We start from the raw sequence: 61,861 nt of genomic DNA on the forward strand, positions 1-61,861 counted from the left end.
CATTTCTGAAGAAGTAGTCTCAAACTGGGAGTACCATCGTGACATGTGCATGAAATTTGAATTTAATACCTCCTGGTTCTGTGAAAGTGTTTTCCAAAATCCAAAAGATGCAAACTGAAATAAACGAAGTTCCTTCCATGGATCTCATTAATCAACAGGAGGTAGAGAACGAGAAGCTATCCCAGGGTTGAAGTTGAAACAGGCTGCTATACGGAACATGAAAGATGCTTTCTCTAATAAGAATGATCCGTTGTTGGACGATTTCCCTTGAGTGTTTTTATTTTTCTGAACTTTCTCCTCTTAGGTTCTTTTGAAAGGAAAGAGACGCGTCTTTTATGGTTTGATTTTCTGGTTTTGACTAGTTGGTGATTATTTTGTGAGGATTTTGAGTTTATTTGAGGTTTTGTTTTGAAATGATTCAAAAGTAATTTTTTTCCTAGGTATTGAAAGTTTTGAGTCATCTGACGTGTATTACTACGCATTCTATCTTGCCAGCATCAACGAGATTGCAATAGCCACCCAATAAGGTTTCAGTAACCAGATACCTTTCTTCCTTTAGAGGAAGCAGTAATATTTTTTTGGATGTTGGCATCCTAGATATGTAGTATATTCCTAGAATAATCGGGTTGCTAGCTTTTTCTTAGCTGGTGTGGGACTGATGTCTGTGTCAAGTCCCCAGTGGATTTCGAAATAATTGTTTGTATATACGAATTTTTATGAAATCTCCAAACAAAACTGGATTTTCCCCGAGTGATTGCTTCAAATCCAAGTCCACTATGCAGCTTTGATAATAAGTAGTCTTGCTGGTTTGTTAGAGATTCTGGGTGGCATCGATGTTGATGAAGGAGGCATTCGTTTTGCTGTCACGAACCTGTGGGCGTCCCAAAATCGAGTCGCAGTATAGACCCTTTTCATGATTCAGAGAGCTTGTGCAGGCTGTAGTGAGAAGTCCCCGGCTGAGTTTCTCATTGTTCTTGTTGACTGCAATGAGTCAATCCGCGGAAAAGTGGAGAATCTTCAGTTCCTAAGTGCAATTCTCCTGAATTAATATTTTCTTGGACGATGCGCTTCAGACCACTGCATTCGCTGGTACAATGATGGATGAACCTGTGATAGTGGCAATATCTCGACTCCAACATATGTTGATCAGTTAGTGGGCGCCATACAGGCGACAGTAGAACAACCTTGTCTCGCACCCAAATTTCCAACAATTCTAGAACTTCCTTATTGGGAGTGGAAAGCGCGGGTACCTCGAGTCTGGTCTCTCCCGTGTTAGCGGTTATTGTCGCGGAAACTCTTGCAGGTTTTGACATGAAGCTTGTTTCAAGGGTGTATTTGATACTTGAGTAGGTGCTGATGTGGGCGCGGATCGTTTAACTTGGCAATTCTTTTTGAAGTGCGGCTTCTCTTGAAGGTCTTGCATCAGTAAAAACAATATGAGGCGGTTAAACCAAGTACCATGCGCTGATGCAGTTCCCACCTTCGTGAATGCTTAGGTATATATATCCTTCTTCAGGTGTTTCTATTTTCAACAAGGTTAGGGAGGTCGCAGCTGCGGACTGTTGGACAACTCTTTGAACTTCTGCAAGAGTCTGATGATACAGATTTTCCAAGAAAGCTTCGCCAGCTGGTTCCTTACCATTGTCATGCATATATTGTGACACACTCGGTGCGTCTCTTCTTTTAGCATTGAAAAACTGCTCCAGATCTTTATTATTTTCTAGACTCAACTGGTCATCCCTTTTCCTCTCCCGTTTAATACAGTCGCGTGCTTTGTCTTCATCGTCGTTGGCGGAGATGCAAACTTTGAACAAGGATTCAACATTTTTTGTGTTCTCTCTAGAATTGGTGGCATCCCCAAGCAAACATTTGTTGGTTCTTGCCATAGCCGGTCTTCCATGCTCTTCAGGAAACAAAACGTCTTATTTTGCAACTTGATGATATCGACTTGATTTGCGATGACATATTCTATCATATTTACTATGCCTTCTATGGTGGTTGGACTTCGAGCATTCGTGGCTTTGGAAGAATTTGACTGGTTAAATAGTTGCTGCTGCAACTTGTTTTTATTCCAGCTTTTTTCTTCTTGATTAATCAAATCTTTTACCATCTTCAAGTATGGATGATCATTTGATATTACTTCAGAGGTCTTGTTCATCAAGGTTGAAACCCATAGATCAAATCTTATCTGAATTTTTTCAACATTAGTAACAGACCAACAACACCCCTTCTTAATTTCTTCTCTCAAATCCAACATTGTACTCCAAGTAGAAGAACACTTGGTTGGTTTCTTAGCTTCCCAAAAGATCCCACCTTTTAAATACTTAGCCTCCATCAACTAAGTCCATAGACAGTCTTTGTCATTTGAAAGTTTCCATATCGGCTTGTCTATCATGTCTTTGATCAGATTTTGTAAAGGTCTAATTCCAAGCTGGTGGCTCTCTAAAAGAGTCACAGAAATGATACCGCAAGTGCACGGTGTCGAGGTGTAGAACAATGCAAATACGGGTCGATCCACAGGGACAAGGTGTGTGTAGTTGAAGCTTAAGGTTTCACTAAAACTGAGTTGTAACAAAGAGTCTTGGTTGTGTTAAAACACACTTGAGATGATGGCAGTGACTGAACTGAAAAACAGTAGAATGTAAAGCAAGTAAACAGGAACATGCTAGGGCTTTTGAATCCACTTCTTGATCCTAAACTAAGGCAGATCCTAATCAAATCATGTTCTTGCTTCATCTCAGGGAAGATTATGGATGATTTACTTAACTAATCTTACTAACTTACCCCTAGCATCAACTGTCTTCTCACAGTACAGCTGATCACAGGCTTGTTTGCTCAACCAGTTATCTAGCAATCCGCATTGGTGGAAGGTTAATCCCCTAAGTTCTCTAGTTCACCCCTAGCATTGAGTGTCTTCTTACAGCACACTCAATCACAGGTGCATTTGATCACTAAGTTTACTAACTTCCCTACATCAATTAAGCACAGTCCTTCAAATGGACTGAATCCTTAGCTACTCTTACGCTTACACCCCTAGAATCAACTGTCTTCTTACAGCACAGCTGATCACAGGTGCATTCACTCAACTAGCCAATTATCAATCCTACTTAGTTTCAGCACTACAAGAACAGTGACATGAACAAGGACTATCCTAGCTTACAATTCAAGAGTATCATCTAACCCCTAGCAAAGGGAGTTAGAACATAATGAAATTAAATGACAATGGACTTGAAATTGTTTAAAACATTGAACTGAACTTGAACTGAAATTGAAACAACATTAACAGTTGAGGTCCTGGCTATTCCAGGCCTCTTGGTGGTGCTCTGGCTAATCCAGGCATGAACTCAATGTTGTTACAGTTCTTCAATTTATACCCAAAAGAAAAATTAGGGTTACACAAAAAGTAGCAGTAGACAATTTTTTTGGGTTACTCAACTTACCCATGCCCTGAATTTGTCTCCTCTGTCGAACCCATCTCTCTTCTGCTATTGTCTGCTCGATCAACTCCTCGATTTGGGTCTCCTCTTCAACTGTGATGAAACCCTAGTTTCATCTCTCTCTTGATTGTAGCACCTAGGGTGTGTGGGTGCTAAGAACGAGAAAGAGAGGCAACTAGGGAATGGGTTTATGGGGGTTTTGGTGATGGACAGGGTATGGAGATGGTGGCGCAGAGGGTGAGGGGTGAAGAGATGGAGTTGCAGAGCTCTGGTCGGGGAGAAAATAGTTTTGGGAGAAAGGGAGAGTTTGGCTCGAGTGGTGTAGAAGATATTTGATGATTCGGTGTTGAGCGGTACATCAGAGTCTGATGCACAGCGAACGAACGACGCTGGATGATAAGTTTTGGATGTAATTGAACGGCACGATGGGATGAAGCTTGAAGCGACCGTTGGATGATGAGATGCAACGAAACTGACGGCTCAAGATGGGGTTAGGTACTATGGTGTTTGACAGGAGCTTTGGATTTTGATGCACAATGATGAGGTGGCCGTTGGATGATGAGATGGATCCAATCTGAAGGCTCTCATGGAAATGGGTATGGATAATGGAAATGGATTTGGGTAAGGGTTTTGGGCCTTTGGTATGCCAAGCCCATATCTTCTTTAAGAACAATTCTTCCTCTTCAAGCCCACTTCTAATTGATCCGGCTCTTGCAAACATCATTTTTCGCTTCCTCCTAGCGGGAGTCTTTGCCGGTTCTTTTGCTCTTTTCGCTCCGTGAGATAACCAGGCTTTATTTAGTACCTAAAAATGAAAAATTAATTAAGAAAAGTATTTATTCTTGAAAACAACGAAAACACAGAATATGGGATAAAATGGAGCGTTAGTGCACAAAGGATGAGTTAAATGCCAAGAAAAGTATATAGAAATATGCACTTTTTAGCACTCATCAAATACCCCCAAACCTTAATTTTACTTGTCCTCAAGTAAAACAAAACTAAGGAAATCCTACCTATACCACTGTCGCTGGTCTCTCGAATGCATTTAGCGTATGCACTAAGCCTTTTAAACCACTAAGTGTCCCTAGTGGACGAGTTGAAGTCTCGTGAAGGTTTGCTTAGAACGTACCTACAAAGTTCTAGGCCAAAATATAAGCTCAGATTCCATGAAATGTGACATGTGCAAGACAGTTTAAGCTCACAGCAAAATGGAGATGTCAATCTAGCTATCAAAGGCACAATCCTAGCAGTGATAACAAATAAAGACATGTGATAAGAGTGTAAAGTGTATCTACACATGTGTAAAGAAAGATCGGATGTTATGACTACTAATCACCAAGAGATAGTTTCTCAGGCTAAGAACTGAGGTCGAAATCTAGCTAGCTGTCCGGACTTTACGAGAATTGTGAATGAGTTGGAGGTATTTCACAATTACTCGCGTTGTACATCAATGGCATGCACCCTTCCTTGCTTATTACAAAAAAAAACACAAAAGATGACTCTTTACATGACTCTTATTTACATTGACTACTCTCTTTTTATTTTTTGAACAAGAGAGGATGGAATTGATAAATACTTGATTCTTTTTTTTTTTTCTTTTTTTTGATTTTTTTCTGAATAAATATATCATTTTTTTTTCTTTTTTTTTTAACATGGTAACACTTTTGATACATATACAAAAGGAAACAAAAAAAATTACATGACTCTTAGCAAGATGTAGCCCTTTTTGATGCACCCAGTTAAATTCGATGGTTGTTTTTCTTAACGTAACCTCCACCTTCTATCCCAACCAACCAAAAAACAAGCTAGTCAAGTTTCGTTCAGTATTCTAAAGTGATTGGCAATCGTGACTTCCTATCAAACACCTTGAAGATCGAGTCTATACATGTATTGGTAGATCGTGCGCGTGCAAGTTTCTTATCACTATGTGAATTGTGCTAGAATCAGGGTGCCTAAATATCTAGACTAAGACTCCTAAAAACTACATATTTGCACAAGAGTCAACATTTCAAGGTAAATGAGCTCGATTTTTATGATTTTTCAATTTTTTAATTTTTTTTTGGAATTTTTAAATTTTTTTCAAAAAGAAGGAGTTCTTGTTTTCAATTATGGCATATTATCAAAGTATCTACTTTTCACCCCCAAACCTAAACTAAATATTGTCCTCAATGTTTCAAAATATGAACAAAATTATAATACAACATATAAAGAGGATCATGTTGAGTAGAGAAAAAGGAAAGAGAATACCCGATTTCGGCGAAAGCAAGATTAGAACTCCGTTATTCAAGGCAAGAATCCAACATATGTCAGCCGAGATCATATTGGATTAGCAAAATATATACAAAAGGAACAAAAGGATTTTTAAAAATTTTATCTACTGGATTATATACAAAAAATTCACCATACACTAACAATCTAAAGAGTTGAGGATCAACCCAAAAGACAAAGTGTAGAGGTTTCAACAGCTTCACACAATAATAATATGATAGGCATGCAAGTGAAGCTGTGAAACAAAATGAGCTACCCCCAAACCTGGATTTTTCAACAGATAAAATTTTGGATACAAAATCTCGCAGTTTTTGGGGTTCATCATGCACAAGGTCTAATTCGAAATGAACTTTGCTAGGGACGGGTACACATGCTAATTCCAACTGTGGTTCCTCAAAGATATTATACTTAGATGAAAAATAGTCCAAAAGGACTTGGGAAGCACACAGTTCCAAACCTAGATTAGGGACTCTCAGAAAAATTGGTTTGACAATATGGGTACAAACCAACTCTAGGTTGGGTGGAAGGCTATCAGATTGTGACTTAGGAAAGAAAGTGACATCTAAGTGTCTCACATGCATGAGATCAAGAGTATCAATATTATCAGTCACATCAGCATTATCTAAGTCACACTCAAGATGTGTAGCATGCTCATCATCACAAAAAATTTGCACAAGTCCTAATTCAGAATCGTGGTTATCCGATATATTCAAATTATCATCAACAGAAGCAATATATTGTGGCTTAAGTATGGAATCAGACACATCAACTATGTTTTCCTGCATAGGATCATTAGTGTCAACAGAAGATTTACCTAAGTCATTCTCTTCACAGGATAATTGCACAATATCAAAATCAGTATCAACATCACATGCATATGTAATATTAGAAGAAATATCATTCATGAAGGTCGGGGCAGAAAAGCCTATTGTATTTGAAACCAAAGGTTCCACAACATTTTCAGCATAGACATGTTCTTCTAACATAACATTATCATCATCATCATCATAGTAATATGCATACTTGTCCCTATTAGCAGTTGTGGTGTCATTAGTCAACTCATGTTCCTCTAGATTAGGTTCATATTCAATATCATACACATGAGAAGGACTAGACATGCTATTTTCAAAGTTCAATTCATTACCACCTATATCATGTGATAGTGTCTCAGTTTCCCTAATGGATTCCCATTGACGGGTTTTCTCCGCAATCTCAGCTAAAAATTTCCATGCATCATCCACAGTTTTATCAAGAAATTCACCATTACACATACACTCAACCATGGCTCGAGATTTAAAGTCTAGTCCCTCATAGAGGATAGCGACAAGTCTCCACTTCTCAAATCCATGGTGTGGACATTCGCTCAACAAATCATTAAAACGTTCAAAATAGTCAAAAACAGTTTCCTCATCCAATTGGACAAAACAATTGATACTTTGACGAATAGCGATGGTCCTATGATGTGGAAAGAATTTTTTTTAAAATAGATCTGTGAGTTGGTCCCAAGTGTTGATTGATTGTGGTCTCACACCGTAAAACCATGTTTTGGCCCTTTCCTTTAGAGAAAATGTAAAGAAACGCAATTTCAGAGAGTCTTCGGACATATGGTCAGGTTGCATAGTCCGACAAGTTTGTTTAAACTCTCTTACATGAGTATAGGGGTTCTCAGAATCGAACCCTCGAAATATAGGAAGTATTTGTATCATGCTTGCATTTATTTTAAAAGGGTTATTGGTTTGAGGTAAGACAATACATGATAATGGAATTTTTATTGTGGGATACATGTATTCATGGAGAGCACTACGTTGGCCCATATTGAAAAGACACAAAGCCCACTATTTGGTTTTAAAGGGTTTTCAAAAATTTGGTTTTTATGGGTTTTGAAAACTTTGGTTTTTATGGGATTAAAAATTTGGTTTTTGAAATTAAGAGCAAATTTTTTTTTTTTTTTGTGTTGGGTTTTGAAGCCCAAATTTTAGTTAAAAAGAAACTACAAGCCTAACAAACAACTAAATTACAAGCCCAAATAAAGAAAGAAATAAAAATAAAACTAATTATTACAAACCCACAAAAAAAAGAAAATAAAAATAAAACTAAAATTATTACAATCCCAAATAAAAAAAAATAAAATTAAAATAAAATTAAAATAATTATTACATGCCCAAAAAGATAATTACAATTACAAGCCCAAAAGAGAATAACAATACAAACCAAAAAAATTACAGGCCCAAAAAATTTGGGTTTGGGTTTAGGCTTACCTTTTTGGAGGGAAGCCCAGTTGGGCTTTTATCCCTTTTCTTAAGTTGCACAAGCCCAGTTGGGCTTTGGATCTTCCTAAACTTTTGTTGGAGAGGCCCAGTTGGGATTTGGCTCTCAGCAACAAGCTCAGACCAGCAACTCAACAATAGCAGAAGGAAAACAACAGCAGCACCAGAGGCTGGCTGTAGCAATGGCCCAAGCACCAGCAGCAGCAGGAAGAAGTAGCAGCAGCAGCAGGGAGAAGAAGAAAGTAGCAGCACAGCTGCAGCAACAACAGCAAGAGCACCAGAGGCTCAGCACCAATTAGTAGCAGCACCAGCAGCAGCACAGGTTCAGCAGTACCTGTCACTCAACCAAGTTCTTAGTTCCAGAAGTTTCAATAACTTGAGAGCAAGATATGCAACTGCTACAAGATAAACATGGCCAGAGATGCTTGCACTACACAACAGGTTACAGAGCTACTAAGATGCAAGAAAACATATGATGCAGGATGAATATGCAAATGCAAGATGAAAATGCTCCTAAGTTATGCAAATTATGCAATGATATGCAAGTATGACATGACAGTATGCAATGCAGCTAAGTTACACTACACAGCAGCTAAGTTACACACAAAAAAAAACAAAACATCAAAGTAAGATAAAAAGAACAACAACCACACAACGCCAAGTCCCCGGCAGCGGCGCCAAAAACTTGGTGGCTCTCTAAAAGAGTCACAGAAATGATACCGCAAGTGCACGGTGTCGAGGTGTAGAACAATGCAAATACGGGTCGATCCACAGGGACAAGGTGTGTGTAGTTGAAGCTTAAGGTTTCACTAAAACTGAGTTGTAACAAAGAGTCTTGGTTATGTTAAAACACACAGGGATGATGGCAGTGACTGAACTGAAAAACAGTAGAATGTAAAGCAAGTAAACAGGAACATGCTAGGGATTTTAAATCCACTTCTTGATCCTAAACTAAGGCAGATCCTAATCAAATCATGTTCTTGCTTCATCTCAGGGAAGATTATGGATGATTTACTTAACTAATCTTACTAACTTACCCCTAGCATCAACTGTCTTCTCACAGTACAGCTGATCACAGGCTTGTTTGCTCAACCAGTTATCTAGCAATCCGCATTGGTGGAAGGTTAATCTCCTAAGTTCTCTAGTTCACCCCTAGCATTGAGTGTCTTCTTACAGCACACTCAATCACAGGTGCATTTGATCACTAAGTTTACTAACTTCCATACATCAATTAAGCACAGTCCTTCAAATGGACTGAATCCTTAGCTACTCTCACCCTTACACCCCTAGAATCAGCTGTCTTCTTACAGCACAGCTGATCACAGGTGCATTCACTCAACTAGCCAATTATCAATCCTACTTAGTTTCAGCATTACAAGAACAGTGACATGAACAAGGACTATCCTAGCTTACAATTCAAGAGTATCATCTAACCCCTAGCAAAGGGAGTTAGAACATAATGAAATTAAATGACAATGGACTTGAAATTGTTTAAAACATTGAACTGAACTTGAACTGAAATTGAAACAACATTAACAGTTGAGGTCCTGGCTATTCCAGGCCTCTTGGTGGTGCTCTGGCTAATCCAGGCATGAACTCAATGTTGTTACAGTTCTTCAATTTATACCCAAAAGGAAAATTAGGGTTACACAAAAAGTAGCAGTAGAAATTTTTTTTGGGTTACTCAACTTACCCATGCCCTGAATTTGTCTCCTCTGTCGAACCCATCTCTCTTCTGCTATTGTCTGCTCGATCAACTCCTCGATTTGGGTCTCCTCTTCAACTGTGATGAAACCCTAGTTTCATCTCTCTCTTGATTGTAGCACTTAGGGTGTGTGGGTGCTAAGAACGAGAAAGAGAGGCAACTAGGGAATGGGTTTATGGGGTTTTTGGTGATGGACATGGTATGGAGATGGTGGCGCAGAGGGTAAGGGGTGAAGAGATGGAGTTGCAGAGCTCTGGTCGGGGAGAAAATAGTTTTGGGAGAAAGGGAGAGTTTGGATCGAGTGGTGTAGAAGATATTTGATGATTCGGTGTTGAGCGGTACATCGGAGTCCGATGCACAGCGAACGAACGACGCTGGATGATAAGTTTTGGATGTAATTGAACGACACGATGGGATGAAGCTTGAAGCGACCGTTGGATGATGAGATGCAACGAAACTGACGGCTCAAGATGGGGTTAGGTACTATGGTGTTTGACAGGATCTTTGGATTTTGATGCACAATGATGAGGTGGCCGTTGGATGATGAGATGGATCCAATCTGACGGCTCTCATGGAAATGGGTATGGATAATGGAAATGGATTTGGGTAAGGGTTTTGGGCCTTGGGTATGCCAAGCCCATATCTTCTTTAAGAACAATTCTTCCTCTTCAAGCCCACTTCTAATTGATCCGGCTCTTGCAAACATCATTCTTCGCTTCCTCCTAACGGGAGTCTTTGCCGGTTCTTTTGCTCTTTTCGCTCCGTGAGATAACCAGGCTTTATTTAGTACCTAAAAATGAAAAATTAATTAAGAAAAGTATTTATTCTTGAAAACAACGAAAACACAGAATATGGGATAAAATGGAGCGTTAGTGCACAAAGGATGAGTTAAATGCCAAGAAAAGTATATAGAAATATGCACTTTTTAGCACTCATCACAAGCCCACCTTTTTCTTTTGCAAGTTTCATCTGCTCCCATTTTATGAAATGCATTTTCCTGTCATCTTTATCATGGCCTCACCAAAAATTCCTCTTATAGTTTTAGTTAACCTCTTGTTTTGGGGTTAAAACTGATTCTACTGGAAATGGTAAATTGGGTGTCCCGCCGAGAAACAAATCTAAACCCTAAAAAAATGTCCTGCACAGTACTATTTTATATTCGAGATATTTATCTGTACAATTCTGTCCTGAACCAAGAAATCGTCGTTCCAGTCTTGCTTCGGTCACAAAATGAAGGAGAATGGTTGATCTTAGGGAGGGAAGCAAAAAAGGTGTTGAGATTAGGATGGTGAACTATGGAGGTGTGGTTGTTTTATGACTTGTATCAGAATATAGAACCTTCTTGCAGAATGTAAGATATAAGTTCTTGGTGTTTTCTGGATACTTGTTTTAATAACACTGTCGTTTTTGAAATAGGTTGAAATCCCATTTATACAAGTCATAGTTGAACGCACCCTGATCTCATAGGAAGTGGAAGTAGTTGAGTGATGGATAAGTGGGGATCATGTAGAATGGTGAAAACCACGTCCCTATTATGAGGGGAAAACTGGTTGGTTTTATTCCCACTACTTCTCTACCATCACTAACTGTCCGCCTTTCCTGACACTTTCTTATAATGGGCGTGTTGCACGCCGCACGCTGTAGACCGCCAGACCAATACCCTGATGAACATCCCCCAGTTTGTGACATGTTTGATGTCTCAGGAATTTTGTAAAAAAATATGTAGCTAGTTGCTGAGTGGGTCTTGTTCACAATACCTAATTATTTCGACTAATCACGCGCAAGCTATGCGGCGGGCAGTCATATGTGGCAAGTCAAGTCATGAGACTTGCCATAAAAAAATAGCATGCAATGCTCTTAAGTTGAATAATTAAGTTATTTGTAAAATCAATATTTATAAAATATCGTATGCAATTGATGCATATAAAGTATTGTTTTTAAGCAAGCAGCTTAAAATATTCGATGTATATGAAGCATCGTTGTATAGAGTCTGTCTTGGTTGGTCGCGGAATTTAGTGTCTAAAAGGGAGAGCGGCCGACCATCTTTGAGCGGCTTCCAGGAGCTGCTTGGACAGGTCGAGGGAAAGTCGATCGGCCCTTGGAAGAGGGATGACTGGTGATCATCACGACACCTTATTGGTCGCCCAGGATTAGATCTATGCCGCTCAATTTGGCTAGCCAAGTTGGTCGAGATGATTTGCGGCAGTTATTAGCTGCCGGTGAATTCGTTTAAGACCCTTGTAGGCAGCGTGACTAGCCATCTTTGCGAAGCTGAGGATGTGCCGATCAGGTCCCATGGAATATGGGCTGCTAGCGATCACGGCGACTCTCATTGGTTCCTCGAAATTAGATCTATGCCGGTTGAGTCGACCGGCGAAGTTGGATGTCCGAGATTGTTTTGCAACAGTAATGCACTGATGCTAACATAAATTAGGTTTTTTGATCCACGCAGCTATCCTTCTTTGAGCGATCGGTTTGAGGCTTTGCTTGTAAGCTGTGAAGGCTCTGATTGGCTGAGGCGTAAGTGGGCCCGCCGGTGTGTATTACGGAGCTTGACCGGTCGTGTCATGAGGAGGCTAGGCTTGATAAATCAGTCGGCCAAATCGTGCGGCCGTGATCGTTTTAAGACTGACATGGGCATCCTATACTCGAATTCTAAGGAATTACGTGTGTCGACCAGCCAACTTCCAACTTTAATTAAAAGTATAGGCTGCGCATTTAGAGTGATTTGATTGATCGATGGGAAAGAGGGGACGGCAGCCAACAAAAAATAAGAAGGAACGCCGGCCAAAGGAATCTCGAGTTATAGAAAATTGGCCGGCCAAGTGGTGCGGCCAAGCCCTTTCTACCACGGTTTTAGTCGGTCACGGTTTCCTCTCTTTTTCTTATTTCCCGTTTTTGGTAGAATTTGCTCCTACTAGTTCCATGATGGATCAATTTCCTAGTTTGCCTAGGTTTAGTCTCGATCAATAAGGATCGAGATATTGCGCAGACCGCAAAAAACCTAATTCTGCAAATTGATAAAATTAGGTTAGAAAAATTGAATCTCACAAGCTGACACAAATTAATCAAGGAGGATTTTGTGTTTCCCCCTCAAAAAAGATAACTATTTTGCATTATCCCCTTTTAAATCATTAATTAGTAAAACCCCTATATGTTATAACTGTTGTTACAACCAATTAGTTGTGTACGTGCGAAGCACACGCGCACATGTGTCATACATAAGAAACTATTAAAAAAATCTCGAATTAAAGACTATGCCACTTCTTCCTTGTCTCCTTTCCCTGAACCGAACAACATGCCAACTTCATTAAAAAAAATGATCAGACCAATTTCATTAAAAAAAGAGAAAGAAGAACAAACCAATGGATTGTTCTTAAGGATCAGATAGAATCCACGGATTAAAAAACGGCAGTGGTGGATTTTTGTTTAAACGATGGTTTTCATTAATACAGTAACAATTGTTACTACTTATAAGTTATATAAAAGATTTAAATTACATACCTATCTGCTTTTACAGCCTTCCAAAAACATAATTATCAAAACCATTACAGTGTCCTTGATTTTCCGCCGATAAAATCATTGCTACTGATTTAGACTGATTTTCAATTCAATCGCCAAAATTCCATCCACCTATCACCATCCAACTGTGAATACAAATATTCTGCGGAGCACGTGTCACGATCTTAGTGGTCGCATACAGAATAACTGTGTAGCCATCGCTATACAGAGAAACCTAAGTGGCAGAGGATACCTTCGCAGATCTACTTTATCTCATCCCAAGAAGGGATACCTCGACGACCAAGATGGATAACGTAAAGCCTAGTCTAGAGAGAGGCAGCTGGCGAAGGGACAGAGGTAGATGACGCATCTAATCAGCATTAAATGCACAAATCTCTTATCTATACGCATAACCAAAGCACGTGGAGAGAAGTGACGTGGAAGAATCTGACTGGAAAAGGTTAGCGGTGAACGAAGGTACAATCTGTACTGAGGCTGGGAAGTTCCTGAAGGAACGTGGGTCAGCTGAGGTGGCATAGTTCGACCGGAGAAAGCACGCGGTGGACGAAGGTACCATTTGTGCGAAAGGTATATCAGGAAACGATGTATCCAAAGACAGTAAAGATATACCTGGAGCATAGGGGGATATAAATACTAAGCCTCACCAACAAACTAAGGGCATTCAATATATAGGAGAAGGAGATCTAGTCTTAAGCTTATACCTCTTTAATGTTTAGAACTTAAGTATTTACTTCAACTTGAGTTCTCTCTATTACTTTGGGAAGCATTTAAGATCTTTGTAACCACCACAACTTAGTACAAACAAATCACTCATTACCCCGTGGACGTAGATGAAAGTCGAACCACGTAAAATCTTGTGTCTCATGATAACTTAGAAGTATTTACGTTACATTATTATTCTTTGTTATTGTCGTGATCTTAGATATCATTTATTACTTAGTATCATCAGTTCAACAGAGCTATCATTACTACATAGTATCCGATCCTCTGAGCTGTTTACATTACGTAGACTATGGGAAAATTAGTAGTCACAGTTTGACGCTAGAAGGTTTTGCTCAACGTCTTGAGTTTTTTATATTCCTTCATTTATTTCAACTTACGCATCTTCTTTTAACGAATAGATCTGAGTTCAACAGCGATGAATCTCACTCTCTAGTGATTTGTTCATCCATTGTTTTCGCAAGTTCTTGGAGTTCATAGCCTCTAAAGACTCGCAATCTTACAGATCTGCAAAAATTTCTTCAAAAACACACTTGCAAAACGTTAAAATTTTTGTTTTGTACTAAAAACAACCTTTTTTGACAGAGTATCCTTCAGATATGAGTACCTCTGAGCACTGAGGAATCTCATCGAGGATTTAAGAAAGCAAAAATCTTTTCAAGAATTTAATACCCCATCTTTCAGTAAGATCTGGCACCCTTTTCAATTGTTTTCAACATTTAAGGTTGTTTTTTCCAAGGGTGTCATAAGAAATTTAATACATGTCTTTCCAGACGTCATTTCAATATTTTTTCTGAAAAAGCTGCTCAGCCGCCTTCTTTATCAGAGCATTAAGTGCAACTTTTGACGAAGGCACCCAAGTAGCACATTTTGTCGTTTTCTGTAACCGCGGGATAATAAAATACAAAGGCATGCAGAAACCAAGTGATATACCAACAAGCTCACGACCAGTAGTTACGGGAGGAAGATCTCAAAATCCATCTCAAGCGAACCAAAGAACAGAAGCAGAGGACGGGCAAAGTGAAATAGCAATAAGAACAGTTGCTAACAAGCCACCTATTCCTGCTGAAGGGATGGGGAAAACATCGGGAGCCAGTCACTTTACGACATGCCGTTTCCGGAGCATCTTAATGTAACAAAGCCACCTGCGGCCAACGTAGGGTTACCCAGAACCTTAGATCCTACGGGACGGGGGTTGGGAAACCTAACTTCGATCCAGCTATATCCTGACGCTCCTATCATAGAGGAAGGAGTGGATAACTCTGAGGATCCAGCCGATAACACTCCTCCGGGTGGTGGAATCCACAATGAAGATCAAATAGCATCACAAGTAGCAGCTTTTCTACTCCATAACAAGGAGCATGAGGACGCAATGCACGTGATGGCCCAAGAGAACCAGAACCTAAAAGATATGTTGGATGTATAGGTCGAGGGTTCCCAAACTCACCCTCCGTTAAAGAGGCGTGATAACGGAACTATCTCAGGAAGACGAAGGGTGGATATTAACCAAAGGCTAACCCGCCAGAGGGAGCCAGGAGAACGCAGCATGATCCAAACGAAATGGATCCAACTTACAAGCCCTATCAGTCTTACCATGATGATACATTCTCAAGAGATGCTCACAATGTGAACATAGTCATAGAGAAAATGGAGAAAATGCGGAAGGAGAAACAAGGATTGAAAACCGGTCACGCAGGAGCAAGGTTAGAATAGGTGCTCCAAGAAGCGACAACATCTCCGTTGTCTTTTCGCATTTTGAGGGAGCCTATCCCTGCGAAATGTCCAGTACCTACATTTCAGGCATACAATGGTACCTCTGATCCTGCAGCACACCTACGGTATTACACTCGTATCTTTGCCCATTGGGAAAGAGATGAGGTAGTACTTTGTAGGCACTTTCTTGTAAGCTTAACAGGATCAGCATTGGCTTGGTATGACAACTTACCAGCAAACTCAATTGACTCTTTCGAGCAATTTTCTACAGTATTCTTGGAGACATACATGTACGACAAGTCAACAAAGGCAGGGTTAGATAGGTTATTTGCTTTAGCTATCGGACCCCGAGAGACATTGATGCAATACACAGACAGGTGGAAAAAGACATGCCAAGCATCGGGAAAGTCAATACATAAATTAACATTAATTTCTATAAGTATGGACTTGACAGAACCTCAACCATCTTCGTGGAGCTTCACAACCGAGCCCTTGATTCCGAAGGAGAGCTTAGGGTTGTCCAAGATCGCTACATCAGACTTGAAGAAATCCAGAAGGACAACCCCAGGGAACAAGCAAAGACGACAACAGCTCCGCAACGAACCAACTCTCTGAAACCAATTCCGGAGATACCTAAGAGGCAAAATGAAACCAGGGGAAGAACCATCCCTCGAGACAAAAGATCCAAATACGGAGATGGCAAAGGCATAGTAAGAGTAAGAGAAGAATTTGTAGATAAAATCTACACAAAGCTAAACACTACATTCTCCCACATTCTAAGCAAGGAAGGAGCAAAGCCGGGTTTTCCATACCCTAACACTAGGGGAAAGTAACCGGATAAAACAAAGGAGGCTAAGGAATACTATGAGTACCACCAGTACTACGGACATACAACTGATACATGCTATCACCTAAGGAACATGACCCAGAGATTCATAGACGAAGGCAAGTTCATGGAGTACGTGCAGATACAACCAGCTGATACTGAGGTAGCCCCTAAGAAAAGGGTATAACTACCTTAGGACGACAAATACATCAACATTCTTACCTTCTCCAGCGGAGGTCAGGAGGAGTTACTCGAAGACATCCTTGAGTTAGCTCGGAATAGAAGAAAGCTAGAAGCCCACGAGGTATTCAAGCTAAGTGGACCACCTACTAGCACTTGGGAAGAATGGATGGCTAATCCATTAACATTCTCAACAAGTGATGTCAACCAAGAAGTTGAGATGCACAATGATCCACTTGTGATCACTCTTCTTATATACGGATAGAACGTCACGAAGGTCCTCATTGATGGGGGCATCTCATTGAATGTATTGTTATATGAACCTTACCTACGTATAGGTTTGACAGCTGAGCAAATGGATTCATCCACTTGCACAATATATGGTTTCAACGGATCAGTCTCTAGACCAAAGGGATAAATTGTCTTGCAGGTGCGCGACGGACCCTTAGTAACCAATACAAGATTCTTCGTTGTGGAAGCATCTTCGCCATACAACGTAATCATGGGCAGGCTTTGGGTCCATCGACTGCGAGGAATAGCTTCAAAAAATCACCAGTACCTCTGATTCCCTACACCTATGGGTGAAATGGAAATCAAAGGTGACCAGAAAGATGAAAGGCCATGCAATCTAGCTGAGGTCAGGCTAAATGAAGAAAGAACCGCTTCCCAACAACACAAAAGAAAAAGACGAAAGGAGAACACCAAGGAAGTGAAGGACGGATCCTTCTTGGTACCCGAAGCCACTGCAGTTCCGGAAACAAGTACCTCCGCCACTCCGAGGGCGAACGTCTCCTCCGAATAACAATTACAGAAATGCACTCCTCTACGACCTCAGAAGCAAACCTTCTCCCCAGTGGAACCAACAAAGAAAATCAATATCGGCACCGAGAAGGAACCAAAGATGATTAACATCGGAACTTTGCTAGAAGAAGACGAGGAGATGCAACTACAAAAGATACTACGGGACTACACAGATGTCTTTGCATGGTCGATGGAAGACATGCCAAGAATTGACTCGAATTTGGTCTCCCACCATCTTCGGCTCAAACCAGAAATGTCACCATTCAAGCAACGTATCCGCAAGGTGGTAGATATCTACCAAGAAGCGGTAAAAAAGGAGTTGCAAAATCTACTAGCAGCAGGATTCATACGAGAAGTCAAGTATCCCACGTGGATATCCAATATGGTAATTTTACCTAAGAACAATATGAATCTGCATCGATTTTAAAAATCTCAACAAAGCCTGCCTCAAGGACAGCTACCCGCTGCCAAACATTTACCAACTGGTCAATGCAACCGAAGGTCACCAGACGTTATCCTTCATGGATGGATACTCCGGTTACAACCAAATCTCCCTTGCAGAAGAAGACCAGGAGCATACTATGTTCTTTACCTCACGAGGCTTGTATTGCTATACAAGGATGCCTTTTGGACTAAATAACGCGGGGGAAACATACCAGCAATTGGTAGAAAAAATATTTAATCCATGGATATGCAAGATACTGGAGGTTTACGTGAACGATATGCTTGTCAAAAGCAAAGAGGCGAAAAATCACTTGTCAGACCTAAGGGAAATATTCGAAGCCATGAGAAGCTTTCACATGAAGGTGAACCCGGAGAAAAGCAAATTCCTAGGATACTTGGTAACTAAGCGAGGAATAGAAATGGACCCCGAAAGGGTCAGAGCAATAATGGAAATGCCATATCCACAAACACTAAAAGGAGTACAAAATCTAATTGGAATCTTAGCCTCCATGGGAAGATTCATAGCAAGATCATCGGATAAATGCAAAGCATTTTTCGATACACTAAGGAAAGGAAGCAGGCTCATGTGGACCACGGAGTGCGAGCAAGCTTTCCAAAAGATCAAGGAATACTTGGCTTCAGTGCCCATCCTACAGAAGCCAGATCCAGGTGAAATTCTCACTTTGTACTTAGCAGCAACAAGCTATGATGTGAGCGCGGTATTGGTACGAGACCAAGGACAAGGAGAAAAGCCCATATACTACATCAGCAAGACACTCAGTTCATCGGAGCGTAACTACACCAAGGTGGAGCAGCTTATATATGCCTTAGTAGTGGCAACACAAAAACTAAGGATATATTTTGACGCATATACCATCCGAGTCTTCACGAAGGCTCATATTGGTCAAATCCTCGACAACACAGAGAGAATTGGAAGGGTGGAAAAATGGAATGTCATGATCAAACAGTTCCATGTCATCTTTGAAACCAGGAAGGCTGAGAAATCACAAATCTTAGCAGACTTTCTGTCGGACCTACCTCTCAACGACGAAGCAGAGATAGATGATATCCCAGGAATGGAGGAAGAAAAGCAAGAACCAGAAGATCTCTTGGAACCTCAGAATTCACGAAGATGGGAGATATTTATAGATGGTAGTTCCTCCAATGGAGAGGGAGCAAGCATAGGGATTGTGATAACAACCCCTACCGGAGACCAACTCATCTATGCGTTCAGTTTAGAATTCGAACAATACACTAATAACATCACATAGTACGAGGCGGTCATACATGGTCTACGCTTGGCACGAGAGCTAGGCTTATCAGATGTTCGTTTGACTAGTGACTCACAGTTGGTCATTAGACAAATCGAGCTCAAATATCAAACTCTAGATCCAGTGCTATCTTCGTACCTAAAGTTAGCACAGGAGCATATGTCTAAGATCAGCAATGTAACATTCAGACATGTCTGTCGAAAGGATAACAGACACGCAGATGCCTTAAGATTCATATCATTAATGCTAAGGGATAGAAGTACCACCTCCGTGCAAATTGGAAGGATATACGAACCTTCGATAGAAGGACCAATCTCAGGTGCTGAGGAGGCTTTGGCTGTTCAAACTCGAGCCATGAAAGATGCTGAGAAAGGAAAAGAGGAAGAAGAAGTAAGAGAACCAGGTAACGAAGTCGAAGAGTCTGACAAAGACCAATCCATGTCAGACGAAGTTAACAAAGATGAAGCGGAGATGATTGGAGGATTCCAAATTCACCATTACCTCGACAAAGGAACCGTACCAGCTGATGTTAAGGAAGCTCGAATCAAAATCAGCAGTGTACAACCTTCGTGATGGAATATTGTATAGGAGGTCATTTCTCGTACCTCTGATGCGGTGCCTCTCACGAACCGAAGGAAGGAAAATACTCCATGACATACACAGCGGAGATGCCGGCAACCATAGCGGAAGAAGATTCTTGGTGGTTAAAGCCAAAATGCAAGGATACTACTGGTTGAGCATGGACGAAGACACGAAGAACATGGCTAAGCGGTGTGAAAGATGCCAACACTTTGCCAGGAAGATCAAAGCACCATCAACGGAGCTAAACTCGGTCATCATCCCTTGGCCATTCGTCAAATGGGGGGTTGATATTGTCGGACCCTTGATAGAAGGAACCTCGAAAAGGAAATATCTTATTGTGGCCACGGATTATTTCACCAAGTGGGTAGAAGCAAAGGCTTTGGCAAGAATTAGGGACGCAGAATTATTGTTTGAGCAAATCATATGCAGGTTCAGAATACCAGCCTTCATAGTCTCTGACAATGGCAAGCAGCTGCAAAGAAAGAATATCGACATGTTGTTCGATACTTTCAACATTCAGAAAATCAAGTCCACTCCTATATACCCTAAGAGCAATAGACAAGTGGAGGCAACCAACAAAACCATAGCAATGAACTTGAAAAAGAAGAAGCTAGGGCCATACAAAAATAGGTGGTGCGAACAATTGCACAACGTCTTATGGGCCTATCGAACTACAAGAAGGTCAGCTACGGGAGAAACTCCATTCTTACTAACCTACAGAGTTGAAGTTTTCATCTCGACGGACATAATACTTCCAACAACAAAAACAGAGGCATGGGAGAAAAATCTAAAACACAGATGTGATATTGGAAAAGCTGGATGATCTTGAAGAAAGAAGATAAGTGGCCTTACAAAAGATGGTGAATTATCAATGAAGGCTAGCTATGGAATACAAAAAACGAGTCATCCCTAGAAACTTTGTGGTCGAGGAATACGTGTCACGTCAGATTCCACCATATCAAAGAAATGAGGAGTGCGTCAAGCTATCTACAACATGGGACGAGCTCTAAATCATACATGACATCGCCGGAAAAGGGTCTTACTACCTAAGAACCCCAAAAGGTGAAGTATTACAACACCTTGGAATGCAATGTGAAAAAGCGGGGGTCTAACAACACCACCCAATAATTCGATTAGCAATATGTATGGACTAACTCCGAAATACTTTGCTAGAGAATCAACTAGACAGACAAACTCAATATATATTAAAGTATCTCAAGGAGTTAATATCTCTCACTTGTTTTGATTTACTCAAGCTAAAACAATAGCGAGTATTTAATCAAACACAGGGAATAAGTTGGTCGATACCAAAGACCAATGTCCAAGGATCAATCAATATCAGTCAACAACCAAAGGTTGGATTTCCAATTGATTAGATCAAACACACAACCTGTATTATTTCTATTATATAACAAATATAATGCGAAAAAAAAATGACACAGACACCAGAAGTTTTGTTACCGAGGAAACCGCAAATGCAGAAAAACCCCGGGATCTAGTCCAGATTGAATACACATTGTATTAAGACGCTATAGACACTAGCCTACGACAAACTAACTTCGGACTGGACTATAGTTGAACCCCAATCAGTCTCCCACCGATCCAAGGTACAGTTGCACTCCTACACCTCTGATCCCAGCAGGATACTGCACACTTGATTCCCTTAGCTGATCTCACCCACAACTAAGAGTTGCTACGACCCAAAATCGCAGGCTTTAACAATAAACAAATCTGTCTCCCACAGATAAACCCTGAAAGTTTTATTCCGTCTTTTGATAATAATCAAGATGAACAGTAATCAATTGATAATCCGGTCTTATATTCCAGAAGAACATCCTATATTAATCAATCACCTCACAACAAACTTAATCGACTAGCGAAAGAAGATGTTTCGGAATTACAAACGATGAGACGAAGACGTTTGTGATTACTTTTATATCTTGCCTATCGGAGAACTCTCACGATCTCAATCCAATCAATATGATTGTACTCGTATGATAGAAGATGCAAGATCAGATCACACAACTACGATAAAAGTAGTATCGGTCTGGCTTCACAATCCCAATGAAGTCTTTAAGTCGTTAACCTGATTTTAGAAGAAGAAAACCAAAGGTTAAAGGAGAATCGACTCTAGCGAGTGCACTAGTATCACACAGACGTGTGGGGATTAGTTTTGCCCAATGCTAGACGTCTCCTTTATATAGTCTTCAAATCAGGGTTTTGCCTTACAAAGCAATCCATATTCACTGTTAAATGAAAACTTGATTTAGATTCAAGCTAATATTTCTCAACCGTTAGATCGAAAACTTAGCTTGTCGCACACACTTGAGGTACAAGTTTACTGGGTTCGTGAAAACCATGCCCAAACGTGTACGTGTATGTTGGTTCAACATAGTAGCCCAAAAAGGTTAACCATATGAGATTTTCATATTAACCTTGTTCTTCTTCACCATAACTAGTTCAATTGAATTCAAATGAACTAGTTAGAGAGTTGTTCAATTGCTACGAGATCTTATGTAACTATACAAGACACAATTGAAACAAAGAGGATTCGATTCGATTGAATCGGCTCATGAAATTTAGCCACGGTTTGCATAAAGCATTCCTTAGTAATTTAAGTTTCATGTTCAGAGAACATCTTTAGATCATAACCACTTAAGTTCACAAACAAGTTCGCGGACTTAAAATAACCGGCAGAGTTTTCCAAACTCAGCAGAAATTCTCGGGTCGAGAACTTCTGCCAGTTCGCGTGCTTAGCACACAAACGAGTTCTTAGAAATCCCAGCAGAAATTCTCGGTACAAGAACTTCCGTCAGTTCGCGAACTGAGTTCGCGGACTTGGAAAAGCCGATTCCTACGGTTTCTCTCAATCAAAAAAGTTCGAAAACTTCGGATTAAGGAATAAGACTTATGCACATATGTATTACCACACAATGCTTATATCCATCATTGGTTATATAGACCTAAACTCTCATTCCAACCATTGAAACATTCTTAGAGGACGTTATATAGTTGTTACACTATTTCTCGTCAAAGCGATTTTCAAAGTGATTAAAACATTATGAATTTCGTCACTAGGTGAAGATAAACCCGATCAAAGCGAAATGCTTTACCAACACACGATTTCGAGAAAAAGATAAGTAGAGTATACTCAGCTCGAAATGTCAAATGTGTATGATCTAGTCTATATGGCATACGAATTTTGTCTCATAAGAAGTAGAAGATAGAATAGATAGAATTTTGAGTGATAGATAAGTTCAAGTCTCCACATACCTTGTTATTGATGAAGTTCCACGGTTCCTTGAGTAGATCTTCGTCGTTGTATGATGAATCGCCATGAAGTCCTTGAGCTCAACTACAGTTTTCTATCCTAGTCCGAGACTTAGCTATAATAGACTAGAAATCAAGACTCATAGTTTTGGTCACTAACATTGACAAACATGCTTGATATAGCAACGCATGCGAGGTCGACCGAGCTATGCTCTAACAATCTCCCTCTTTGTCAATTTTAGTGACAAAACTATTAATACATATGGAATACAAAAAAGATAAACTTTAGTGGCTCCTATTCCATAGTCTAATCTTCAACGTTCCTTGAAATCTTCGTCCTTCCAAGTACTTCAATGATCCCAAAGGTTGTAAGTTTAGCACCACCGTAGTTGGATATCGTAGCTATAACAATGAGAGAAATCGAGATTCTCGATCATTATTATACAGTGACATAATATTATTATGTAACATCAAAGTCCAATTGCATCATGACTTTAACAACAATACTATGGTGATATGTATCGCTCCCCCTTAGTCAATACTCCATCTCGATTATGGAAACCACTCCCCCTTACACAATGATCCGAAAACCATATGTATTTGTAGTGTGAACTACATTATTTCTCCCCCTTTTTGTCAATAAAATTGGCAAAGGTAAAAGAACGGGATCATAAGGAAATTTCCACAAGAGACATTTCATAGACTAAAATAAAAAATACATACCAACTTAATTTAGATGCAATTATAAAGCCGAAGCTAAATGCATTCATCAAGGAGTTTTAAGATACCAGATAACCCCTCTAAAATTCCACAGCCGCACACCCCGCAAGATATTACCATTAAGCACAAGTTCAAAAGAACTCTCCCCCATTTGATGTCATTCCCGAAAGAACAAAAAGAGCGACCTTAATTTCGAAAGAAAAGAAGGATTTTTAATTAGACACCAAAAACCAAAGAAATGATTTTTTATATCTAATACTCAACCAAATTAATCACAAGTAAACCCATGATTAATTTAATTGGAATACACAACTAAATCACACCACAAAAGTGATCGATTTAATTGATTGTGCTCAACATAAGTAAACTTACGGAGCAACGACTAAGCCAATCACATGGAGATGACTAACTTAACCGTTCAAATACTCAACATAAGGAAAACCTTACGGAATATATGACTACATTAACCAAATAACATGATTAGTATATCCGTTCATATACTCAACACAAGAACTTGTGGAATATATGAAAACTCAACTAGATTAATTACAAGTGAACCTATAATTAATCTAATTGAAATACACAACCAAACTAATCACCGAAGTAATCAATTTAATTGTCACGAGATTTTACTCGACAAAAGAATACTTTCGGAGCAAATACCTAAATAACCAACCAAGATGATTAATTTAGTTCACGAGTGCTCAACATATAGCATCTCATGGAACAATCAAAAAATCGAAAACTAATCGACTTAGTTGTATCGTGCTCAACATGAGAGAAACAATGGAGCCTTCACGGTAATACATAAAAAAATGGATCAATGAAGATCAATACCGTGGATAACATACGAGGATCTATTATATTTTCCATTATTATATGCATAACAACATAACAGACTTTATCCTTGTCTTACAAAAGATTTCATCCTATTTTCCATCAAATACATGACTGCATAGGCATAAATTTTGTAATTGTCAAAAGTCCATTCGTCCTTTTATCAATAGGAATATCAATTTATGAACGACTTTACTTTTGACAAAATATGGGACCTTCAAGTTCACGGACGCAAACAATACATATCCCAAAAAATATTGCAATACTTCAAAATCAAACAGATTAATATTGCAATAACCATCATCCTCCAAATATTTTTAGAATTTAAAACCAATAAACCTAAAAAATAACAATAAGAAGATGAAGACAAAAATAGCTATGTGTAGTCAATATCATCGCTATTCAAAACACTAGTTATTCTTCCAACTAATCCAAAAAGAAGACATACTAGTTATCCAAATCAAAACTCAGTTTTCCTTGATGATTTCATACCTCTGAAATGGTCCATCAAAGTAGGAGTCACTGATACCCTTGACCCTGTTGACTATAGAGACACCATGTTCAAAAGTTAGAACGTTGACTTTTCGATTTATAGTGCGAGCATAGTGACGAGCCTTTGCGCAGTCAAGGATAACTTTCTTTTGAATTCTGATCAAGATATTTTGAGTACCAAGGATTTTTGCCTGTTCATCAATAAGCTGGTTTATCTGCAATTGAAGGTTAGCAAGCTCGATCTTAACTTCACTCTGAACGTTAATCAAATCCTTGATAGAATCTCCAACCCAAGAGTTGTACTCTTTTCTTTCCAGCATCTTCTTCAGAATAAACTCTTGACAGAATCACATTCCTTGAGTTCATCCTCAACCATAGGGTTAACTTCTTCTTTGGGAACAGCTTCCATAAAGTTCCTTTATGAAGTCCCTGAAAACGTATAGGGTACATATATACTTAAACCCAAACCCTAGTGTTTCTTGAGGATACTTGGACGTTCGTGATAGTGACCAAACGTCAAACACACGGCCAGACCTAGTCAGGAAAACTGCATATTACACAATACCACTTGGTGATAAGAAATGTTAAAAATAGTAAATGATCAAACAACCAGTAGAAACACAGCTAATACACTTTAGCATCTTTCAACCATCATCCTTGTATCTCTCAAGTTAGATAACAAGGATGGGGCTTCCTGCAACTAGGCATCTAAGGGAGATACAGTCTCACCAAAGATGTTGAGATGATTTACACTTGGGTGTTTGATCCTGGTATTTCTTATCTTCCCCTGACTGTTTTCAAATCTTGAAAGATTCTTCACAGTCCTTCCTGAAAGCTTAAAAGAGGAAGCTTTCTGATTACCGAGTCTAGGACTTCTGGAGATTGGTTCAAGAGAATTTTCTGAAACGGGTCTCCAAACACTAGAATCAGTTTTACCAGAATCACTCTTATATATACGGGCATTTCTTTCACTAATAGCACGAGAATTTAGACTAATAGGATGTGCAAACGTCCTGCAATGATTTCTAGAAAAGAGATCATGTTTATAAGACTTCTGGTATCTTGGGGGTATGGATCTCACTACAGAAGTCGATTGACGATTTATTCCATTGACAGTGGAACGAAGCAAATTGTGAAGCCTTGCAATTTGTTTCCTCCTGACAAAACAACGGAGTGCATAGTGATTCTATTTACCATAAAAGGTACAGACGTGTGAACGAGAATCAATAGCCGGCATCTGATCCAATTTCACAGCCTTAGAAGACGATTGTAACTTGTGCAAACTATTCTCGACACAATCTTCTTTGGGAGGGTAACTCTTCATGTACTGTACATTGAGGGGAACATTTTCAACAGAAGAATTTTTCCTCAGAACAGAGTGATGTAATTTCAAAGTTGTTGTAGTAATAAATAATACAGTTCATTCAAGACTTGTGAAGGTTGTTCTTTTAGATTTAAATTTTAAAACTAAAGAAAATAAAGCAAATTAAAACTGATTATATTAGAGAGACCGGGGTTCAGGATTTCACCATTCACCAAAATTCATGTAATTTAATGTTAATTTTTATCATGCAATTCTAGACAATATAACTCCAATCAAAAGAAATTGTGAATCTAATAATTGCCTAAATTAGATTTTCAAAACATCAATTGTTAATTGCAAGAATGAAGTATCAAAATCCCTAAACTAAGCATACTTCATCAAGAGAAAACACAACTAATTAATAAAAATCATTACTCAATTTTCATTCGGTGCAAATAATCATAAAAGAATTGCATAAATAAATTCAAATAAATTTTACCACATAACTTTTGGAAGAACGGCTTCCTCCATCGCCCTGAAAGATTGGGTTTAGCTCATCATGTTGGAAACAAACTCAAAATATGTATTCATGGCTCAAAAAGTGTTTACAAGAAGAGAAAATAGTGAAACAGGAAATCTGCAACAGCATATGGGTGTTGCAGACCGACTGTTTCAACTCTCAACTGTTATGATGAAGATAACCGCTACAAATATGAAGATAAATGTTGCAGAAGAGGATGAAGAAACTGTTACAATGAAAATAAATTTTGCAAACCAGTTGAAGAAACTGTTACAATGAAGATAAATGTTGCAAACCAGTTGAAGAAACTGTGACAAGCATTTGAAGAAACTGTTACGACGGATGAAGAAACCGTCGCTGTTTCCTTGTTCTTCACGAGCAGCAGCAACAGAGTTCTGAAAACTCTTGATTCACGCTTCCTGAGCTCTCCTCTCGACCCCAAACTCTCCCTTCCCCTTATATGTGATCCTAGGAACCTATTTATACATCATTGCGACATTGAATCTCCCAAAATCTCTTAATTTAATCCCATTATTTATTTTATTCTCGAAAATATATTGTTTCCAAAAATCCTTTTCCTACGCGTACGCAGCTGTATTTCTTTCCTTCTATACCTTCTTCACGCTCCAGAATATCGATCAACTCTTCCAAACACGTGCAGTACACGTTTAACTTCCTCACAACTCGTGCAAGCTCATGTTTTTCCTCCAACTCCCTGAGTGGATTAAACCAAGTTATCCAGCCAAATTTGATCGAAACAAACACCCATACTAGCTCTGTTAGGACATATCACAACTACCCATGAAGTTTCAGCGATTGAATCACACAAAAACTCCTCCAAACATTCGATCGAAATTCTTCCAGTGAAGTGAAATGTTTTCCCGCCAAAATTGGTTTTGAATTTGAGAAGAAGATGTCCTCCCCCTAATCATGTACGGGTTTCCCTTTAGCACTTGCCTTATGGGGTGCAAATAGTAATTTTTGGGCGTAAATAGTAATTTTTCTGGGGTTTCTCCGGCACATTTTTGGGGTGCTTCCGGTGCATTTCTGGGGTGCCTTTAGTACTTTATCCTGGGGTGTAAAACACCACTTTTCGAGCCAATTTTTGCTGCAAGAGCTTATTTCTCTATAGATACCTACAAAGACATAAAATAACAAAATAAATACAAAATCGAGCACTAACAATACATACAATTGAGACATATTAGACACATAAATGCGTGTATCAACACCCCCAAACTTATTATTTGCTAGTCCTCGAGCAAATCAAAACTACAAAATAAAAATGACTACACTTAGCACGTGCAGCAAGCCGTTAAACCGCTAGGTGGCCCTGGCGGCGGAGTGTTGTCTCCGGAGGGTTTACCAGAGGTGTACCCACAAAACCTTTACTCCAAACCCTAGCTATCTACGCAGAACCTTGGAAGGCACTAAAGAATCTCCTTGGTTGGCATACTTATTGACTATAGGAGGAAGTACCCTGATGCGAAATTCCAATTGTTGTACACGAGTTTGCACTCAAGCATACTAAAATTCATATGAAGTGACAGAGCTCTACTCAGATAGTCGCACTATGGACATCAATATCCGGAGTCAAAACTAATCACATGGATAGATCAAGAAGATGGATATAGAAAAACATAGATGGTTTTGATGCTTACTAGGTGAACGGTGTTTCTCATATCTGTCTGAAGGCCTCCGCCAAAATGAACCTATCCTAATGGACTGAGATACCGGTCTGACTAATATCAGCACACTGGCATATACAAGGGTACCAGTGGTCGATAATCCTAACTCTAGGTCAACACAACTGGCATATACAAGGGTTCCAGTGGTCGACTTTATTGAATTTATTCCAGTTGGTCTAATGGTCTGGTCTTTTTTTTTTATCTTTTTTTTTGTATCTCAATCACTCTAATTCATCCTAGCATTGGTAACAACTTGAATCGTGAGCCCCACCTAATCACTTAGAGAAACATAGTTTAAAAACAAAACAAAATAAAAACAGAAGTGAAAAGGACTCAACGAGATATGGTGAAACTATCATGTTATTTCTAACACCTGAGCTCTGTGCTTTTATGTATAGACTCTTTAGATGTTGTTATCTAGTCAGATTGGTTCCTCAACTCCTATAACCAAAATGCTTCCATCCACTTAGATTGTTTAGTGCATCCTTAATAGGCATAAATTTCTAGGCTCTGGAGTTTATTTATTGCAAATAAAAGCTAACAAAAAGTTTATTCCCTACCCCCAAACTTAAATCTAACATTGTCCTCAATGTTTCTAATGAAAGAGCAATACCTGGGTGAAGAGAGAAATCAAAAACTAATATACGACAACATACAATCGCCTCGATGGTCAATCAAGGGTAAACAGGGTCCTCCAGAGGGACCTCCTCAATATCATCTGTAGGAAAGGGCTCTAAAAAGGGTTCGAATCTCTGACCGTTAACCTTTGAAGAACTGCTACCATCCGGTGTCTCGATCTCAACAGCTCCATGAGGAAAGACAGTGCGAACAATAAAAGGACCCGTCCACCGAGAACGTAACTTCCCAGGGAAAAGATGCAAGCGGGTATCATACAGAAGTACTTTTTGACCTGGAGAAAATGACTTTCTTAAGATATTTCTGTCATGCACAAGTTTCATTTTGTTTTTATACTCCTTAGCACTATCGTATGCATCTCTACGAATCTCTTCCAACTCATTGAGCTGGAGTTTCTTATGGGCTCCTTCCTTGTCAAGTGAAAAATTTAGCTGCTTAACAGCCCAATAAGCTCTATGTTCTAACTCAACAGGTAAGTGACATGTCTTGCCATACACAAGTCGATAAGGTGACATTCCAATGGGGGTCTTAAACGCAGTTCGGTAAGCCCATAAGGCATCAGTAAGCCTAGACGACCAGTTTTTCCAATTAGGATTAACTGTTTTCTCTAATATACGTTTTGTCTCCCTATTGGAAACTTCTACCTGACCACTAGTCTGTGGATGATACGGGGTAGCTACCTTATGTGTATACCATATTTCTTCATCAAAAGCCTAAAAGGTCCATTACAAAAGTGCGACCCTCCATCACTAATTATAGCTCGCGGTGTACCAAAACGTGCAAGTATATTATTTTTCAAGAACTCAATCACAACCCTATGGTCATTGGTTTTACACGCAGACGCCTCAATCCACTTAGAGACATAGTCTACAGCGACAAGGATGTATAAGTTACCAAAAGAATTAGGAAACAGACCCATAAAGTCAATACCCCACACATCAAAGACCTCCACAACTAAAATATGGTTCAAGGGCATCATGTTCCTACGGGAAATGGTTCCTAATTTCTGGAAACGTTCACAAGTCACACAGTAACTGTGGGAGTCTTTAAACAACGAAGGCCAATAGAATCCACACTGAAATATCTTAGCAGCAGTTTTCCTAGCACTAAAGTGACCCCCACAAGCATGATCATGACAAAAGGAAATAATACTGGACTGGTCACTCTCAGGTATACATCTCCTAATAATCTGGTCTGGACAATACTTAAACAAATAAGGATCATCCCAGAAGAAGTGCTTAACCTCAGCTAAAAACCTAGAACGATCTTGTTTACCCCAATGTTGGGGCATTCGACCAGTAACAAGATAGTTCACTATATTCACATACCAAGGTAATTGGGTAACAAAGAACAATTGTTCATCAGGAAAGCTATCCCTTATAGGAAGGGAATCATCAGGGGAACTAACAACTAGCCTAGACAAGTGGTCTGCTACAACATTTTCGGCACCCTTTTTGTCTCTAATGTCTGGAGAAAAATCTTGCAACAAAAGGATCCACCTAATCAATCTAGGTTTTGTATCCTTCTTAGACAAAAGATATTTCAAAGCAGCGTGATCAGTATATATGATGATCTTAGAACCTAAGAGATAGGGTCTAAACTTGTCTAAGGAAAACATAATGGCTAACAGTTCCTTCTCAGTAGTGGTATAGTTCAACTGGGCATCATTTAGAGTTTTGCTAGCATAGTAAATCACATGAAGTAATTTGTTTTCTCGCTGACCTAGCACTACACCAATAGCATAATATGAAGCATCATACATGATCTCAAAGGGTAGGTTTCAGTTGGGTGCCTGGACTATGGGGGCGGTAGTGAGTAAATTCTTAAGCTTCTCAAAAGCCTCTAAACAAGCATCATCAAAGACAAACTTAACATCTTTTGCAAGCAAATTGCAAAGAGGTCTAGAAATTAAGCTAAAATCCTTAATGAATCGACGATAAAAACCTGCATGCCCTAAGAATGACCTAATATCTCTTACGGTTTTTGGGACCTGTAAAGTTTTAATCAGGTCAACTTTGGCTTTATCTACCTCTATACCCTTAGAAGATACGATATGCCCTAAAACAATTCCTGAACGAACCATGAAGTGACATTTCTCCCAGTTAAACACTAAATTCTTTTTCTTACACCTAGCCAACACTAGTGACAAATGATGCAAGCACTCATCGAAAGACGAACCAAACACTGAAAAATCATCCATAAAGACCACTAAGAACCGTTCTACCATGTCAGAAAATATGCTCATCATGCAACGCTGAAAAGTCGCAGGGGCATTACAAAGCCCAAAAGGCATGCGTCTATACACAAAGGTACCAAAGGGACAGGTAAAAGTGGTTTTCTCCTGGTCTTATGGGGAAATAACGATCTGATTATATCCAGAATAGCCATCTAAAAAGCAGTAGTGACTATGTCCAGCTAATCTCTCTAGCATATGGTCGATGAAGGTAAGGGGAAAGTGTTCCTTCCTAGTGACCTTGTTCAATTTCCTATAGTTAATACAAACACGCCAACCCGTGGTCACTCGGGTCGGGATTAACTCATTGTTATCATTATGGACTACAGTAATATCAGATTTCTTGGGAACAACCTGAACGGGGCTGACCCACTTACTGTCTGAAATGGGGTAGATAATGTCTGCATATAACAACTTAAGGACCTCGTTTCGAACTACCTCTTTCATATTAGGGTTTAGTCGACGTTGCATCTCCCTAGAAGGTTTGGTCTCACTCTCTAAATAGATCTGATGCATACAAACAATGGGACTTATACCCTTAATGTCATCTATGGTCCACCCTAAAGATTCCTTGTTGTTTTGAAGGACCTACTTTCCTGGTCACTATCCAAGACGGAAGAAATAATCACAGGTAAAGTCTCAGACGGGCCTAAAACCTATATTTCAGGGAATCTGGCAATGGTTTTAGGTCCAACTTAGGAGGCTCTTCTAACGAAGGAATTAGGGTAGACTCAGAAACTGGTAGTGGTTCGACTTTAGGTTTCCATCCATTACTAGTATCTAACAAAGGGGTTGAATATAACAAAGAATTCACCTCATTAATCACATTATCATCATCAAAATCAATCCAAAAGTGAGCTAGGCATTTTTCTAATGGATATTCTAACAAAGTGTTTGGTAATGACTCCTCGACTAATGTTCCTATCATGTTCACCTCTTCTATGTTCGAGTCATCTAGTTCGGAGGGTAGTTTACTAATATTAAAAATGTTCAGCTCAATAGTCATATTACCAAAAGACAATTTCATAATACCATTTCGACAGTTAATGATCGCATTGGATGTAGCTAAAAACGGGTGACCTAAAATTACCGGTATCTGGTTCTCTGGGTCAGGGACAGGTTGGGTATCTAGGATAACAAAATCCACTGGATAAATAAACTTGTCAACCTCTATGAGAACATTCTCGATCACACCACGAGGAATTTTAACGGACCTATCAGCTAACTGAAGTGTCATCTGGGTAAGTTTCATCTCACCAAGTCCTAGCTTAAGGTACACATGATATGGTAGTAAGTTCACACTAGCTCCTAAGTCAAGCAACGCTTTCTCAACACGGTATTTACCTATTGTGCAAGAAATGGTAGGGGACCCTGGGTCTTTATACTTAGGAGTAGTGGTATTCTGAATAATATAACTCACGTGACTAGCCAGAAATGATTTCTTCTGGACATTAAGCTTTCGCTTTCGCGTACACATATCCTTGAGAAACTTGGCATAAGAGGGAATCTGCTTAATTGCATCTAGTAGTGGAAGGTTGATAGTTACCTGCTTAAAAACCACCAATATATCATTAAAATTGGACTCCCTCTTAGTTGGAACTAGCAGCTGTGGGAATGGGGATCTAGGGACAAAGCCGGGCTCAATATGACCCACATTGGTCTCTTTAGAGACTCTATTAGTCTCCTCAGTTTCTGGTTCAGAAGGGTGAACTACAACATGTTCACTATCAGGCATGGAAACCTTGTTGTCTATCTCTCTACCACTCCTAAGGGTTTTAATAGCATTCACATGATCAGATGGTCTTTCACCTATTTCATTAATTACTCTAGGGTTGGGTTGAGTCTGACTAGGAAACTTACCTCTTTTTCTTAAAGACTCATTTATCTGACTAACCTGGTTTTTCAACTCGGAAATAGCATGAGAGTTAGCCTGACCTATTCTCTTATTTTTTTCCTAAACCTTGAGCAACAGATTACTGAAAGTGCACAGTGTTACGAGTTAACAAAGCAAGAGACTCTTCTAAACTCATAATCTTCTTATCCGAAGGGTTCTGAAACTGTGCCGGAGCTGAAGGATCTTAGTATAGACAAAACCTGGGGGAACCTGAGCATTACTAGACTGACCTTGATTCTGGCCCTTGGTTTGGATGGTTTCTCCAGCCAGGGTTATAGGTTTCTGAATATGGGTCAAACTTTTGTCGGTTATCAAACCTAGTGTTGTTATAAAGAGCATTGGCTTGCTCTTCAACAGCATGGCCTTCCCAAAAAGGCTCATTTCTTCCACTACTACCACTAGAATGACCTAATTCTAAGGCTTCTAACCTTTTGGCTATAGCTGCTATTTTGGCATCTGACTCATGAGATCCTTCTACCCTATTAACATTTCGTCTACTTAGAAGAATTTTTTTCTGGGGTTCCCTACTATTTTCCCATTGTTGGGTCTTATTGGCGATTTCATTCAAAAATGTCATCGCTTCATCAACAGTTTTATTCTCAAACCCACCTGTGCATAAGGACTCAACCATGGTTGTTGTTGAATAATCTAAACCCTCGTAGAGGATCTGAACTAACCTAACCTTCTCCAAACCATGATGAGGACATTGAGATATCAAGTCATTGAACCTTTCTAAGTACCTATATAAAGATTCTCCCTCTTGTTGGGAAAAAGTACATATTTGTGTCCTAATAGACGATGTTTTATGCCTTGGGAAGAACTTATGTATAAAGGCAGAAGTAAGTTGGTCGTAGGTTTCAATTGACTCAGAGTCCAAACTATACAGCCAAGATTTGGCTTTATCTTTTAAGGAAAAGGGTAATAACCTAAGTTTCAACACATCATCACTTAGGTTTTTAATTTTCAGAGTACTACAAACTTCCTCAAATTCCCTAACATGAAAATATGGGTTCTCATTCTCCTTCCCTAAAAACATTGGGAGCATCTCTAAAGTCCCAGGTTTCAGTTCATAATTTGCCTCGGTTTCAGCTAACTTGATACAAGACGGACGAGAGGTCCTAGTTGGGTTTAGCAAAGCTTTCAAAGTTTCCATTTCTGGCACTACCAAAGGACTAGGAGTACTAGGGGTACTTTCCTCACGAAGAGACAGATTCTCAAAACTGAAGTTTCCAAAAACGGGGCTCTCAAAAGAAGAGTCTTCGTGCTCCCCACCTTCACAAGAAGAACTACTAGGTTTGTCACTAATCAAACGACCTAGAGTGTTTCTTTTCCAAGCCCAACAAAATCAAAAAGAAAAGTCCTAAAACGTAAGGGATGTTCTATGCAAACACAAACAAGGTTGACTCCACCACAGCAAACCTACTGATTTCTAGCAAACAAAAAGCATGATGGCTCCACTTAGATTGTTTCTAGACCAGCTTCTAATCCTTCGAACGGGAATTCGTTACAACTTAATCAAACCCATCTGGAATCAATCCGAGTCAAAGTAAGTTGAATAGAGGCGAGGGAAGCTCGGTGGAGATTTGATACCCAAGGCCTCACCGGTATTACAAGGCGGCGCAGTCACGCATTCAACTTACAAAAACAGTCAAGAACTTCGAAGTATGCTTAAAAGAGTAACCAATATTTTTCGAATGACTTTCTTGTTAAGCTCGTTACCCTATCGGTCTCGTTCTAGTCAAAATTTTAGGCCTAGGTTCGCGTTTGGTGTTGTTTTCCTAAGGCGGGCAAGAAGAGAACGGTGATGAAATCCGAACCCTTATCTTGTATGGCCAGTCCTTTCCCTTTACTAGAAAATTAAAGCAGTCGTTTTCAAGTCCTCAACATATATGCATACGAAGGAAGACAGTAACTCGCTGACAGGGGATTCGCGAGTGTTTCGAAAAACTTACCTTTCGTACCAGACGGGGGATGAACCTTTGTAGTCGACTCGGGCCACGACTCCTATGTCATGTACGAACCCGAGGGGCCGAGGTGATATCGTAATCACCGTCCTTCTCTGCAAACAGTTTATATATAAACCACCCTTCTGTAGGGTTTAAAAAATAATGTCCCAAAACTTAAAGTCCAAAGTCCAAAAATATAAAGTGCAAAAGAAAAAGAAAGTCTAAAAAATCTACAAAAATAAAAATGTCTCTCTTTTTTTATAAAAAAAAAAATCTTCTTCTTTCGCTCCTTTCGCTTTGCCTTTTACTTCAGTTTTTAAGTATTCACCAAAAGCTTTGGCAAAATTTTCTTTCGCTCCAAATTCCAAAATCTGAAAGAAAAAGACAAAAACCCAAAAACGTATAGAAGAACAAATAAAAATAAAAACCTAAAAGAAAAATCTAAAAACTCTAGCCTAAAGACAAGTCCGCGTCGGCGGCGCCAAAAATTTGATGTAATTTCAAAGTTGTTGTAGTGATATATAATAGAGTTCGTTCAAGACTTGTGAAGGTTGTGCTTTTAGATTTAAATTTTAAAACTAAAGAAAATAAAGCAAATTAAAACTGATTATATTAGAGAGACCGGGTTTCAGGATTTCACCATTCACCAAAATTCATGTAATTTAATGTTAATTTTTATCATGCAATTCTAGACAATATAACTCCAATCAAAAGAAATTGTGATTCTAATCATTGCCTAAATTAGATTTTCAAAACATCAATTGTTAATCGCAAGAATGAAGTATCAAAAGCCCTAAACTAAGCATACTTCATCAAGAGAAAACACAACTAATTAATAAAAATCATTACTCAATTTTCATTCGGTGCAAATAATCATAAAAGAATTGCATAAATAAATTCAAATAAATTTTACCACATAACTTTTGGAAGAATGGCTTCCTCCATCGCCCCGAAAGATTGGGTTTAGCTCATCATGTTGGAAACACACTAAAAATATGTATTCATGGCTCAAAAAGTGTTTACAAGAAAAGAAAATAGTGAAACAGGAAATATGCAACAGCGCATGCGCGTTGCAGACCGACTGTTTCAACTCTCAACTATTATGATGAAGATAACCGTTACAAATATGAAGATAAATGTTGCAGAAGTGGATGAAGATAAATGTTACAAACCAGTTGAAGAAACTGTTACAATGAAGATAAATGTTGCAAACCAGTTGAAGAAACTGTGACAAGCATTTGAAGAAACCGTTACGAAGGATGAAGAAACCGTCGTTGTTTCCTTGTTTTTCACGAGCAGCAGCAACAGAGTTTTGAAAACTCTTGATTCACGCTTCCTGAGCTCTCCTATCGACCCCAAACTCTCCCCTCCCCTTCTATGTGATCCTAGGAACCTATTTATACATCATTGCGACATTGAATCTCCCAAAATCTCTTAATTTAATCCCATTATTTATTTTATTCTCGAAAATATATTGTTTCCAAAAATCCTTTTCCTACGCGTCTGCAGCTGTATTTCTTTCCTTCTATACCTTCTTCACGCTCCAGAATATCGATCAACTCTTCCAAACACGTGCAGTACACGTTTAAATTCCTCACAACTCGTGCAAGCTCATGTTTTTCCTCCAACTCCCTGTTTGGATTAAACCAAGTTATCCAGCCAAATTTGATCGAAACAAACACCCATAATAGCTCTGTTAGGACATATCACAACTACCCATGAAGTTTCAGCGATTGAATCACACAAAAACTCCTCCAAACATTCGATCGAAATTCTTCCAGTGAAGTGAAATGTTTTCCCGCCAAAATTGGTTTTGAATTTGAGAAGAAGATGTCCTCCCCCTAATCCTGTACGGGTTTCCCTTTAGCACTTGCCTTATGGGGTGCAAATAGTAATTTTTGGGTGTAAATAGTAATTTTTCTGGGGTTTCTCCGGCACATTTTTGGGGTGCTTCCGGTACATTTCTGGGGTGTCTTTAGTACTTTATCCTGGGGTGTAAAACACCACTTTTCGAGCCAATTTTTGCTGCAAGAGCTTATTTCTCTATAAATACCTACAAAGACATAAAATAACAAAATAAATACAAAATCGAGCACTAACAATACATACAATTGAGACATATTAGACACATAAATGCGTCTATCACATAGTTATCCTTTTCCAAGGACTTGCATTGTTCATTGGCTAGAGAAAGAGATGCTTCTAGTTTCTCTTTTTCAATACGAAGTCTGTACATGTCGGATGAATGTGTCGAGACCAAACGTTTTTCTCTAACTGAGCCTTCTTTGATAATATTTTCAAGAGAACCAATCTTTTCTTGCTGCAAAGATGTTTCTTTAAGAAGTCTCTCAATATCCTTAGAGAAGGACTCAATGATGCTGTAGAGTACACGTTCTCGATCAATCGATTTTCCAAATTCATCGATAAGTTGGTCATGATTCTGAAGATCAAATGACACGGTAGAATTTTTTGAAATTCTGGTACGCTCCATATCAGCTTTAGCCATTATGTCCAACGTCTCATTGGAAGAAGAATGATTGACACAAGATGAGACATTCTTCTTACCTCGGGATTCGGAAGAATCAGCTAAGGAGTGATCCTTTGAGGTATTTCCGAGACACTTGACAAGGTTGACAGCTTTAGGAGGCATTTTGGTATGCGTATGAGATTTTGTCCACGGACTCAGATTGCCACAAACACAGACTTGTTAGGTCTTAAACGTGTTTGCCTGCTCTGATATCAATTGAAAAAACGGGGGTCTAACAACAACACCCAATAATTCGATTAACAATCTGTATGGACTAACTCCGAAATACTTTGCTAGAGAATCAACTAGACAGTCAGACTCAATCTAGATTAAAGTATCTCAAGGAGTTAATATCTCTCACTTGTTTTGATTTACTCAAGCTAAAACAATAACGAGTCTTTAATCAAACACAAGGAATAACTTGGACGGTACCAAAGACCAAAGTCCAAGGATCAATCAATATCAATCAACAACCAAAGGTTGGATTTCCAATTGATTAGATCAAACGCACAACCTGTATTATTTCTATTATATAACAAATATAATGCGGAAAAGAAATAACACAGACACCAGAAGTTTTGTTAACGAGGAAACCGCAAACGCAGAAAAACCCCGGGACCTAGTCCAGATTGAATACACAATGTATTAAGCCGCTACAGACACTATCCTACTACAAAATAACTTCGGACTGGACTATAGTTGAACCCCAATCAGTCTCCCGCCGATCCAAGGTACAGTTGCACTCCTACGCCTCTGATCCCAGCAGGATACTGCACACTTGATTTCCTTAGCTGATCTCACTCACAACTAAGAGTTGTTATGACCCAAAATCGCAGGCTTTAAAAATAAACAAATCTGTCTCACACAGAAAAGTCTATCAAAGGATAAATCTGTCTCTCACTGGTAAACCCTAAAAGTTTTATTCCGTCTTTTGATAATAGTCATGGTGAACACGAACCAACTGATAATACGATCTTATATTCCCGAAGAACAACCTAGATTAATCAATCACCTCACAACAAACTTAATCTACTAGCGAAAGAAGATGTTGCGGAATCACAAACGATGAGACGAAGGCGTTTGTGATTAATTTTATATATTGCCTATCGGAGAACTCTCACGATCTCAAGCCAATCAATATGATTGTACTCGTACGATAGAAGATGCAAGATCAGATCACACAACTACGATAAAAGTAGGATCGGTCTGGCTTCACAATCCCAATGAATTCTTTAATTCGTTAACCTGGTTTTAGAAGAAGAAAACCAAAGGTTAAAGGAGAATCGACTCTAGAGAGCGCACTAGTATCACACAGACGTGTGGGGATTAGTTCTTCCCAATGCTAGATGTCTCATTTATATAGTCTTCAAATCAGGGTTTTGCCTTAGTTACAAAGCAATCCATATTCATCGTTAGATGAAAACCTGATTTAGATTCAAGCTAATATTTCTCAGCCGCTAGATCGAAAACTTAGCTTGTCACACACACTTGAGGTATACGTTTACTGGGTTCGTGAAAACCATGCCTAAACGTGTATGTGTATGTTGGTTCAACATAGTAACCAAAAAAGGTTAACCATACGAGATTTTCATATTAACCTTGTTCTTCTTCACCATAACTAGTTCAATTGACTTCAAATGAACTAGTTAGAGAGTTGTTCAATTGCTATGAGATCTTACGTAACTACACAAGACACAATTGAAACAAAGATGATTCGATTCGATTGAATCGTCTCATGAACTTTAGCCACGGTTTGCATAAAGCATTCCTTAGTAATTTAAGTTTCATGTTCAGAGCACATCTTTAGATCATAACCACTTAAGTTCACAAACAAGTTTGCGGACTTAAGATAACCGGCAGAGTTTTCCAAAATCAGCAGAAATTTTCGGGTCGAGAACTTCCGCCAGTTCGCGGACTTAGCGCACAAACGAGTTCTTCGAAATCCCAGCATAAATTCTTGGTATGATGAATCTCCATGAAGTTCTTGAGCTCAACTACACTTTTCTATCCTAGTCCGAGACTTAGCTATAATAGACTAAAAATCAAGACTCATAGTTTTGATCACTAACATTGACAAACATGCTTGATATAACAACGCATGTGAGGTCGACCAAGCTATGCTCTAACACAATGTACCTAAAAAAGTACTACTCGTAAGAGAATGGTGATTACTCAGGAGAAGAAAGGAACGGGCCATGACCCATCATGTTCTATCCCTAATACAAGGTATTATAAACCTTACTAATCAATGAAAGAAACTTTTTGCTAAAAGGTTAGTTTCGATTAATATAATTGGGTTAGAATAGACACCCTCCATGAGAACTGACGATGAGACAAGGCAAGATATAACTGCGCATATGTCAATACTCGGATCCTCGTAGCAATAGCTCCTTTCACGAGGCAATAAGAAAATTTTAAGATATACCCTATAGAGATACCTTGCCGAAGTAAAGCAGTCTTCGCGCTAAACGCGTAGGGTTACAGGAAACCTATTTCCCATGTAGGAACCTTCGCCACCACGGTGCCTTCTGGCCAAAGGATACTTAGGTAGGACGATAAATGTTCCACCCAAGGTTAAACATACCTTAGCACCTTGTGATGACTTGAATGTGCGATTAACTAGACACAATACGTCTACAAACGAAATATTCATGCAATAACATAGGTAAAGTAATAATGCTACTAAAGTACGACTGACATGTCTTAAAAAATTGCAGATAAAGAAGGTTCAAACCATCACGAAGCATTGTTTCAAGAAAAAGGGACAACACAAAGGCACCTCAGCTGAGGGCATAATAAACAAAGAGTTCAGTTAAGATAAGTTGTACACGACAGGATCAAGGGTAAGGGAGACGAGGAAAGACAACTCCTTCAGCTTGGAGCTCAGCTTCCGCAAAGGCAGCATTGATATAATCAATGACAAAGTGCTCAAATTATACCTTCATCTGGGAGAACTGAGCCTCCAGATCCGAAACCGATTTCTGACGGAGCTCCACCACCCGAGCACTAAGCTGGTCGTTAGCTTGCTGAAGAGCCTCAGCCTTAGACTTAGCGGCAACATCAAACTGACGAGACATCTCCAATGAAGATATTTGGCCTTCAAGACGGCTAATCTTGGCGTTTGCACCCACCAGCTTCTCCTGGAGACCTGTGAATAAAAAAGGTGTAAGTGAGGAGGAAAAATAGCAAAGGAAACAAAGACTGCTGATGGAATATAAGGACCCTAAGCTACCTCATGCATGGCTAAGGGATTCTTCTAAACTATGTTGAGCCTCAGCAAGATCCACCTCAGCAGCATCAAGATCCTCCATAAGAGTACCACGATCATTCCGGAGGTCATCAACATCAATCCGGAGCGAAGCATTCTCAAAGGATAAAACATGGTAAACATTCTCTAACTCTTCCAACCTCTTAACAAAGGATGCATGGGACATGGAAGATGGAGCGGAGCCAACCTAGACAAGTCTGTTATTAAGAAAACAGACCTCAGAAGATAAAACGTTACGCTCTGCAATAACCTTAGCCAACGAAGCACAAGCATCTTCAAAATCTGCATGATGATTTCTTGCGGATGATTTCTTGGGATGAGAGGCGTCTCTCAACTAAGGCAATATCCTCCTTTTGATTTAAAATGAGACCCTCTTTCCACTTAAGGGCTTCATCACATTCTTTACGTAGAAAAGCCATCTGCTTCACGAGATCCGCGTTATGAGCAGACTCGAGAGAAAGTTGGGACTCATTATGAACAATCACGTTCATTAACGTATAAGACTTCTTCTGATAGTACCAAACATCAGAGGTCAACTTGGTTACCTGTTCCCGGAGATGTCTAAGCTCACTAGGTATACCAGCTGATAGGTGCATGATGTCTCAGGACTATGCAATCAAACAAAAATAAAAACTAAGCTAAGGGAAAGGAGAAACGAGCCTATGACTTTGGAGGACTCAGCAGCCAAAGCAGAATCAGCAGCTTTGCGCCCATCCTCGACAACTTCAGCAACATCGTTAGCTCTCTAGAGGGCCAGCAAACAAGCCTCTAAGGATCTCTGAGTCTTTTTCAGATCATCCTCCAACGAAGATATCCTAGCAGCATAAGCAGTATCACTGGACGAAGGTTTATGTGCACTAGCAAAGGTATCTTCTTGACGAGCACACTCCAGCAGAGTACTCAAGTGAGTACACTTAGCCCTGTAGAACTTGAAAAAGGTACATCCCACATCTATTTGTTTGCAAAGCTGCAAACAACGGAGCATAAGAACAGACAAAGGTTCAAAACAAAGCATGAAACAGTAAAGTAAGAATCACTTACTGGGAACAGTGAGAGACGAGGAAGGAAATCAGCGTAGGTGTCCATGAAAGCCTCCATCTCTTGGATACTATCCCTGCGGATTTCAACAAAGCTCTGGCTAGAGAGAAGGCAGTCTGGGTCAAAGAAAAGATCCTTAGCTACACGATATTGAGCAGACATGACATCCAACTGCGAAGCTACCTCCAAAGAAATAGCCATATGGTGGCGATCAACCACAGCAGAAAAGGGACCCTTTGAATCCCGCAAAATAGCTTCAAGAATAGCATTCTGATTCAGAGTCTGAGTATGACATTGAGATTTTTGGATAAGTGTGAAGAAATTCACCAAGAAAACCTCCAACTAAAGGCTTCGTTGGAGAAACTTGAATCATCACTTCAAGTGAAAAATCTTGAGATAGATTTTCTTAATGATGAATTCACCAGGACCCTATCTCTGAAAGAAAAAGAGATTAATACTCTTAAGTGTGACCTGCAAAGGTTGTTTGGAAGTTCTGACAAAATCTCAGCAATGTTATTCAGTAGAAGTCTTTTGGAAACACAAATGGTCTAGGGTTTAAAAGAAAAACTGTGAGCACAATCAACTCTTTTGTTCCAGCCAGTTATGGAACAATTGATGATGAATGTTGTGATAAACATGAGGCAATTAAGCAAGACAATAAATCTCCCTTGATTTGTTCGTTTTGTGGAAATGCAAATCATGTTCAAAGTAATTGTTGGAAATTCAAGAGGAACAAGAAAAGGATTGTCAAACTTCAAAATGACATGCAAAGAATGAATCTGTCCTTGGGTAATCAACAGGGTACTCCTGAAGACAAGAAGAAATCTAAAAGAACCAGATTCGGACGAGGTAAGAAGTCTGTTTATAAACAAACCTTGATAAGTCACTATGTGATAAAAGATGTGAGCATTCGTCTCACTCCGTCACTATCTAATACTAGTGACGTCTGGATCCTCATCTTTAACTTGAGAAAATGAGGATTGTATCAAGGTTGCTCAAGTTTTGTATATTTGTTAATTTCTTATTTTATCTATGTTAAGAAAAAATCTTCTTGTTAAAATAGAAAATGGACCATGAACCGTAAAAGACTTGTTCAAATTTCTTCTAGGGTTAGGCTGTCCATAGGTCTATTTATATTCATTTGTGATCAAAATCCCCTTCACATTATTTATCTTTGAAAGATACAGTTTCATGGCTCCTGTAACTAGAGGTACCACAAAAAGGGATGCAGTTGAAGCCGTTAATGTGTATCTTTGTGAAGGAATCAAATCCTCAAGGAAGAAGAAGGAGAGATCTACAAATGATGAAGAAGGTTCTTCCTCTAACCGCCTCTTGTCTGATTGTCATTTTGATAATAGTTTTAGAGGCATGGTGAAGGATTTCATCAACAAAAGAAATGATTTAAAATCTCAAATCATTTTCTCTTTAGAAAAGATAATTCACTATGAACATATGTTGTCTCTAACAAAGAACACCTTGAGTGGAATAAAAAGAGAACTTAGTGAGTTAATTGATATTTCTGAAGATTTGGAGAAATTGAACGATCCCATAATCAATGGATTCTTCAATAATGAGAAGGTATTCTCTGTAGATGCTCTGAGAAAGCTCTATCTAGGAAACTTCTTATGGGAATTTATTTTTGTGTTTTAAGAAGGATAACTAGGGTTTGGAAGAGCCATTATTGTGAGTACACATAGTTATTGCCAATGATTTTCATATTGCAATGTTTTTAGATTTATTTATTTAAATTATAAAGTTTATTTGGAAGGTGATTTTGCAATATTAATCTTTATGGTTTTATATATTGCAACTTGTTATGGGATATGTGTGTTTGCGTCCGTGAACTATGATTGTCCCATATATGTCAAAAGTTAAGCCTATTATGTCATTATGCAAATATTGATGAAGATAGGATGAACTTTTGATTTCAAAGATTGTCTATTATATGTTTTTATGCAAATATTGATGAAAAATAGAATGAATCTTTGAATATTCCGCAGTATTGGTCTTTCTCTGATCTACTTTTGTGTGAAAGTATTGTGTGGCTCGGTAAGTTTTCTTATGTTGAGCATTTCCGATTAAATTAATCATGGGTTCTCTTGTCATTAATTTAATTGAGTATTGTGGATACAAATTCATGTTTCATGTGATTTGTTAATGTCCAAAGAAATCATTCTTTTCTTGTGAAAGTAAGGTCGCTCTTGTTGTTCTTTCGGGAATGACATTTTATGGGGGAGAGTTCTTAATTGAACTTGTGCTTAATTGCCAAATCTTTATGGGGAGTACGGCTGTGGAATATTGTTGGAGTTTTCTTGTACCTTTATAAACTCCTTGATGAATACACTAAGTTTCGACTATGTGAAATCATCGAAACAAAGTTGATATGTTCTCTTTTATTCATGAAGTATCTCTATGAGAATTTCATTATGATCCAACTAGTTTTCGTACCTTTGCCAATTTATATTGACAAAAAGGGGGAGAATTAATGTGTAGTTCACACTACAAATACATATGGTTTACGGATCATTATGTAAGGGGGAGTGGTTTTTGTGTGAGATGAATTATTCACTAAAAGGGAGTGCTACATATCACCATAGTATTGTTGTCAAAGTTGTGATACAATTGGACTTTGATGCTGTGTAATAATACCATGACACTGTATAACAATGATTGAGAGCTACTGTTTTCTCATTGTTATTATAGCTACGGATCTTCAACAACTATGATGCTGAGCTGAACACATTCAGAATCACTGGAGTACTTGGAAGTAATGAAGATTTCGAGTAATGTTGAAGAACCAAAGAGATCAAGCATTTGGATGAGAAGCTACAAAGTTTATTTATTTTGTATCCATATGTATTGGTAGTTTTGTCATTAAAATTGACAAAGGGGGTGATTGTTAGAGCACTACTCGGTCGAACTCGCAAGAGTTGCTATATCAAGCTTGTTCTCAAGTTTAGTTTCCAAAACTATAAGTCTTGATTTATAGTCTACTTATAGCTAAGTCTTGGATTATGATAGAAAGTGTGGTTGAACATTAGACTTCATTGCATTCATCGATTGAAGACGAAGAATTACTAAAGGGATCTTGTGGAACTTCATCAACAAAAGGTATGTGGAGACTTGAACTCATTTATCACTCAAAAGTCTATCTACTCTATATCCTATTTGAGACAAAACTCGTATAGATATATAGACTTCGATTATACACATTTGATATTTCGAGCTGAGTTTAACTCGCTTACATATTTCTCGAAATATGTGTTAGTAAGCTTTCTCTTTAACCAAGTTCATCTTATATTCTTGACCAAAAGATGATCATGTAAAAATCGCTTAGTAACATTTTACATGATTTATGTGAGACATTCATTTGATGTAGACTCAGAATGTTTCGTATTGATCATTCGATCACTTGAAAATTGTTTTGAAGCTAATAGTTTGTGTGAGACAGCTATTGTCGTTTTCTAAGAATATTTCAATGATTTAAATGGGAGTTTAGAACACTTAACCATATTTGGATTATGAGCACAGTATGCGTGCTTGCATATGTGTTGATCCAAGACCGGAATGTAGTATGCATATGGCGAGGTCAGGTAAAGTCCGGGAGCTAGAGTATGCGTACATGTACGCGTACTGGCGAAGTCAGTTGAAGTCCGGGTGCTATAATATGCGTACATGTACGCGTATTGGATTTAACTGAAGTTTGGAAGTGTATGACAGTATGCGTACCCATTAGCATACTAGCGAACACAGTCCAAGTCCGGCTATTTAGGTATGCGTACCCGTTTGCATACTTGAGTAGGTTATGTTCTAAAATCGGTTTGTTCATGAACTAATACATTTATATATTAAGGAATGCAATCTTTTGCAAACCGTGGCTATAATGTTCATGAATTGATTCGAGTGAATCAAAATCGATTTTGCTTCAATTGTGTCTTATATACTTCTATGAGAATATAAACAATTGAAAAACTCTAGAATTAATTTCATTTGATTCATTTGAACTAGTTATGGTTAAGATGAATAAGGTTGATATGAAAGTGTTCATATCGCTAACTTCGGTTAACTATTGTTGAGCCAATAAAGGTGTACACTTTTAGGTATGATTACTCATATCTAAATGAAGTCACTTTTCATTTGTGTGTAAAAAGCTAAGTTCGATATAACGGTTGAAAGATATTAGCTTGAGTCTAATCAGGTTTTCATCTAACGGTGAATATTAAATGCTTTGTTACCAAGGTAACATTGACTGCAAACCTTGATTTGAAGACAATATAAGGGAGAACTCTAGAAACTAGGAAACCTAATCCCCACACCTCCTGTGTGATATTAGTTGCGACTAGAGTCGATTATTCTTTAACCTTAGGTTTTTCTAAAACCCAGTAAGTTAACAACTTGAAGACTTCATTGGGACTGTGAAGCCATGCCCAACTATTTTCTCTGTAGTTACATGTTATGATCTTGTTGTTTTCTATCGTGATTGAGTACCATTTTCTCTAAGATTTGCTCGAGATTTAATCTCCAATAGGCAAGATAAAAAGTAGTCACAAACATCTTCGTCTCATCGTTTTTGATTCCAAAAATATCTTGTTTCGCTACCATACGATTAAGATTATTGTGAGGTGATTGATATTTCTAGGCTGTTCTTCAGGAATATAAGTCCGGTATATCAATTGGTTCAGGTTCACCTTAATTTATCAAAATACGAAACAAAAATCATAGGTATATTTGTGGGAGACATATTTATCTATTCAATAGAATTTTATGTGTGAGACAGATTGGTTTATCAAGTCTTCGACTTTGGGTCGTAGCAACTCTTAGTTGTGGGTGAGATCAACTAAGGGAATCAAGTGCGCAGAATCCGACGTGGTTCTAGAGGCACAAGGAACGCGACTGTACCTTGATCACTGTGAGATTGGTTAGGGCTCAACCACATTCCAGTTCGAAGTTAAATTGGAGTAGGCTAGTGTCTGTAGCGGCTTAATACAGTGTGGTGTTTAAATCTGGACTAGGTCCCGGGGTTTTTCTACATTTTCGGTTTCCTCATTAACAAAACTTCTGGTGTCTGTTATTTCTTTTCCGTATTATATTTGTTTATATAATTGAAATATCACAGGTTGTGTGTAAGTTCAATCAATTGTGAATCCAACCCTTGGATGTTGATTAAATTGATTGACACTTGGATATTGGTTTTTGATACCGTCCAAGTTATTTATTATATTCAATCAGTCTCGCAATTTCTTATTTGTTTGATTGCAGATCGTGTTGAGAAATAGAGATATAACTCTTTGATATACTTTTATTAAGATTGAGTTTTATTGTCTAGTTGTTTCTCTTGAAAGTATTGGAGTTAGTCCATACAGATTGCTAAGTGAAATATTAGGTGTTGTTGTTCGACTCTCGCTTTTTCAAAGAGAAAACCATGAATATTAATGATCGTGATGCGAATGGTTTGGCACAACGCTTCGTTACGATAAATAAGGAAGTTTCCTTTTATGTTGTTGTGATAGTGCAAGCCAAGAGAGACCGAGAGAGTGGTATTGTGGATGTTTATGTGGGAAAAAAATGTTGTAGCTAATCAACAAGTATAATCCAAGAATGCAAATTTTTCCAATTTGTAAGTTGTTATCATATATTGAAGGTGTTGAACAAATACAATCCACAAGTGTTAGCAGCTAATCAACAAGTACCTGAAAGGTCACCATACAATTCTTCTCTCTCAACACCAAATTCTTCACCATTTTCACCAGGACCATCAAATTCTTCACTAGTTACCCGAAGAAACCCAAATGTCAACTTATTTTTCAATAATGATGATGATAATAAAAAACTTCTAGGTAAAACAGACCAAGATTGGCTAGGAAATTATCTCAAAAAGGAGGAAGCTCTGATGGTTTTAACATGGCAGAGTTCATGGAACATCAGAAGACCGCCGAGAAGCTAAAAGTGGTTGGAAGGAAATTTCAAAATAGAGAGATTAAAAAAAATCGCGTTTCTCAAGAAAAAACTATGAATGACTATGACAAGCATAACATTCTTCAAGTTGACACTTCACTTATGAACCCCCAATAAAAAACATGTGTGGGAAATCGAATTTGACAGGCTTCAAGCATATATTTAACAACAAGCTAGATTTACTAACAACCAAACTGGTGATGCTGATGAGGATGATGAGTCCGATGTAGTAGTACCTTCAGATAATTTATGTATTAATTTTAATTTTAGTTTGAAATGTTGTTTCATTCTACTTAATATTAATATTAGGTTGAGATAAAAAGTCTATTAATATGAAATATTATTGCATTCTACTTACTAATAAGTTTAATTCATTAATTTAATATTGAATAAACAAACTACAAATATTTTAACAATTAAATTTAAATGTTTAAACTGACACATAAAATAAAACTTACTAACTACTCCCACAGGCTCTTCCATACTCTGCCTATAGATTGACTCTGAGATTTTCTCTTAAACTGTCATAAGGATTCTACTTTCTGAATGTAATTAGTCATTTTACCATAGTTTCTTGAAGGCACGCCTCTTTGTGGTTGAATCTCAGATCTCAAATCTTCATCTTCATAATTAGTCAACTCCTTATCACAACGGGTTTCTTGAATTACCATGTTATTCCGAATTATGCAAGTAAGCATAGTCTTGTGCATTTCGTGAGGGCATCCTGCCATACCCAATGCATACAATCAAGGCTATCTAGCATTTCCAGGAATCCCCTATCCTCATTCTCCCTTAATATTTGTTTAACATCTTCCTCGGTTGGTATTCGTAAATATGTTGGACCAAAATGATTAATTATTACTTCGCAAAACAATGAAATATTAGTGAATGAAGTTGTTTTGCCCATAATAAGGTATCATCGTTCGCATCCGCTGGCTTGCCATAACCTAGAATCCTTAAAGCTGAAGTAACTTTTTGTTCATCACTATGATCTCTAATATCTAGTGCATCAAACTAACAATTAAATTGAGGTTCTACTCGACAAAGCTCATCAATAATATTTTTCACCAGGTGGCGAGGCATGCCGAATCGACGTTGGAAATCTTGAACAGAAACACACAAAATTGGGAAGAAAATAATCGTGCATTAGCCTTTGGTGGTAAAATTCCCTCCCTCGATAGGTATATCTCCTTGAGAATACTTCTTTGGCCTCGGAACTCTAGGTATTTGGCCTGAATGTACGAACATCAGAGTGTCGGTTAGTCCCTTATCTTCAACTTCCTCATCATCAAGTTGTTGCAACCTCTATTGATGCATTTATTGATGTAATCTAAACCGATTCATAAATAACATTTCTCTCTTCATTGGATCTCGCCATTTGATGATTATGAAATTTAAAATTGCGATTGCACACCAGAAATTGGTAAAATATATGTAGAAGTAGGTGTGAGTAATTTGAAGAAGTACATGGGTATATACATAGGAACTAATAAAGTAGGGGAAATAGTCGTTAACCGATATAGTGTCCACCGAGCGTTATAGTAACCAAAATCGCTACCTGACATTCATATCATCACCTATATCATAGTTAATAACTATCGATAGAAACTCTATCGCTTGGTTGATTTCCCATAGTAGCACAACTCATTTACCAAGCCACTAATATGTCAAATAATTTTTTTTTTTTTTTTTTTTTTTTTTTTTTTTTTTTTTTTACCTTGTGCATAGAAGATTAGAAGGCCTTGTATGAGGTTTCCAAAAAAATAACGCTAGATGTAGATATACCACTCTCTTCAGTCATCGAGGTCTATGAGTTTCATCACTTTATCCGCAGGTGAAACCCCAATGAGAGATGGGAGTGTCCGCAGCTGTATCAACTACACCAGTTTCAATTCCTAAATCCATTCCAAAAAGACACAAACCTTTACTCCCTCAGTGCATTCATCGCAGAGCTACAAGAATAAGCTTCAACCCCCAAACGCTTCCACTCTTCCCCAGTTTCAGAAACTCTTTCTCTACTAAATCAAAGAATGAGAAGAATTTCAATTGTAAGTCTACATTTTCTTCTGATTCTGACGATGGATTCTCATCAACTCCCTCTATTAACGACGACGATTTCATAGTCGTAAACTTTTACCGTTTTGTGTATATTGAAAACCCAGAAGAAGAAGTTGCTAAACAGCTTTTATTCTTACAAGATTTTGATATTCATGGTCGAATTTATATAAATGAACAAGGAATCAATGCTCAATTCAGTGGTCCAGTTAAAGATTCATTAAGGTATGTTGATTGGTTAAAAAAAGATCCTAAATTTTCTGAAATTTTTGTTCAAATTTCTCCTTCTTCGGATAATAATCATGCCTTTCCTAAATTGAGATTGAGATATAAACCCTCATTGGTACAATATGAAGGAGGAATTTCACACTTGCCTATACTTGAATCATCTATGAGAGCAATTCCTTTAACACCAAATGAATGGAGAGAGAAGCTATTAGGAAATTTGAATGATTTTGATAAGAAAATTGTTCTGTTAGATGTGAGAAATGGGTATGAATGGGATATTGGTCATTTTAATGGTGCCAAAAGACCTCAAGTAGATTCTTTTAGAACAACTTCATTTGGATTGTCTGAATCTGATTCTGAATTTGAAAGTAATAATGCTAATGCAGTTGTTGATGAGGATCCTTTATCTGGTGTTGACAAAGAAAAAACTGAAGTATTAATGTACTGTACGGGAGGGATTCGTTGTGATGTATATTCGACTATTCTTAGACAAAGAGGGTATAAAAATTTGTATACTCTAAAGGGAGGTGTATCTAATTATCTTCAGATGGAAGGTTCTGATGGATGGATTGGTAATTTATTTGTTTTCGATTCACGTTTATCTCTTCCTCCTTCTGCGTACAATCCGAAGGCTTCTGCGAATGGCGTGGATCCCCAGCCTGATAATGATGCATTTGCGAGATGCTATATATGTGGGTTGCAGAGATTGAAGGATTTGAGGCACAGGAATTGTGCAAACCTTGATTGCAATATGTTAATACTGTGTTGTAACAATTGTGTTAAAGAGTTTACAGGATGTTGTTGTTCGGATTGTATGTCTGCACCTCGAATTCGACCTGTTTTACCAGGGCCGGAGAGATATCAAAAATGGCATATCTACCGGGATGCAGAGTTGCAAAAAGATTCAATTGCTTGAGGTTAGAAATTTTCGGCTTCCATTTGTATTAAGCTAATTAACAGTCTTGAGCTCACTTCTTCCTTATGTTTCTAAGTAAAAGCAATTTTTTACAAACTGTTCCCTGAAATCTAAGTTTTAATTCTTATTTAAGGTTGGCTGTGAGCAATAAAAATGGTAGTTATCAGTAGCCCATAACTCATGTAGATTAATTAAACCTTGCCCATTTCTGAACATTAACATGACTTTTATCCCATCTGTAACCATAACAGTTATATGGTTAACTATGAGAAACAGCAGAGGGCGGCTGAAATATGCCTTAATTGAGGGTAACACCAGAAAATTGTTACATTAAGAAGAAGAGAAAGAACACATAAACATAGATCTGAAAGTGCCCAATTGTCACACACGTCAATTGTATTCTGCGTTTGGAAGGGAATTTGCTTATTTCATCATAGGTACGTGAGTTACAAATGCCAGCATGAGGAGATTATGTTTGATTGAGTTTGAACATTTCATCAAATTGTGTGCACTTCCATCATTACTATGATCTGTTAGTTCTCCAAAAGCACCCGTACACACTGTCATTAATTTTCTCCTTAGGTCGATTCTCAGGAAAGTACCTTACTCAAATGGATTACACCCCAAAACGTGAAATGGTGTGTTCATACTCGAGCCATAAATCTACTTGGTTAAGTTTACTGAGAAACTCGGACTCTCGGAGGCTGTTTCCCCAGTTAGCCCATCAGGTTCCCTGGCTATGGCACTGGACTGGTTGGAAGGGTCCATTCCCTTATTTTTGCTGGCTTTCTTGGTGGTAGTTTTAGATTGTTACTTATATCAGCAAGCAACAATGCTGCTAATTTTCCATTCTCTTATATCATCGTGGCAAGTTCTCACAATTGCATTTTCACTTCTCCTTTGTTTTACCAAATTTTTACTGATTTAAACAAACTGTTCTAGTTCTGTTCTCTCTCAAAAAAAGTGTTAGATCTTGGATTCTGGATTTCTTCCCAACAATGTGTATTTTCTCTAGTTATGGAGGATAGGCAGATCTGAAGGCCTAATTTGTTGGTCTGATAGGAACAGGGAAGCTACCTTTAAAACAAATATGAAAAACGGTATTAAGGTCTTGTTTAGATCTGAGATACAATGGTTAGGAGTGGGCAGTCTCTGGAACAGCACGATATGTCAAGGTGTGGATGTTATCCTCTCTTCCAATTTCATTCTTTTATTTTAAATTATACTACCATCCATTATCTAGGTTTGTAGTGATGGATCTTGTTGTCTTTGAAAGCTCCTTCTCCTTGTGTTAATTGATGTTCTGTTATATTCATGCTGTCTTTGTTGTCATGAGTTCAATTTGGCAGTGGATACTGCGAGATAATAAGCACTGCCAGTGCTTAACTATTTAGAGATTTGTTTTCTTTAACCTTTCAAGATTATTAGTAACTTGCTTTTTTGGAAAAATAAAATCCAAATCAATAGAGTTTTTAAGAATCATGGTTATTGCACAAATGACAAATAGCCTTATAGTTGTATTCCAGGTTATCTAGGACATTCAGCCGCCCTCTAATATTCTTATACATGAGCTTCAAGGACTGGATTAAGCTTGAATCTAGCTTTTAACCTGTTAACTATTGATTCTATAATATTCAAAGATAGTCTTTGAGATTTGTATGAAACCACCTCGGCTTTCCGTTCGTTGGTGCGGTCTATGCATGCTAATATTAAGGAGTTGGAGTACTTCTCTATCAAGCATGTGAATGGTGCGGTCTATGCATGCTAAGATTAAGGAGTTGGGATACTTCTCTACCAAGCATGTGTACCAGGAGACTAACAGAGCAGTTGATTACTTTGCCAACTTGTACCAGTCTGTAGAGTTTTCCGAGATAACGACAGAACTCTTTGCCAGAGACTTGAAAATAGTAATTATTTGGGGATATAACTACAGATGCAACAATTAAAACCCTCACTTAAAGCAAATCTTATGATGCTCCATTCCAAAGAAAATCCACAAACACTTTGGAATGAGCAAGTTTTATCCAAGTGATGAAATCCAAGCATGTTCCAGAAGAGTTGGGAATTCAGTTTGGAATCCAAGTTGAAGCAGGTAGTGATTTCGTGCTACATCTGATTGAGAAAGCTGTAAGATATTATTGATTCAAGGATAAAACGTTACAGAGATAATCATTGCTATTTAATACAACCACTGTGTGTGGGTGTAGTGTCATTACATGCACACAGGTTTCTTGCACACTTACACTTACTAAGATAGGTCAAGTCAACTACTGTTGACTTGACAAACATATACTCTGTCTAATACTGATAGCCAAAATACGCACGCAGTGACGCTTTGGAAGAAAAATGTAACTCCGATTTTGTTAAGATAAGAGCCAATCATTGGCATGGAAAATTGAAAAAATAAATAAAATATAATTGTTAAAATAAGAGCCAATTATTGGCATGGAAAATTGAAAAAACAAATAAAATATAACAGAGAGAATGCTTCTTGGCATTGGAGAATGTATTTGTAGAGAGAGAAATTCAAAAATTCATGAATGTTTACATTCTCAAATGCATGAAATTATTCTCACTTATATTTTATTTGTTTTCTCAATTTTCCATGTTAATGATTGGCTCTTATCTTGTTCATGGATGCACAAGATAACAAAACCCATATAACTCTTACCAGTAGATGATATATTCCAAACTCAAGCAAAGTCTTCCACAAAACCTAGGAAAACAAGTATGGAGTAACGGTACTTCTACTTGGAAATCATTTCATACTTTTTCCACACTTTGAGATAGCACAGTAAAACTTGCTCTTAAATTTAAAAACTGACCTTTGACCAAATTACATAAACTGTAGAGGGGCTTAGGCATAAATGCAGGACTATTCTAAATAAGAGCTTCTTTCATCATTTGGGCGCTCCAAACCAAACTCCGGGTGTTAGAAACGAAGTGCGTTTTCCTTTTATACTCGGTTTGGTACTTTTTGTTCAAGCAAACGTTGATTCCTAAAACCTTTACAGATTTGTGAAACTCAAAATTTTTAAGTAAGCATCAGTGATGGCGTCGGAGGAGTTAAATGGTCGTCCTTTAAAATCTGATGCCCTAAAATTGAAAGAAACAGCTATCAGTACTGATCAAAGCACTCTGATGGGTAGTGATGCTGGTCACGAAGATGGTGCGACGATAACGTGCTTCACTGAGGATATGAATAATACTACTTTTCATATTCAAATCATAAAGCTTCATAAACAGGTAAACATGCTAATTTTAATTTTATTCTGTTTGTTACTGATTCAGCATAGGAGAGTTTTTTCTGTAAGTAATCTAGATGAATAGTGAAATTGCGATATGTTTTCTAGGTTTAAATTGCTTATATATGCTTTTCAAGGGCTGAGATAAATTAGTTTTTTTTTGTGTGTGTGAATCTCGAAGTTGTTGAATGTTTTAAGATCTTAATTATATAAGCGTACCATGATTGTATTTTACACACTGGAATGAACAAATCAAATTCCCATTGGGCAGATTAGTGTTAGTTTAATTATCATCCTTTTGATGTGTTAAATTACCATGGGTTGGAGACTTGGAGTTGTCATTTGCACCCATAATGCCTGTACCCACTAAACCCAAGCACTTCATTTGCTCTCTGTGCAACTTCATGTGAAAATGGTTGCTGATAATGTTCACATGGTCATGAGAAAAACTTCACAAACTTCATCTTTTTCTACAAATGTCTATGTCAATTGGCAGCCCTTGCACCACAATCTTCACACTGAAGGCTTAGGTTGCAAAGCTGTACTTTTGTTGCTCATCTGACTCTTGAATAAGTCTATTCCTCTTTGTTGAATGTGCAGATAAACTTTTGCATTATCCTTCTTGTTTTCTTCCCCCACCAAGATCAGGGAGAGTGTTCAGTATATGCTCTCTTTACCATGTTACACAAGTTGATTGGGTTATTTTGACAAGGTTGTGTAGTGATAGTAGATAAATAGATTGAAAAAAAAATTAATACTACCTCCGTTAAAATAGACCAGATTGAAAAAGTTATAGTAACTCTTTTTTAGGAATGGAGGGAGTATCATGCAAGAGTAAACTTAAGTTAATAGAACGGAAAAGAGAGCATGCTTACGGCGTCTCAACTTCTATCTTCTCAATTAAAAATTTAGTGAAGTCATTATACTCAATAGCCACCACTATTGGCATCAAATAGAGTAAAATTGAGTAGAATCTGTAAGATTTTGATTATGTGAAGGACCCAAGGAAAGCATCACAATTAGAATTTTGGGATCAGTATCAGATGGGGTCTAGTTCCATTCTTTTCTTTTTATATCTATTTACAAATGATTTGTCTATACCTAGTGAAAAATAGGAAGTTGTGGGATTCCCACTAAAGTAAAGGGGTTTAAGTTGGTGGTTATGTTGATAGACTCATTCTGGATTGATTGATTTGAAAAATGCACATTTTATAGTTGGTCATCCACATTATTTCTTGAGTAAAGAACATTATCTTGGGTAGTCTTGATAGGCAGCTGATGAGTGGAACCTAGTCGTTAGGTTGATTGGTGAATCATTGACAATGCATGTCATTTCAGTTAAAAGAAAACAAGTTAAATAGTATGTGTTTATACATTTGATGCGGGTATATTGTTTGGGACATGGGCCCAAGGGAAAGATTGCTTCCGACTTTTGAAACTGTTACTCCTGGTTTGAATTTCTTTGTAATTTTCGTTTTGGGGTCTAATTCCAAAGATTGCCTTAAGAAGAAGGTTGGAGGAAGAGTGTCAATTTGAATCAGAACCTAGGTTCATACTTCCCTTGTTCTATAGGGTAAAATATTAATGTATTAGATAGTAGCCTCTGCTTTCCCAACAAATATCTTATTCATTTTATCTTTTGTATACATGTATTTGAATTCATTCATCAATTCACTCGTGGTCTTTTATATGTCACTGAAGGTCTTCTTATGATTTCCGATTATTACTCATACTAAATTCAGGATTCTTACTTCTCTTAATACCTGAGCATATTTGTCATTTATATGAACTGCAGATATACGCATGGATTGGCTGCAACTCAGCTAAATTTGGTCATTTATATGCAGCTGCCCCTACTAGACCTGTAAGTTGGCAATTTCTGTAGTCTCTGCATGTTTCTGGCTTACAGGTTTATGCCTCCGTTATTCTTTATTTTCAGCTTAGTAATACGTTTTTTGATTAAAACACAGAGTAATACAGTGAGTGTGACTTCCATTCTTGGAGGTGCTTCAGATAACACCGGCTCAAGCATTTCTCGCCACTTAGGTATTTCTTACATTTTTGAAGTCAATAAGCTTTGCTCATAGGGTCGTAGTCTCACCCCCCCAATGCTGATGCTGAAACTGATCTCTATTGTAGCTCTGAAGTGCGGTGTGAACATAATTTTGGCTTGCAATATCCCTAAGAACAGCCCATTGCTTGAGGTCCCTCCCTCCCTCCCTCTCTTTTTTCACTGTCTACAGCCGCTAATGCTAATATTTTGATTTTTTTAATTTTCAGGCTGATGCTGAGAAAATACTCGTGCAGAAGCTAATAAGTCTGGGATACACAAGACCAAAAACGAGTCTTCCAGCTTCCATGGTTGGTGTTCACTAGCTTCACTGTTTTTGTAAACTTACCTCATATATCTAATCTATTTGTAAGGTGGAAGAGGACCGTTGTACAATGAACAGTGTAGTTTTAATGACTGCGACCAAAATTGAGGTATACAGAAATTGACAAACACCATCATACTAACCGGATTCTGTTGTGGATTGCTCTTCTTTGTTTATGCAAAAATGGCTAAGTATTCCTTCATGTGATTTGATTATTTAAATTTCATTTATTACATTATTGGTAATATCCAGGCAGAATACATGGCCGAACGGATGTCTTTCAGGCATAGAAACTGTTAAGACCATTTTCGATGGTGGATGTCTTTTGAAATCATGGTAGATAAGTCAGTCAGTAAAAACATACTGTATGATTTCATTAGCTGTTTATTCACAAAAGCTTATTCAAATGTTAAATTTGGAACTTTGGCCGCACTAGCAGCAAGTTAAATTTGGAACTTTGGCCGCAGTAGCAGCAAGTTAAATTGTCAAGACAACGACGACCACCAAACATCATTCTAGAAGGGGACAATGGACTATACATTAAAAGAGTAAACCAAGTTGTAAGCTTATGGAATAGCTTTTCCTCTTTTGAAGGGGTTGCACTCCAAGAAAAGGGAACAAACCAACTGCCCAATAAAGCTGGAACAATCGCATAGGAAAAGAATTTCTCCGTATCAAACCTTCACCTATAAAAAATAAATAAATTTTAGGGCTTACCTAATCACGGTGAAATAATACATGGTCCTTTTACAGAATTTTTGAGACAAAAGGGAAATACCCGACACGAAATTGATCATCCATTTTAATATGAGAAAGAATGTAAGGTGTGAGCTGAAATGAAGTTAGAATATATATGTGTATAACTTGTGAACCAAGCAAACAATATTCACCGTTAGATGAAAGTTTTGAATCTTATTCGCATAAACAAGATATACACTCTGGTTAGGTAAACCCTAACCGAACCGTGTATAAAGACTATGTTTAACATGGTTAGCCGAAACTAGCCGGTTTGAACTTAAAAGCTTAGCACTCATTTCCATGAACACAGAGCATTGATCTTGAGTCAAATCATGGGATCAAATAAGTCTAGTGTTAATTAGAGAATTGATTGAATGCAAATCATCTCGTGGAAATAATTTAAACGCATTTGAACACAATCAACATAGTTTGTAAGTGCACAAAGTACAAGTACATGAGTGTTCGGAAATCGGATGAGTCATGGTAAGCAGACCGGTTTGCAAACTTATGAGCAAAACCCGGAGTTGACAGAACTTTTTCAGTTCACGTACCGGTTTGCAAACTTAGACGCAAAACTGAGTTCCGGAGTTCACATAACTTTTTCAGTTTGTTAACCTGTTTGGAAACCTTAAGACTTACCGTTTCCAGAGTTCACAAAACCTTTTCAGTTTGCGTACCGGTTTGGGTACTAAACTGGTTCAAGAACATAGAACTGTTTTGGTTCGCATAACGGTATGGATACTTAAACCCGGTTCCCTTACCACAATTCCAAAATGGTTTGTATACAAATATGCCTACCTTTTGGGATCACGAAATAAACATATTTTCCCATGATGTGCATACGAATATGTGTATCACACAAATCTTCAAGTCGATATATAGCTATTCCGTTACGTGTACGAATACATGTAATACGGCTTCAGACATATAACAACTATCTTAGTTTGTAAGACTGATAACACTGTCTTGTACTCCGAATATAGTAGTTCTAATTTCTCTAAATGAATCCGAAACATTCCCTAATAACGTCAATGACACATATCACTATTCCAGAATATTTTCGGATGATAAACTTGAATCATGATTTGGTTCCGAAAAGTAAATTGTTCTCCACTGAAATTGATCTAGTATGAACAAATGTTTATTAAGCTTATGCATTATATTTCGAGAAATTCGTAAACTAAATAATTAGTTCTCGACTCGAAATTCTTGTCTATGCAAGCTAGTCTAGTTACAATAGTCTCAAGGATAGAAAGGTGAATATAACTTGAGAAATAGGTGGTTCAGTCTTTACTTACCTTTTGTTGATGAAGTTCTCCAAAAGCTTCGGTTGATCTCCGCCTTCAAACGGTAGAACGCAAATGATGACTGGTTCTTTTCTCAACTACCTCTATCCTAAACCGAGATTTAACTAATTAGAGACTAGAAATCAAGATATAGTTTTGACAACTAAATTTGACAACAAGCTTGATATAGCAACACTTGTGAGTTCGACCGAGCAATGCTCTAACATATCTACCCCAAATTCAAACCGGTTTTACATTTTATTACATTTTAATTAGATTTAACATTTACTAGAAAACAAAAAAAATCTCATTGCGTAGCATTACACTAAACAACATTGAATCCAGGTACAATTTTCTTAAAGAGTTCATAGCATTCATCATGATAAAATCCTTTGATGTTGACTTCAACAAATTTGGTACGAGCCTTAATTTTTTCGGAGTACATACAAATATAATAAGTTAATATGATTTATAAAATTTGAATCTTTCTAAAGTATTAAAAGATTAAGATAGTCATTCGTTCTTCGATAAACAGTCCAGGATGATCTTGATTAAATGCATAAGAAAATTCCGCGCTACTGTTCATATTATTTTTGATGATGAAAAATCTAACTTCAAGAGTCTTCCTGGTTATTAAATTTTCGTTGTCGATATTCCGCCACAAACCTTGAAACACGTTGTCCTATAAGTTGACGTTGGTTTGATTGATACCTGCATCACTTGCAACTAATATCCAAACTCGAACAAGAACAATATTTTGTACTCAAGTGAAGGGAGTGCAAGCTTTTAAATGAGAGGTGTTAATAAAATATATTTTGTGAAACTATGGGAAATCTAGAGAAGGATGTGAGCTGAATTGTATGTAATATTGAATATTTATAGATGATTGATTTCAACCACTAGATGATAAAACAATGAACGATATATATATTACCGAGCGACCAAATCTCTATTGATGGCGATAAGGACTTAGACGCGTGAAGACTCGATCGCTCAGCAGGGACTCTGCCTCGATGGGAAAACTAGTGAGTTTTCCATTTAGTCAGCTTCATGGAGAGTACATACCTGTCAAATCCAGGTGCATAATATTGTCCTAATAAAGTCTATTTCCGTTTATAAGTGTGTTTTAGTCCTAGTCTTTTGACTGAGATGTGTTTTTGTGGGGATGCACGGTTTTGATTTTGAGGGCTACAAATGAATAAACCATCCAAAATATCGATACGGGGGACTTAGTCTATACAAAAAGTAAAAAATACACTCCTTTTTTATTAGTTTTATTACATTATTACCTTCCCCATAACTAACCTAAATCTAATTCAAATACACAAACAAAACAAAAAACATATTTATTTCCCATATGTTTCTTCTTCTTCTTCTTCTTCTTCTTCTTCTTCTTTCATTTTCTTATTCAACGACGATCAATTGTCGATTCTTAAAAACTTTCATCATCGATTAAATTCTTTATGTAAAAGATGACAAGGACAAAGCAAACGAGTAAAGGTAACCAACTAAAAATCAAAATTGAAAAGAAGGCAGACATGAAGTGAATTTAAATGAAAAAAATATTGAACCGAAAAATGAAGATTTGGTGAACAAAGGAGTCGAAACATAAGCCAATACTCCAAAAATGGCTACTACAAGGTAAGAATCGGAAAACCTACCTTTTATTTCTACTGAGCATTATTTTTAACATTTTTAAGAAAGGAAAGAAAAAGAAAAAGAAGATAATACAAGAAATAACTCCAAGAAATAACCCACCTCTGGACCTCTGTCACAATAAACCATTAGGTGTAGAAGAAAGGAATCAAGGTGCAGTTTTCGTTGGTAACCCACTGTAGAAGAGAGTAGTGAACGTGTAAGTATGGGTTCTCAACAACCAAATCAAGATATTCAAGAAGAAGAAACGGGCGAAGAAAGTGTTGGTACATCTACAGTTCTTGATAAGGTAAAGGCAAAGTAGGAGAGAAGAAGAAGTGTCCAGTTGCCCCTACAACAAGACAAATTATTGATGTTGTGATAGACGCATTTATGTGTCTAATATAACTCATTTATATATATTGTTAGTGCTCAATATCGTACTTATTTGGTTATTTTATTTATTTGTAGGTGTTTTTGGAAGAATAAGGCTTTGTGGCGAAATTGGCTAAAAATGCGGCATTTGGACCTCCGTTGATAACTACCAGAAGCACCCCAGATGTATGTTGGAGACACCCCATAAATACCCCGGAGGAACCCCGAAAAAGTGCGGAAAACATCCCAGAAGAATTGCTAAAGGCATCCCTAAGTTGGATAAGGGGCACCCACTTGATAAGGGGTGACCATCTGCTGTTCGCACCCCATCATAGGATAGGGGGACACCCTTCTTCTTCACGTTCAAAACAGTAAATTGGCGGGTTATTTGGAGTTCACAGCAGTAAATTAGAGTTTGGATTTTTGACGTGATTTTATGAGATTCAACACTGGATTTCGATTGGGCTGGACTCTAATAGACTTAACTGGGCTTCTATGGGAAATTTCCTCGATCCAATTGGGCTGGAATAGCCGGGAGAAGAGATCAAAGTCCAAATAGGATACCGCTTCTCTGTTTAGGGTTCAAGAATTGTTTGAGAGATTTATGTGATATTCTTACGTGAGATACACGTCAAATCAGTTTAGTCCAAGTCATAGAAGAGATTTGTGACGAGAAAATAGCTAACAAAACAGTGGAACGCAACAAAAAGGGAATTATTCTCCCAACTGCCCGTAAAGAATAATGGGAATTTTCAACGATTTCGATCGAGTTTCTAGGGGATTTAAAGCCTATAAATAGTTGGGTTTATGTCATAGAAGGGTTGGAAAAGTTTTGGAGAGAGTTTAGAGGTCAGGAGAGACGAGAGAATCGAGTTACAGAGAGATATTATTGTTGCTGCTGCCGCCATTGAAGACCTTCAAGAACACGAAGAACAGACAAGCTAA

General features: G+C 38.0%; 2 protein-coding genes across 2 annotated transcripts; both read left to right on the forward strand.

Moving 5' to 3' along the window:
• Positions 1 to 49,844: 49,844 nt before the first annotated feature.
• On the forward strand, positions 49,845 to 51,394 carry LOC113320711 (rhodanese-like domain-containing protein 8, chloroplastic). The gene has a single exon (XM_026568605.1). The coding sequence runs from the start codon at positions 49,916 to 49,918 to the stop codon at positions 51,260 to 51,262; it is 1,347 nt and encodes a 448-aa protein (XP_026424390.1). The 5' UTR covers positions 49,845 to 49,915; the 3' UTR covers positions 51,263 to 51,394.
• Positions 51,395 to 54,193: 2,799 nt separating this feature from the next.
• On the forward strand, positions 54,194 to 57,124 carry LOC113323433. The gene is made up of 5 exons (XM_026571748.1): positions 54,194 to 54,508; positions 56,303 to 56,371; positions 56,478 to 56,553; positions 56,647 to 56,711; positions 56,788 to 57,124. The coding sequence occupies exons 1-5, from the start codon at positions 54,314 to 54,316 to the stop codon at positions 56,881 to 56,883; spliced, it is 501 nt and encodes a 166-aa protein (XP_026427533.1). The 5' UTR covers positions 54,194 to 54,313; the 3' UTR covers positions 56,884 to 57,124.
• The last annotated feature ends 4,737 nt before the right edge of the window (positions 57,125 to 61,861 follow it).

This window comes from Papaver somniferum, chromosome 11 (assembly GCF_003573695.1).
Source record: "Papaver somniferum cultivar HN1 chromosome 11, ASM357369v1, whole genome shotgun sequence".
Taxonomy (NCBI): Eukaryota; Viridiplantae; Streptophyta; class Magnoliopsida; order Ranunculales; family Papaveraceae; genus Papaver; species Papaver somniferum.

Bases quoted from the DNA above. Each gene is read 5' to 3' on its own strand.
- LOC113320711 (XM_026568605.1), top strand. From the start codon at position 49,916: ATGGGAGTGTCCGCAGCTGTATCAACTACACCAGTTTCAATTCCTAAA.
- LOC113323433 (XM_026571748.1), top strand. From the start codon at position 54,314: ATGGCGTCGGAGGAGTTAAATGGTCGTCCTTTAAAATCTGATGCCCTA. The intron at 54,509-56,302 runs GTAAACATGCTA...TATGAACTGCAG, and splicing joins TCATAAAGCTTCATAAACAG to ATATACGCATGGATTGGCTG. The intron at 56,372-56,477 runs GTAAGTTGGCAA...ATTAAAACACAG, and splicing joins CAGCTGCCCCTACTAGACCT to AGTAATACAGTGAGTGTGAC.